General features: G+C 38.2%; 14 protein-coding genes and 1 long non-coding RNA gene across 18 annotated transcripts in view; 9 read left to right on the forward strand and 6 right to left on the reverse strand.

Annotated features, from left to right (window-relative positions):
* Positions 1-1,409: 1,409 nt before the first annotated feature.
* On the reverse strand, positions 1,410-5,586 carry LOC117624305 (calcium-dependent protein kinase 2-like). The gene is made up of 8 exons (XM_034355463.1): positions 4,434-5,586; positions 3,738-3,881; positions 3,493-3,645; positions 3,104-3,219; positions 2,682-2,849; positions 2,452-2,579; positions 1,861-1,960; positions 1,410-1,784 (listed from the first exon to the last, which is right to left on the reverse strand). The coding sequence occupies exons 1-8, from the start codon at positions 5,206-5,208 to the stop codon at positions 1,710-1,712; spliced, it is 1,659 nt and encodes a 552-aa protein (XP_034211354.1). The 5' UTR covers positions 5,209-5,586; the 3' UTR covers positions 1,410-1,709.
* Positions 5,587-9,994: 4,408 nt separating this feature from the next.
* Positions 9,995-11,177, reverse strand: LOC117626515. Its single transcript, XM_034358236.1, has one exon. It carries the CDS (start codon positions 10,908-10,910, stop codon positions 10,293-10,295), a length of 618 nt encoding a protein of 205 aa, XP_034214127.1. The 5' UTR covers positions 10,911-11,177; the 3' UTR covers positions 9,995-10,292.
* Positions 11,178-17,935: 6,758 nt separating this feature from the next.
* Positions 17,936-20,735, reverse strand: LOC117624833. The gene is made up of 2 exons (XM_034356305.1): positions 20,095-20,735; positions 17,936-19,575 (listed from the first exon to the last, which is right to left on the reverse strand). Exons 1-2 carry the CDS (start codon positions 20,524-20,526, stop codon positions 18,067-18,069), a joined length of 1,941 nt encoding a protein of 646 aa, XP_034212196.1. The 5' UTR covers positions 20,527-20,735; the 3' UTR covers positions 17,936-18,066.
* A 1,494-nt stretch (positions 20,736-22,229) lies between these two features.
* LOC117624139 lies at positions 22,230-26,186 on the forward strand. The gene has a single exon (XM_034355278.1). It carries the CDS (start codon positions 22,230-22,232, stop codon positions 26,184-26,186), a length of 3,957 nt encoding a protein of 1,318 aa, XP_034211169.1.
* Positions 26,187-27,685: 1,499 nt separating this feature from the next.
* On the forward strand, positions 27,686-28,102 carry LOC117624140. Its single transcript, XM_034355279.1, has one exon. The coding sequence runs from the start codon at positions 27,686-27,688 to the stop codon at positions 28,100-28,102; it is 417 nt and encodes a 138-aa protein (XP_034211170.1).
* Positions 28,103-29,241: 1,139 nt separating this feature from the next.
* LOC117624485 (uncharacterized GPI-anchored protein At1g61900) lies at positions 29,242-33,573 on the forward strand. Its single transcript, XM_034355771.1, has 8 exons — positions 29,242-29,756; positions 30,475-30,654; positions 30,759-31,367; positions 31,916-32,161; positions 32,288-32,299; positions 32,536-32,676; positions 32,828-32,872; positions 33,117-33,573. Exons 1-8 carry the CDS (start codon positions 29,666-29,668, stop codon positions 33,188-33,190), a joined length of 1,398 nt encoding a protein of 465 aa, XP_034211662.1. The 5' UTR covers positions 29,242-29,665; the 3' UTR covers positions 33,191-33,573.
* A 377-nt stretch (positions 33,574-33,950) lies between these two features.
* Positions 33,951-36,740, forward strand: LOC117624484 (protein DETOXIFICATION 40-like). Its single transcript, XM_034355770.1, has 7 exons — positions 33,951-34,494; positions 34,651-35,282; positions 35,475-35,531; positions 35,653-35,891; positions 35,988-36,106; positions 36,272-36,358; positions 36,507-36,740. Exons 1-7 carry the CDS (start codon positions 34,177-34,179, stop codon positions 36,570-36,572), a joined length of 1,518 nt encoding a protein of 505 aa, XP_034211661.1. The 5' UTR covers positions 33,951-34,176; the 3' UTR covers positions 36,573-36,740.
* Positions 36,741-40,791: 4,051 nt separating this feature from the next.
* On the forward strand, positions 40,792-43,970 carry LOC117624814 (protein DETOXIFICATION 40-like). The gene is made up of 7 exons (XM_034356274.1): positions 40,792-41,157; positions 41,320-41,951; positions 42,544-42,600; positions 42,712-42,950; positions 43,250-43,368; positions 43,465-43,551; positions 43,640-43,970. The coding sequence occupies exons 1-7, from the start codon at positions 40,843-40,845 to the stop codon at positions 43,712-43,714; spliced, it is 1,524 nt and encodes a 507-aa protein (XP_034212165.1). The 5' UTR covers positions 40,792-40,842; the 3' UTR covers positions 43,715-43,970.
* Positions 43,971-45,916: 1,946 nt separating this feature from the next.
* Positions 45,917-49,988, forward strand: LOC117624695 (protein DETOXIFICATION 40-like). The gene is made up of 7 exons (XM_034356101.1): positions 45,917-46,310; positions 46,448-47,079; positions 47,603-47,659; positions 47,755-47,993; positions 48,459-48,577; positions 48,775-48,861; positions 49,803-49,988. The coding sequence occupies exons 1-7, from the start codon at positions 45,975-45,977 to the stop codon at positions 49,872-49,874; spliced, it is 1,542 nt and encodes a 513-aa protein (XP_034211992.1). The 5' UTR covers positions 45,917-45,974; the 3' UTR covers positions 49,875-49,988.
* A 1,270-nt stretch (positions 49,989-51,258) lies between these two features.
* On the forward strand, positions 51,259-55,154 carry LOC117624679 (protein DETOXIFICATION 40-like). Its single transcript, XM_034356069.1, has 7 exons — positions 51,259-51,777; positions 51,915-52,546; positions 53,081-53,137; positions 53,231-53,469; positions 53,751-53,869; positions 54,159-54,245; positions 54,613-55,154. The coding sequence occupies exons 1-7, from the start codon at positions 51,442-51,444 to the stop codon at positions 54,715-54,717; spliced, it is 1,575 nt and encodes a 524-aa protein (XP_034211960.1). The 5' UTR covers positions 51,259-51,441; the 3' UTR covers positions 54,718-55,154.
* A 782-nt stretch (positions 55,155-55,936) lies between these two features.
* LOC117626198 lies at positions 55,937-56,423 on the reverse strand. The gene has a single exon (XM_034357854.1). It carries the CDS (start codon positions 56,380-56,382, stop codon positions 56,047-56,049), a length of 336 nt encoding a protein of 111 aa, XP_034213745.1. The 5' UTR covers positions 56,383-56,423; the 3' UTR covers positions 55,937-56,046.
* Positions 56,424-58,361: 1,938 nt separating this feature from the next.
* Positions 58,362-60,294, forward strand: LOC117623767 (SWI/SNF complex subunit SWI3B-like). Its single transcript, XM_034354736.1, has 2 exons — positions 58,362-59,035; positions 59,240-60,294. The coding sequence occupies exons 1-2, from the start codon at positions 58,445-58,447 to the stop codon at positions 60,116-60,118; spliced, it is 1,470 nt and encodes a 489-aa protein (XP_034210627.1). The 5' UTR covers positions 58,362-58,444; the 3' UTR covers positions 60,119-60,294.
* A 170-nt stretch (positions 60,295-60,464) lies between these two features.
* Positions 60,465-61,883, reverse strand: LOC117623768. The gene is made up of 5 exons (XR_004585223.1): positions 61,813-61,883; positions 61,431-61,601; positions 61,184-61,254; positions 60,795-60,844; positions 60,465-60,705 (listed from the first exon to the last, which is right to left on the reverse strand). It is a non-coding gene; the product is annotated as an uncharacterized LOC117623768 (long non-coding RNA).
* Positions 61,884-62,470: 587 nt separating this feature from the next.
* LOC117624629 (UPF0051 protein ABCI8, chloroplastic) lies at positions 62,471-65,339 on the reverse strand. Its single transcript, XM_034355991.1, has 2 exons — positions 63,837-65,339; positions 62,471-62,988 (listed from the first exon to the last, which is right to left on the reverse strand). The coding sequence occupies exons 1-2, from the start codon at positions 65,265-65,267 to the stop codon at positions 62,770-62,772; spliced, it is 1,650 nt and encodes a 549-aa protein (XP_034211882.1). The 5' UTR covers positions 65,268-65,339; the 3' UTR covers positions 62,471-62,769.
* A 321-nt stretch (positions 65,340-65,660) lies between these two features.
* The window catches only part of LOC117626282, a 4,838-nt gene continuing 3,184 nt past the window's right edge, over positions 65,661-67,314 (forward strand). The window contains exon 1 of one of the 4 annotated variants that reach the window (XM_034357955.1): positions 65,661-65,763. The gene's annotated coding sequence lies outside the window, so the exon portion shown is untranslated. Of the gene's footprint in view, positions 65,764-66,595 lie in introns of those variants that run through there. The other 3 variants (XM_034357954.1, XM_034357952.1, XM_034357956.1) reach the window with 3 other exon arrangements.

A 67,314-nucleotide genomic window follows, 5' to 3' on the forward strand; every position in this document is an offset into this window, starting at 1 on the left:
TCAGTAATGCAAAATTAACAATCAAGGGGTGACGATTAGAGAAATGAAAAGTTAGTAATTTGATGTCCTTCTTGACTTAGGGAGTCTCATTACCCCTGTTTCCCAGGTATGCAAGTATAAAAAAGATGGTGAGCACACGTGCATATAAAATGGTCAGTGGGCAACATTATAGAATTGCAACCTCACGTGGAACGGAAACTTAAATGCTTGTCTCTTTGATGCAATTTGTGTCAGGGAATATGAAGGTTAAAAAATCATAAACAAAAAATCCACCATCTGGGGCACTTTGCTCTTTCCTAATCAGGTTTCAGCAGAAGACAGATGAGCCCTGGCAACGTTGACTTGGTGATCAACGCTTGAAGCCAACGTAATCAAGGGCAGATTAGTCTTTTCACTTGGAGGGTTGTCCAGATTATGAAAACTGTGGGTGCCGAAAACCATTGCCATAAACAAATCTGTCTTCAGGGTTCTATGGAAACTGTGCTGCAGTGCTGGATGGAGGGTGAAAAAGAAAGCCCTGTTAATAATGAGTGCACACACAAACACCCCTTGATTCACATTCACTGGCTTTCTAATTTTCAAGACAATAGTATTCTAATAAGAACCCTGGGGTGGGGCTGAAAGTTGTCTAAGTAGGTCTAGGGCTGTGTCGTATATTTATTTTGTTTGTCTTGTGAACAGTGATGAAAAGTTTTTCGATGTTTAAGGTGTGTGCTCTCTTTCAGTTTAGCTTCACACTACATGTAACAGAGGAGATGGAGGAGTTTTTCACACATGATATTGGAGAGAAGAGGATTCGAATACAGGACATCAGGTACATGAATAACTATTATTAACCACTTGAGTTACAAGCTCTTGCAATGAGATGAAGGAGATGGAGGACTTACGTAGTTCCATTTGATTCAAAATCAACTCGAAGTTTAAGAATCGAGACATTTAATTAATTAATACCATCTTGAGCAAAAACTCTATTTTAGCCCCATTCTTTTCTCAACTCGTCATCTGATATTAAAACCCTTCCTTACACGTGGCAATCGGAGACTTAGCTGTTGGTACGTGTTAAGCTCACAGTGAAAAAAGAACGTCCTTCTCATGAATCTACGGCAGCTGTATATTATATGATCATAACTGCCTATATTATAGTCATTGTGGAAGAAGAAAATAGCAACAAAAGGGGTCGGGTTTACTTGGATCACAGAGTAAGCCACTATATTGCTCTATGGAAGATTTCAATATATTACACAAAAGGGTAAATTCCAACGGGATTCTAAGCATTTTAACCACTCACACATTCATTATTGAAACTTCTGCCAAAATCCTGTTCTCTCGTTTCTGTTTTCTGTCATTGCTCCTCTTACAGATTCATCTTCCGCATACTATTATTCAGCATTTATTTGACAACGAGAACCTTTTCAGTTAAACAAAATCATTGTATATTCAGGCAAAAAGTTCAAAACAAGATTGAACAGGAACTTCAAAAAATAAGATAAACGGTAAATAGATGCAGAGAAACACAACCCAAGTAATCAAAACCAAACTCTATCTTCACATGCTAAAACTGCGCATTTTTCAATCAAGATTCACAACGGTCTAGTCTATCTCATACCTCCCAGTGATAATGCTCTGGTAACAGTTAAACTCACTAACGCAGGTCACATCCATGATAATTCACTTCCGCTTGTAAAATTCAGAAGCACCCATTAGTGGCATTAAAAGAGCTTTCCTGGTTGTTGAGTTCCACTTCTCATCATTGCACAGAACTCCGAATAGTTGATCCTCCCGTCCTATTAATTTGAATAGATCAGCATAAAAAGTTACAGAGAAAAAGTTACAGATATTTGAAAATTGTAAATCACTTACATTATCTGCATCAACCTCCGAAATTATTTCTCTTATGGTGTTTTCATCGCCCATTGCGTGCTCCTTCATAGCAGCCTCTAATTCATCTCTTGTAATATACCTGTTAGTGGAAATTGACAGTGATGAACTTCATTAACTTTCCTTATATGACTGAATGATGTAAAGATATAAAACCTTACAACTGTTTGGCTCCTTAAATTTATATTACAATATAATCAACCTATTAATTATTAACTGGCTAGTCCCTTGACAAACAGGTTGGATAAATTCCACCTTGATTAAATTCATGAATCAAAAGACTTTAGGCAAGCCATAAGCCAATGAAACTTCACTTCAACATCAATACACCACAATTTAGAAGGTTGAAAAAGAAGACAACTGAAATGTCTATAAACAAGAAAAGTATGTAAAGTTAAATATATGGTATAATCATAATGAGAAGGTATCCAATGTTTTTCATTTCCGCCAGTAGGATCAAATAATTGAATTTAACTTTATTTATGATAAAAATAAACTAAAATAGAAAAGAGCAGAAATCCAGTAAGAGATCAGTAAGTACCCGAAGTACCAAACAAAAAAAACTCAACTCACCCACTGCTATCCTTGTCAAAATACTGAAATGCTTTGTACAGGTGCTCATCTCTCTCTAATCTTTGTCTGTGCATAGTAGCAGATATAAATTCAATGTAGTCAATCGATCCATTTCCATCCACATCAGCCTGAAATTACGCAGAAATTACAAGATTTCCAGACATTTATGAAAAAGCGAGGCATGACAGTCGGCAACAAATTGAGTTCCTGGAAAATTGATATTTACTTACAGCATCCATGAGTTGCCTAACTTCGGCTTCTGACAGACGCGACCCAATACGCGCTAAACCTGTCTTCAGTTCTTCGTAAGTTATTGTACCACTCTTGTCAGTGTCCATATTGGTGAACATTGCTTTAAGACCTTTAATTTCTTCTTCAGATAGATTCTCTGCTATGACCTAGGGGAAATTTTCAAAAGGCATCAACATTATTAAGGAATAAGACAGGTAATGAAAGAAGGAATCCTCTGAACACTTCAAGACAAATACCAAGAAAATCTTTGTACTTTTTTTTAATTACGTTCAAGCTTATATAATGCTTCTGTTTCTGGAAATAAACTTCAAGCCTGCAGCTGATAAACTATTTGAAATGCAAACTTTACCAACTTTTATTGGGTAAAGATAGGAGCTTTTGAACATAGTTTGGTAATTACCTTCAAAGCAAGTTGCTTGAGCTTGTTCATTGCCCTGAATTGCTTCATTCTAGAGAGAACTGCACTATCTATTGGCTTGTCTGATGCTACTCCACCTACTCTGAGCCAGGGATGCTCTAACCATACAGAATATTAAATGTTAGTCAAAAAGCACAGGAGCATAAAACAAGAGCCAGTGGTAATAAGCGCAATGTAAACTGATGAAATTTTATTTTGACTGATTCACTAATGAATAACAACCACAATGCTAAATCAATTATTTTAATGCTTTATAATTATCCTTTCAGCTTCAGTTTAACTGCTACATTTGGCTTGTTGATGTTATACAGCATGTTTTACGTAGTTAAAACTTTCAGTCCAACCAAAATAGTATTTAAGAGATAAGATACCTAGAACTTCTGCAGAAGTAATTCTCTTTCTTGGGTCCTGTGTTAGCATCTTTCTAACTAGATCCTTGGCACTGTCTGATATTGATGGCCATGGTTGACTTTCAAAGTCAATTACTCCTTCCAATATGGCATCAAATATACCCCTCTCAGTTTCTGCAAATATAAAGGAGAGATATATTGATAAGAAAAGTACAGCCAAAGGGAACATTGAAGGTTTAGCAAAAATACACTGAACTTGTATTTACCAGCCCAAAATGGAGGTACACCACTCAGTAGAATATACAGAATAACTCCTGCACTCCAAATATCTATTTCCTTTCCGTAACTACGCCGCAACACTTCAGGAGCAACATAGTAAGCACTGCCTACTATATCACGGTACACCTTTCCTGAGATGAAGATAAAACAAGTGTCGCAACACATAAGAATCTATTCACTATACTAAATCTTCAGACTATGATTTCCTTAACTGAAGCAAAACAACCAAATAAGAATGAGAATTTTATGGAAGCTCCAAAAGTAATGAATTTGTTTATAAACATCATAATCTGATTAGCAACACTACACAAGGCAGGAAAATGACAGGGGCTAACTAATCTTACTACTCTTAAACCTTGGCTTTACTAACAAACATACTGTGTTCCCAGTAAACCACACAATTTTCTTTTCACAAGGTATAACATCTGCAACAAAATTAGAAGAATAAAAATTTACAGCAAAGCATTACTCGTAACTTTTCAACCACTGCATTTAGAAACCCAATCAGTTCTACAAAAATGGACAGACAGATGTGCATAAATCAAACCAATAGGAACTACATGCCATTTTGGCAGTCCAAAACATGGTTAAATAAGCAAACTGATAGCGTCTAGTTCTAAATTCTACAATTTGTAACTGGATATGGTTAACATACATGGATCATACAAATTTACAGTACTCACCTTCCTCAATGAAAACAGACAACCCGAAATCCGTTGCTTTCAACATTGCTCTTTCATCCTTGCTAGACAACAAGAAATTCTCAGGCTTGAGATCACGATGAAGCACACCCATAAAGTGACAAATGTGCACAACATTGACAATGTCACGCAAAATTGCAGCTGCTGCCCTCTCCGAATATTGGCCTTGTGCTATAATCCTATCGAAAAGCTCCCCGCCAGCACAGAGCTCCATCACTAAATGCACAGAATACCTGTCCTCATAAGACCCCTTGATTTCCACAATGTTTGGTTGTCCAGACAAATGCTGCATAATCTGAATTTCTCTCTTGATGTCATCCCTGTCATTCTTGCTCACAAGTTTGCGCTTGAGAATTGACTTGCAGGCATAAGAGTGACCAGTAGAGTTCTCAGTGCACAAGTATGTGATGCCAAATTGGCCTCTGCCCAGTTCTTTGCCAAGAGTGTAGTATTGTTTAATGTCATCAAAGGGCTTCCCGAGAATGCTATTTGGTGGTGCTGCTGCTGGTTTAATTGGAACAGGGATTGGCTGCTGTGGCTGTGGCTTTGGCCTTGGCTGTGGCTGTGGTTGTTGTGGCAAGGGTTGGGGTCTGGATGGTGGGGGTGGGTTGTGGGTTTGTTGGGCTGAGACTTTCAGATGCTGAACCGCTGGCTGTGGCTGCTGATAAGGTTGGTGATGCAAAGCACCACCTGTGGCTAAGCCATACCCATTAGAACCCGGTTTTGGAGCATTTGGTTTGCTGCTACAACAACCCATTTTCTGATCAGGACTTTGGTGCTGAATTTCAATGAAAGAAACCAACTTTGGAGCTGGATTTCTTGGGATTTTTCAGAGCCAATCTGAGACGATGAGAAATGAAGAGGGTAGGACAAGAAAGATAAAATGGTGGATGAGGGCAGGCAACCCAAAAAATCTGATCTTTAAGGAATTTAAGCAAAACCCAGATCAAGTTTGATAGTTATTGAGAAAGTTGTGCGACCATAGTTTCGTCTACATAGGAAATTTTGAATATTGCGTGTTGACGCGGAGCTGAATTTCAGTAGTCTAAAAAGAAACAAGAAAATTTGCTTCTCTTTCCGGGAAATTTGAAGGTGTGGTACCAATTTGTCGGGATTAAACAATTTCACCAAATATAAACACAAACGGTAACGCTTTACTTATTAAAGAAGTTATGTAAAGATTTTAATACTAAATTTTTATTCAAGGGGGTTTTAATGCCAATTAGTAAAGAAGTATAATTAATAAATTTTACTTGTATTGTAACTTGATTTTGTGATAGTTTTCCTTTCGTTTTCATAAATCTTGGATTTTACCCTTAAGTTAACAAATCTTAGGCCCCGTCCCCATGTGGTAGTTTCCATTCAAAAAGGAGATACCAAACCAAGGTCATTTCATCTGCTTGGCTAATTAACTTGGTAAGTTTATTAAGCAAATTTGTGAATACAAAAACTGAAAAATTAAATTAAATTAAATTTCCCAAGAGAAAAAGGAAAAAATATCTATTAAGGAGACAGAAAATTGCAATTTTATAGAGTTTTTGATATTTTTGTATGGTCAGTGTGCCTTAAACTCCAATTCACACGAAAGTGACTGCTTAGTTATATTTAGGATGTGCCATATTCTATCCTCTTCTCTTGCATAAAAAGATTGCCATGTAAAAAAATTATCACGCATAACATGTTGCTGACAAGTATTTCTCTTTTTTTTGGGCCTACATTCTTATTATTATCTTAGCATCATTGATTTTCTCTGTGGAGGGCAAAGTTAATAATTAACGACTTATTAGATGGCAGGCAATGACCAAGTCCAAAAAGAAAATCATAATTTAGATTGGAATTTGAACCCATAAAGAAGAAGGTGTCGACCCAAAAAAAAGAAGAAGGAGATTATATGATTTATTGATAGACCAGAAGATTATAATTGTTGAGCTTGAATCTATGAAAAATAACAGTTAAAACTTATATGATTTCACATTTCATTTTCATTGCTTGAAATGGAATAATTTGGGATTTTTTTAGGAAGCAGTTGGCAGAAATGTGATTAAAATTAGTTTCTTTGAGCATCCGCAATTATGCTTCGTTTTTTTATAGTTAAAATTTAACTAAAACACACACAAAAGTCATAAATACTATAATTATTTTTTAATTCAATATAATTGATTCATCTCTATAAAAATTAATATTAAAAAATAGTTAACATTAGTTTAAAGTTTAAAATATGCAAAAAAACAAAGTAGCATTAAATTATAAGGAGTCATAATAGTCTTTTTGTATTTAGAAAGTGAATAGAGAGCATGTTGGAGTTATATTTTTCAAATCTCTCTCTAAAATTTATTTAAAAAGATAATTTAGAAAGTTCGTTACGGATGCTCTTCGTCCCATCACTTTCTCTGATTTATTATTTTATTACCCCATCTCTGTATGTTCATGTTCTGTCGTGCTGTTTTAATCTCCATCCAAAAAATAAATAAATAAAATAAAAACCAAAAAAACATCATCCCAAATGACTAGCATTTCAAATTTATTTTTCCTCGTGTGTGCCAGCTAGCTATCCATTGATTCCACGACCAAAAAAATATTCAAAAATTCAAAAAATCGTGTGGATTCATTTTATGTAGCCGTACACGTGTTGAAATAAAAACCAAACCAAACCCAGGTGTTTCACTTGCCCAAGAGACCGACCTCTAGACATAAAGCTTAATGATGGGTGCTCCTCTCCTCCTGGTTTAGGTAGGTTTGTGCATATATATTATGGACCTACGACTTAAAGGAACTGGACACCCACACATCTTAATTATCAATAGGGAATGTGTTTGCACTCACTCTAGTATTACAACTAGAGATTACACTTTGCAGCCCAAAATCTGATTCTGGCTTCTCGTAGGGCATAGTTAGAGATTGAACGGAAATTTTGCTACAATCAGTCGCTCGAAAAACTGAAGACGTTCCCTAATTCAACAAATTTGGGGTTTAGCACTATTTTCTGGTCCTCTTGGTGTCAACAATTCACATGCAGTCAATCTGTCACCTACTATTCCTACCATTCCATTTTCTCACCATCACAAGTGATGACGATGGGCTTCTACATCCCTCTATCTACGTAATCCTCCCATCCCAGCAAATGCATATTGCATATGAAGAAGGGCCACACCAACTCGTACTCAATGTCAATCGACTCTGCATTGGGCTTCGGTTTGTAGTTCAAGTTGGATTTCTCTTTTCAATAAAAGCCCATACAATGTAGAGAGAGAGAGAGAGAGAGAGAGAGAGAGAGAGAAGACTTTTGCCCAGTAATTGTTTGAATAATAGAAGAGTGTGGATGTTTTTTTTCAAGTAAAGAACAAAGGCAGGCGGGGAATAAATGCCGGAAGAGTCAGAATTAGAAAATATGGACAAAAAATGAGGAGGCCCACCCACTCTGAGGAGCGAGCAAAACCAGATGCTTTTAGTGGAAGCTGATAGAGAGTGGGACGGAAGGGCAGGAGAGGTTGACAAGGTCCAGGCCAACGAAAATGCAATATTTACTGTGCGGAGAGGATTACAAATTTGTAAGGAATGATGCAGCAAGAGGTTTATAGCTTAAATACCCAACAATAATAAAGTAGTTACTCTTACACTCAAGATATTGTTGTCGCAATATCGCTCGTATAATTTTTATAATAAAAAATTGGATGGATGGCATTGTCAAGTTGAAGCATATATAAGTGTATGTATATGGGCTAAAACTTTTTCAAGAAAAGGACGCAACTCCTTTTTATTGCCTCTCTCTCTCTCTCTCACTCATGAACTCACAACTCACAACTCACAGGCTACGAGAGCCATTGGTTTCACCTTTGTCCTTGTGCTATTAAATCAACACTAACTGACTAGACTTTGGAAATTTGGATTTAACACTAAGCTTTGGATATCAGGGCCCCCCGCACCTTATGCTCAATGCTCATCATCATCATCATCAAACTCTTATTTTCTCTCTTTTTAGATTCCATGCTTTCTTCATGCAATTGACACGACTTTGAAAATATCAGGTGGACGAAATAAAACCACATGTCATTGTGAGATATTTAATTATATATTCATTCTTAATACTAATTTTATAGATAAATACTATATCATTTAATTCTTATAAATAAACTTTGAAAAAACCCTATTCTTACCAGCTGTTCTATTTTCAAGTTTACTTAATATACTAATTTTCTATTTTACCATTTTATTTTGAGTGTTTTGGGTTTTTTTTTTTTTTTTTTTTGGGGTGAGGTTTTGAAGTTGGGCTTGTTTTACAAAAATCAATAGCAGTTTTGTAAATTATAAGATGTTCAAAGCTTTTTTGTTATGTTGTAAATAGGATTTTGGTGTGTTTTTAAAGTCAATTTCATGTGTGTTTTTATATATATATAATTTGGGCTCCTATATTTGACATAATAGTGAAACTCTCTAATTTTATTATAAAATTATTGTTAATTGTTACTGAGGAAGACATGATCGTAGTCAATTTTTTTTTATATAAAGGGTAAATAAGATAGCTACTTAATTATCCATATATATATGTGTGTGTGTGTAAGTGTTGAGACACTTATCAACTAATATAGTTTGGTTAAATGATAGGTTTCTGTTATAGTTCAAACTAAGCAGTCCTGATCTCTTGGACCCCTGTAGTCCAAGAGATTTATGGTCACTCACCGTTGGATGTAAATTCAACGGTTGACTTGAATCGGGTAATAATCATTTATGTCATATTGCATTTATATATATCATTGTGAACCATTAGATTAATATCCAACGGTGGGTGACCACAATCTCTTGAACTCCTGTGGTCCAAGAGATCGGGACTGTCAAACTAAGATTGGCTTGTGAGGTTTGAGAGATGTTAATTATCAAGTGGAGATGGTATGAATTCTGATCACATTTCAAGTCACTAATATTTGATTGTTCTAGACTTTTAGTATCTATTTATTCTACAAGTTTTAAACAGTTTGGTGGAGAAACTCCATAGGTATATAATAGTTATATCAGGTAGTTGGGCCATTAGTGTGAGACTATGAGAAAAAAAAATTGGTTATCATGTTACGTGATATTATTAATTTACGTGTTATTATATGTATAGATGATATTGTTGGTTTTTGCTGACTTAGCGTATTAATATATATAAACACACATAATTCTAGTGTGACTGTAACACTATTTTTTATTTTTTATTTTTAAAGAAATAAGATAATAAACTACAAGATTGCACTCAATGACATTTTTATTTTCCCTGTTCAATTTTTGATTAAATTGCCACGTATCCTCAAATTTTATTTAACTCAAAGAATGACATTTTAAAAAGGCATCTAAATCATATTGCTGTAAAAGCCTGCATAGTTTATCAAGAATTGTAAGAGCTAAAAAATTTCATAAAACAATACTCTTAAAAGTTCACATGTGAGACAAGATCTCATTAGAGTAACTGTTCTCCCAAGTAAAATTCTGGATTCAAATTTTAGCATCCGTATAATGCGTGTGAATTTAATATTCAAAAATAAAAAATAAAAAATCACAGGGGCCTGTACCTGAAGTTCATAAATTACCAAATTATATTACCAACTAAGACAAATTGATTTCCAAAATTCAACCCACGACAGAAAAAGACCAAAGAAGGACCTCAATCCAATCCCCAATTCAGAATTCAAATGTTTGGGCAAATTGGGCTCACTCGCAACCGAGGCTATTAACTCAGCTGAATCATTGCCCAGTGCAAAAATACCATTTCACAACAATCAGATTAAAATCTCCACTACCACGTCTTCCCAAATCCAATCATTTTTAACAATAAAACTCCCTTTCTAATCCTAACACTAATCACAATTAACCATCAAACCCGGTCCGGCTCCACACCGCGTCCCTTACCCGCCGCATGTCCCGGCCCTTCAGGGTCCGCCCGACGCCTTCGAAAACTGACGTCGCGCCGCGCGTGTATTCACGCGCTAGGTACTCGTGTGGCGGGATAATCTCCGAGTCATTCCCATCCAACTCCTCGTCCAACTCGTACAGGGAGTCCACCGAGTCGACCCGGAGAATCTTGCTCCAGTCCGGCACGTTCACGGGAGCTGACGTGGCCATGTGGTGCACACGTGGGGACGCCACGCTGTCGTGTCCGCGGAACTGGTGCACGATCCTAGGTGATGACGCCGTTTTTCCGGAATCGTCAAAAGCCAATGACAGGCCACCAACGTTTCCGTCTTCCCGTGCAATTCGGCGGCTCCTCCTCGACGACACGCCCCCGTTTGTCTCAGCGGAGGCGCGTGGGCTCCAATCTCCGTGCGAATTTTCGATTTCGGGGTCTTCCCTTTCGTCCACGGTGTTCACCATCGACCAGACGTCGTCTTCGCCGAGCTCCGGCGAGTCATGAGCGTGGCTGTAGCTGCTGTAGCTTCCGAGCAACCGTTCGCTGCGGCTCTGCGTCAGTTTCCGGCCCTTCGCCATATGTCATAATCAATCAGATTCCCACGACGGAATCGATAATTCCCGGCGATCCAATTGAGGAAAGGAAAAAACCCACGAAACCCAATTTCACAGCTCCATTGAAATTATTTATTATATTGGCTTACGCATAAAGCTGGGCTTTGGAGGGCTGGTCAAGTGTATATATAGAGAGCATTTCCATTTGGCAAGGCCCCCCCACAAGCGAACCCAATAATTCATTTCATTTGCATTTGAGTCTCATTTTGTCCGCATTTCCTTATGAGCTCTCTCTCTAACAAGATGCATGGTGATATTAAAAAGACGCCACAAGTTCACAAAACTGTAAAAAATAGTGAAATTCCAATAGAGTCATTCATCCATTACATGCGCTCCCATCAGCACGTGTCGACCACTTGCCTATCTAGCGTGAACCTTTTGTTTTTGGACGAAATACTTGCCGGTGAAACTGAAAAAAAAAATTTCTTATCTTGATACAAAATAGCAAGAGGAAAGCTAATGACAGTTGTGCACGTGCACCTTGAGAAATAATCGAATAGTATTGAAATACAATAATATAATATAATATGCGCTATACTATAATTACTCATGCACCTCCTAAAAGCATCAAATAATAATGAAGAAAAAAAAATTTTCAGCAATGGGGATTGTTAGGAACGCGCTCTTATGTAAAAATACAAAGTATCCATCCACCACGTCGGTATTCCCCTCTTCACAAAACGGGGCCCTAACGCCAGACCCGTCTTGTTTGACTACGTCAAATGACAAATGCATATAATAATCCACGTGGGTACGTCCTCCTCTGAAAACCCACCACGTGGGTACTTCCAAAGCTGCGGGTCCCGCTTCAAGGGTCAGTCCATGCCAAGTGGATGAACAGTGATCCGCTAAATAATTTGATGAAGGAAAAATAAAAGGTTTAGGATGATGTGGGGAGGGGGGTGGCTCATGACGGTGACTAGAAAATTTAGCCTCTGCATAATTGATGGTTTGGGAGGTAATCAGTTTGGGTTTGTGGTTAAAATAATCCCCACTTGGGATAGAAAAGCTAAGTCTTGTGAAGACCACATTAGACGGTCCAGAATAACAATAGTGGGGTGGGGGCCAACAAAGGACTTGTCGTTTGTGAAGTAAACAAGTGAAGCTTTATCACATTATTCATTTTCCATGATTTCACAATTTCCACAATCCAATGGCCCAAATTCAATGGACTAAGCTTGATATAGTAATGGAGTTTTATGTGCTTGAGATTATAAGAATTAATGGGATTCTAGAAGCATCTGACCATATAGTACTCTTAAAACTCATTATGATATATGATTGTGTGCGGCACACTTCAATAATACAATGAACAATTTGATATGAATTTTCATCATCGCTATACTATACTATATATGCATATTTCAGTACATATTTATCATTCCCGTCAAAAATTTTGGGTAACGCTAACGTTTTGTGTATTGATGGACGGTGTCCATTGTTGATCGGCCTAAGTTTTGTTCTGGATGAATGATTGACGTATGTAACAAATGAATGCACAATTAGCATTTTGTTATATAATGAACTGACAACTGACAATCGTTAATGGACGTATGTTATATAATGAATGCACAGTTGCAATTGTTGATTGGCCTAAGTTATACAATAAATGGACGATCAAGCAAGTTGATTGACGTATGTTACATAATAGATGCATAGTTGACAATGGTTGACTGGCGTAGATTACACAATTAACTTTCCATATTGACTCATCTCATGCTAACACCATCCACCATAACTGCAAGTTGCAGTTGTTATCCAGTTGGGATTCTAAGAACCTTGGAGGATAATAAAATTGATATTTCATGTTTCTCTCAAGAGAGGACCCCTCTTCCTTTTGTGAGGATCCCTCACCCTTGTACTGGCCTCATTGTGTGGGATTCTGTTGGGCGACCTGGGCTTTCAATGACCAAACATTGGCTGGGACCCGCTAGCCATGGGCCCATGGATGATGGGTTCACAGTCTAAACTCTAGAGGTGCACCCTGACCTGACCCCCAAGTACCTAACTCTGTCTTGTGATGGACCAATCAATATTGCGATCAAAGTATCCTATGCTATCTCTTGTTATGTATGTCAGCTCCACCAGATCAAAACTACAAAATGATTCAACGGTTAATAATGGATCACTAATTGATGCCCGGAGTAATTTTGAAGTGTGGCGCGGTGATTGTGTGCATGTGCCGCAGGAGTACTATGCTGTGTATAAACCGTCCAATAAGATAGGAACCTGTCGAATCTGCAAAGTCAATGACGGCAATAAAAGTGGAATATTTTACAAGTACTTGCATGGACCCCACCCCCATCACCACTGTTTAAAAAATAATAATGATATCAAGCTCCATATTACGTCATGCGTTGCAACAAATTTGTTACAATGAACCATATCCATGTAAATTAGTGTGTTAAGAGTATCTATAATCATATTTTTTATTTTTATTTTAAAATTTTAACTAAAAATATATAAAAATTATTTTATGAGCTCTCTATAAAATTTAAACTTCAATCATATTCTCTACTTTAGAGACTTATAAATGCTATAACTCTTTTTTAATTAGTCAATTTCTATTAAAAAATAATTAGTATTAATTAAAGATTTAAAATATTCATTAAATAAAGCAGTATTAAATTATAAGAAACCAGTAAGAATCATTTCTCTCTCATCAGAATTAAGAGGTGGATAGAAAACTCATTGTAAATGCTCTAATAATGTGTGTGCGTCAATTATGTAGAATAAGAATCCCACCTGCTACTTAATTACAAAAATAAAATAAAATAAAATAAAATATAAAAACCCTCGCTAAGCTCAGTGTTTAGCATATGATTTGATGGTGGCAAGATGGGTACTTTATAAAATTCAATTTGGGATTAAAATGAATGGATCCAGAGAATCACAAGGCTGAGGAATGAATGATTGTACTCGGGTGAACCATGGGATATTATTTTATTACGAATATGTCAAGAAAGTCACCCCTTTATTCTAACATGAGATTCTTGTATATTGTACTAACATAAAATTATATATATATATATATATATATATATATATATATATATATATATAAGGAGAAGTATTATCAGAGAGCTTTTGTTGGAGGTTTTGTCGGGTAGCAGAGGCTTTGTGTTGTCAGGTTGGCCAAGAACATGTTCTTCTTGCACCAGATACTACGTAATATTTTGTAGTTGCAGCAAACACCTCTGTCTGTGCTTTATAACGGGAATAACACTGTTTTACAATCTTCAACTAATAATATAATGATACGTGGAAAAATTAACTCACGTGTTATTGCGTTATTGACTGAGGATAACAAAAAATGTTATCTCTATTGCATGAAAGTCTTTCTCCTATCTGTGGGGACTCCAATTAAAATTATCAAATTTTAATTTTAATTTACCCTTTTCTTGATTTGATTCTTTTCTGAAGACCCCAAATTTGATCGTCCCTTTTTGTTTTCTTGCAGGATTTTCATCACCTGCACTGCACATGAGGAGCTCTAAAGCTAAGAAGAGTGCAATTTGTGGGACCCTTCTATACAAATTTTTTGCTTTATCTTGTTCTGGTTGGTTTTGTTGGCTAGTCCACTCAATCTTTGTGACGTTCTGCAACTTGGCGCTCCAGTTTGAGTAACAAGTTGCAAGAATTACCAAAAAACCAACTACATAGGTCCTATAGGTCTGCAATTTTTGCAGCAACATCCAGCATGAATTATTTTTACAATAATGGAGCATTTGATGACATTTTCAACTGGGTTGTAAAATTTTAGAGTGATTCAAAATATTTATAAAAAAAAAAAATCTATATGAAATGGACTTTAAAAATACAACCAAAATTCATTTACAACATAACAAAGAGGTTTCGAATTTCCTATAAATTACAAAACTGTCATCGATTTCTTAAAATAAGCCCAACTCCAAAATCTCATTAAAAAAAAAAACATAAAACACTTAACAGGGCATCAAGTAATTTAATAATCAAAATTAAATTCAACAGGACCATCATTTTTTGGTGTTTTTTTTTTGTTTTTTTTGTTTTGGTTTATAGAAATTAAATGGTGTAGAGTACTAAGAATGTGAATATAACTAAATATCTAAAAAAATTAATTAGGGTTAAGTTAAGAAGATTATTATTTTGCAAAATTATTGAGGCCAAGTTTGGTTTGGAAGATTGAATATCAAATATCTGTGTCACAACTTTTTCAACCAGATGGAGATGGAGGGAGGGAGGCAAATAGAGGTCACAATCAACCCATTTTCAAGAAGGAGCTCACCACAAAAAAGAAAAAAAAATCAATGCCTAATTTTTATTTTTAACATTATTGTTTGGTTGGCAGCAGCAAGCTCAGCTCAGGTGGCAGGCCTTTTTTTCTCTATCCTTATGCATCAACGATTAGAAAGGACCGATCGTTTTCTCTGGTTTGAGTTGTTACAATCATGTTGAGTCAGCCATGGCTTCTCTGTCATGTGCCGGTCTAAATCTAATCCCCTTGAGGAAATTTTATTTTATTTTATTTTTTCCACAGTAAGAGGAATTATTGAACTTGAAATGATGCAATTAATCTGTTTGATATATAAATTTACTCTCTGTTTTTATTTTTTCCCCCTTTTCATGCTATTATCACCACAATCTCAACAACCAGATTGATGCCAACGCCATGCCACTTCCTCCATGAAAGAGCCGACCACCAATATAGCAACCTTGATAAAAATAATCAATCAATCTTCGACCAAATCACATTAGTTTATTATCAAACCACCTACTAGTATTTTTTTTTTCTCTTTGGTTGCAGTTGCAGATTCCATTTAGTTTTTTTTTTTTTTTTTTTTTTTTTTCCCCCCTGTCAATAGTAGTTTCCCCACTGTAAATTCTAATCACTGATTGAAAATAATTAGGAAGAATCTTAGCCTTTTTTTAAATTCAAAACCTGAAAGGGGTCCCCTCAACAACAATGATTTCAATCACCTTGATGCAATATCTAAACCTTTGTTTCATCAGATTCAGAGATCATAACAGCCTTTAAATGGGGTTTCAAAACTATATACCATGATCATCAAAACTTACACAGAGCCAGCATCTCCTACAGGACACTGATGGGCGATGCTGCTCAACTAAAAATGAACAGTTCGAATCATGAGATGATATTCTGGGTTGAGCGTGCATGTATAAAAACATATGCGTGCATATCTAAAAACATGTGAAAGTGGAGATTGGTGTGAGGTCATTTTCATTCTTAGAGTAGTGTCCATCAAGTGGTACAAAGTTTGCTAGTTTTGTAACGACAATTGAGAGAAAGTGTAGGCAGAGTCGAGGTTATTAGCAAAAAAAGGTCGTCCCACTTGCATGACGTGTTGCCTAAGTCTCTGGCTGTGGCATTGACGGCAACCCCCATTTCTTCATCGGTCAGGTGGGAATTTTGTTTGTACAATCATTAACTCTAGGACTAGAAGAGCTCTTGTTCGGCCAAAACTCAAAGCATGATCAACCATCAAAATATCATCTTAAATCTTAATCTCTCTGTTTTTTACAGGTAGGTTAATTATGTATTTGCCATGCTTGCGTCTCTTAATTTGGTGACTACTTCAAAACCATTCATTCGTGAGCATCTTGCTTTCTTTTTTGATGCATGCGTTTTTGGAAACCTACTTGTGCATTTTGTTTTCTTAATCTTAAGCACCAAGTCAAGTTGTGTTTGGTCAATTCGTCGTCTAATTCCATCATGTTAACTGATGATGATTGTCCTTTTAAGGGTTGTCTTAATTTCTTCTCTGTTTTTATTTTTCTTTCCCAAATCATCATCAGACTTGAAACGATAAATTAAATCATGAGTATGGTCTTTTAAACACTTCTGCCTACCCAAGCAAGAGGATAAGATACGCATCTAAACTGTGCTTTGAAAAACTGGTTTACTTGGAGAAATTGGAGATTAAATTATTGGTGCCAGGTCTTTTTCAGTAATCGATTTGACAACCCAGTAACTATCTAACAAATGAGGTTGTGCATCCAGAGTCATGAAAGTCGTATTACTCACTGTATCCTTTTGTCTTAATTTAACCCCAAAAAAACCAATACATGATTTGTCCATTGGTTTGGACTGGACCCAGGGCAGATCACTTAATTAATCACCAGTAAATTTGGGCCCACAGGCCTTCTGATGTTGGGCCTCATGCCTTTTTTTTTAAAAAAAAAGCGTTGTGGTGATTTGATTTGAAGGGGAAGAGGGGGGAAGGATTTTTTTTTTTTTTTTTTTTTTTTTTTTTGGGGTGCTCTTTTTAGATTTTGTTAAAGTTTAATCCTCCGCTAACCTTAACTGAATATAAACGATATCTGCAGCAAATTGCCTGATGTAAATTATTAGTTAATGTTCTTTGTTGGGTTTTCTTTTCAGCTTTATTATCGAATTTACGTTATTATTTCGGAGAAAACTTCGTACTATCGCTGCTTGCTTTGTATTTGGTGTCACAAATCAAATTATACTCAACTGTGTACAACTACAATTGCACGCATTTATGTAAAAAGCTATGTTGGTCTTAGAGGACCTTATAATAGTCTACTTTTGCGAGCAAAGTTGATAGCTTTGCAAATTGCATGAATTATTTGGAGACAACTTTGTTACATTCTACAGACATGGGATCCACCACCAGGTCCTCAGCAAGAAGCAAACAGGGGAACACACAACACTCACATTTTTATCAGCCTATGGAGAAAAAGAGAATCCCACAAATTCCTAATTCTTCTTTCTTGGGATGGGAAGAATGACCCAAAGAGTGGGTCAAAAACACTCTCAACTGCCCCCTCCTACCTGTATAGAAAAAGCGCACACACAATGATTGGCTGTCTAGCTGGAAATAAATGGCTATAGTATAGCCTATAACATGCTTACTCATAATGCCATGTTATACAGCTGCACAACATGCAATAATCAATACCAGTAAAGAAATATGAGAGAGAGAGAGAGAGAGAGAGAGAGAGAGAGAGAGAGAGAGAGAGAGAGCTTAAATGAATTGTTCTTTCTCATTTGTGTCCAAATAAACATACAATATAGTGAAGTTTGCTCTTTTATGGACAGCAACCAAAAACTAAGAAAAGAAAACAAGTGTCTGCTTCTAATGTATAAGCTCCTAATTCACCTAGCCTTCTGTTTAAGAACATGACGCAATTGTGATTTCTGGCTTTCTATTTTTGCATCCAAAAGCTTGACCTTCGAACCATTCTTTTGAAGGGCTCGGGGCCATTCAATGGACCCTTTCATCCCTCGAGTTATGTGTGGATTCACTGTGTCTGTTGGGATCCTCTGTCCAGCTGAATCCCGGTGTGTAGTATCATGTTCAAACAACCCTTTATTTGAATTTTCTCCCCAACGTGATGTAATCCCATTTGAAAGCCTCCCTTCACCCTCATCGAAACCTATCTTATTAAACTCACCATTGCTTGGACATGATCCACAAAACTTAGATGCAGAAGATGTCTTGCGCCTTGATTGCTTCTCTGATGCTGCGCATACCTCACTGATTTCCCTATCTGGAGAACATTGACCTGCATTATCATTACTATCACTAAAGCTCCTTGAAACAGTTTTTCCCTGGCCAACCCTGTCAATTGTGGGATTACCCCCTTCCAATGAATCACAAGATCCTCTGGCATCTTTCTGTAAACAACCATTATAATCATTATGGCAATTCAACTGCTTTAACAAATCAGTTTGGTTGAACCCATTATCCTCATGGCTAGGTGTGTGACAAATGCAGGGTTCAATCTCCCTCTCACTGCCTTCACATCGCCAGAGCTCTTCAAAAACAGCGAATATATCATTTGATTTTGGAGGAACATTAGAAAATTCTTCAATACCATGGACATTCAATGACTTAACTGCCTGCAGGATCAACTCAGCTTTTCTTAACTCCGTCATATCCAGAGTGCCAAACCTTGACCTTAAGAAAGTTTCAACATCTGTTATCAGCTTGTTCAACTGACAATATTTATCTTCAAGAGCTAGTTTTGCATCGATCAGCTTCATCTGGACCCGTTCTTCACGCCAAACCTCTGCTATCTGCAACATCTTCCTCTCTTCTTCCACTTCTGCAATAATTTTCTTTGATTCTCTCTTCAATGCCTCAACTTCAGCCTTGTCTTCTCCAATTTGTTCAGCTAGTTCATTAGAAATTTCTTGCATGAGTTTTCTGCTCTTTTTCTCTTCCTCATATTTTTTCATGAAATGCTCCGCAGAGAACTTGGCACCTGCTAATTGATTTATCAGATTGGTGTTAAGGTTTTCCATCTGCTGACGACTTTTCGTTTCCCTACTTAATTCTTCCTTCAATCCGTCAAGAGCACGATTTTTCTGCTGTGCTCTGCTCTTCCAATAGATTCTTTCCTCTTCTAGCTTCCTCAAAAAATGTTTGACTTTCTTCTTAAGGGACTGCCGCTTAGCTTCTAGCGAAAGAATACACAATCTAGCTTCTGTTAGTTCTGCATTCATTGTCGAAACAACAGAGCCAGTAGTAACTGGCCTATCTTTGAGAAGCTTCACATGGTTGTAAAAACGATAGATGTCATCAAATTCTTTTGAGCCGCCAGGGCTCCACTTTGTTTCCCTCTCTGATGCACGTTCGGGATATGGCGAAGACGGTTCAAGCTAGAAAATCAAAAGAAAATGAAACATAAATACTAGAAGTTTATAATTTAGGTATTGAAGCTTGAAATCTTAATAATTTGATAAGTCAAAGTTGTATAACACATTAGGTTGCTGAGCCGCAATTTTTTTGTTGAGGCTAAGGGCAGGCGCATAACTGAGACATTGTTTGACAAAGATCAATCCTTTCCTTGCCCAATGATGAGTTCAATATTAATATATTCAATTTCAAGGCATGAACCATAATGATTGATTTCAAAGTCTTAAAATCTATGTAAAACCTCTAACACTTTGACAAAACAAAATTGGCTTTAAGATCTGAACCCAAAATTGAACATATCCAAATGATAGCAATGCAGTCATTCTCTCTGAAGTTCCTATAATAACCATTTCATATGCAAAATTATACATTTCAAATAAACAAACACATAGCAGAGTTCAAACTCACAGTGGCAGTCACATAATAACAGAGTCAAAAACGAAACTTTTACAAAAACGACATGAAAATCGAATCAGAAATACCTGAAGCTGAGGCGGAGGAGGATCAGAAGGGCCAGAATTGAACTTGAGGTCTTGATCCCTTGAAATTTCGTTAAAGCGCAATTGCCAGAGCCCCGCGGCAAGCTTCCGAGCGGAGGCCTCGACGACACCAGTGGTTTTGTGGTCGTCGAACTTCCAGTGAAGAAATGGACTCGACGGGGGTCCGAAATTCCGGCGCCGGTGCGTCCAAGCTTTCCGGCGACGGGAATGGGCACCGCCTGACTGATTCATTCGGTGGTCATCCGAGTCTCGGTTTTTGTGTGCTTTGTTTGCTGTTGTGAGTGAGAGTGGTTCCAATGCTTTTATAAGGAAAGGAAGGATGCTTACCCCATTGGTAAATCTAGAGCCAGCGGTCGACACGACTTCTGTGTCACCCCCTTTTTTGAAGAATGGCAGTTTTCGTGATAGACTCATGAACCACGTGAACCTAACCAAAAATACTGGTATTGCTGTGGATTCTTTGGAGGTAGACTATGTAGATCTAACTGATGAAGATGACGTCAAGATATCATGTGGTACGCGGGGCCCAAGTATCCAATTTTCTGATCGAGCGATGACCCGTTTCTGCCAACCTTGGAAGAATGCCTTAATCATCAAGCTTTTGGGTCGCTCACACACCTACAACTACCTTCGTGACCGACTGCAACAAAAGTGGAATCTGAAGGGTCAATGGAAGCTCGTCGATCTCGTCAATGACTATTTTGTGGTCCAATTCGACCTGGAAGAGGATTTGAACTATGTACTGACGGAAGGACCGTGGATTATCTCTGGGCAATACCTAACCCTCCAGAAATGGCGAACTGGGTTCTGCCCTGCTACAGCACACATCACCCGTATGGCAGCCTGGATCAGAGTATCCGCTATCCAATTGGAATGCTTTGATGTCTGGGCTCTCAAGAGAATTGGTAATTTACTGGGTAAATTACTGAAAATTGATGCTCTCACCACAAGCCAGAACAGAGGTAAATTTGCTCGACTCTGTATTGAACTAGATATGACCAAGCCTCTGGATGCCTTTATACAGATCAATCAAATTTGGTATAACATTGAGTATGAAGGGCTGCCAGATATCTGCTATCATTGCGGACTATATGGACACAAAAGTGATAGCTGTACGCAAAGAAGGAAGCCTACTACAGTCATGCCTGAAGGGAATCAATCAGACCCAAGTGGGGAACAAGTGGGACAAGATACTAATATGGAAAAGGAAAGTGGTGAAGAGGTAGTGGAGAACTTGAGGGGCCCGTGGATGAACGTTCCACCTAGAAGGAAAACCAAGACTGGTGCAAAAATTTGGGGTGGGGAAAGTAACAGCCTTAATCCCCAGGGCTCTCGTTTTGATGCTCTCGAGAAGATTACTGAAGAGTTTGGAACAGAAACCGCGGAGGCATTTGTCGACGTCATCCCAACCAATATGGTGACCAGTAAGATGAATTATGATGCTGGGGTGAAAATATGGACCAAGTCTAACAAAGCTAAAGGTGGAGGTAGACCGGCTGTGAAAGATAACTCAAACAGGAGTATGGCTTCAAGTTCCAGAGGGGCTACTGATCAGCAAAAAAAAGTGAATCCTAAAGACAATACTCAGACTGTAAAATCGAACAAAGGAAAGCTTAACTCAAGCATGCTGCATCCTTCAGATGCGGTGTCAGTATGTGATAAGTTTAGTGAATGGGTGAGAAACCAGAACGTTCAAACTACTAAAGGGGATTTTATCTTTGGACACCAACCTCCAAATATTACCGATGGGCATGATAGATTGGTCAATGAGAGGGTAGCTGATAAATTGTTTGACGCTTTAACCTCTGAGGCAACTGATAGTTTCTGCCCAGTGGAAGGCATGGACCTTGCTGAAGGTCAAGATCACACCATTGGCAAAGAAGGGGTAAATCTTGTTGGTTTGCCTGATAGAGGTATGTCTCTTGGTCTATAATGGATGGGTTTAGCCCCCAGGTTATCTGTAATATCAACAATCTTTTATGGATATCTTATGCTGGAACGCTAGAGGTGCATCAAGCACCAAATTCAAAGTGAATATGATGGAACTGATTAAAATTCATTCTATTGATGTTTTGTTTGTCTGTGAACCTAGAATTGGAGGAGATAAGGCACTTAAAATGGTCAAATCTTTGGGTTTCTCGAATTTTGAAGTGGTGGATCCTATTGGATTTTCTGGAGGTCTGTGGCTTCTCTGGAATGCTAATAAAGTGAAGGTTGAAATTATTGGTACCTCGGACCAAACTATTTCCGCTTATGTCTCTTGGTCTGGTCGTAGCCCTTGGATCTTTACTGGAATATATGCTAATCCTTGTTCCACCAAAAGAGCAAAATTATGGGAGTACTTGAATTTTGTTGCTAACTGTCACCAAATGCCTTGGCTTATTGCTGGAGATTTTAATGACATGCTCAAAACAGATGAGAAAATGGGGGGAACCCCATTGCACCGGCTCAGGGGTTTTAAAAAGTGGTTTGATGAGAATAACATGATTGACTTAGGCTTTTCTGGCCCTAAGTTCACTTGGACTAATAACAGAGTCTTTGAACGAATTGATAGAGCAGTGTGTAATTTGCAGTGGAGGCAACAGTTTGCTGAGGCATTTGTTCAACATCTCCCTAGGACAAAATCCGACCATTGTCCTATCAAAATCTGTTTGAAGTCTCGCGTTGTGTCTTGCCCAAATCGAAGACCCTTCAGGTTTGAAGCGATGTGGTTAAAGCATGACCAGTTCCATGATTTTATTTCGCAGCGTTGGGATCAAGGGTCTGGCTCGGCCCTTGCGAAGTCTCGTAGTTTGGTGGAACCCCTAAAGCATTGGAACCTTGTTGTTTTTGGCCATCTGAAGCAAAGAAAAGCTCGTTTACTCGCTCGTCTCATTGGTATCCAACGAGTTTTGTGCCATAGACCTAATAGATTTCTCACCCATCTGGAGGAATCTCTCTCGAATGAATACAATATCATTTTAGACCAAGAAGCCTTGTTTTGGCAGCAAAAATCACGAGTCAAATGGCTACAAGAGGGTGACCGAAATACTAAGTTTTTCCACATCTCCACTATTGTCCGAAGACGTAGGAACAAAATCGAGAAGCTGATGAACAATGTTGGAGTTTGGGTAGAGGAAGCTATTGAGCTAAAGGATTTAGCGGTGGACTACTTCATGGGGCTTTTCTGTGCGAACCAGCCGGATAACGCCAATCTCCCCATGCCTAAGCTGTTCCCCAGCCTAAGGGAGGATGAGCTCAACCCCTTAGTGGCTAGTATTGATATCAATGAGGTCAAGGAAAGTCTTTTCAATATTGGTAGCCTGAAAACCCCGGGAGTGGATGGGTTTCCCGCCTGCTTCTATCAAAATCAATGGCAGCTTTGTGGTAATGATATTTTCAACCTTGTCACCGAAGCGTTCAAGGAATGTCGAATCCCTGAAGGTTTGAATGCCACTTTGGTAACTCTCATCCCTAAAATTGATAACCCTATGTCTATGATACATTTTAGACCTATTAGTCTTTGCTGCACTTTGTACAAGGTAATTTCTAAAGTGATCGTGGCCAGACTGAGACCTCTTTTGGCCAAGCTTGTTAGTCCTCATCAGGTCAGCTTTATCCCTGGTAGGCATTTATCTGATAATATCCTGATCGCTCAGGAGCTCATGTTTAAATTCAGAAATACTAAAAGGAAAAAAGGTTTTATTGCTTGGAAGATTGATCTTTCTAAAGCCTATGACAGATTAAACTGGGGTTTTATCATGACAGTTCTTAAGGAAGTCGGTTTTCCTGAAAATCTCATCCAGCTGATCATTCACTGTGTTTCTTCTGTTACTTATCAAGTCTGCGTCAATGGGGAGCTCACTGAGACTTTCACCCCTAAGAATGGCATCCGTCAGGGCGACCCCCTCTCCCCTTACCTCTTCGTTCTTTGCATGGAGAAGTTTTCTCACCTCATTGTGGAAGCAGTGAAGAATTTCAATTGGAAACCTGTGAAATCCTCCCAGGGTGGCCCTTTTGTCTCCCATCTGTTCTTTGCTGATGATTTGATTCTTTTTGCTGAAGCTACTCCCCGACAAGCTCATATTATGAAGCAGTGTCTAGATGAATTTTGTAGAGCCTCGGGCCAAGTTGTCAATTTTGAGAAATCAGCGATTTATTGTTCCCCTAATATTAGCAAGGAATTAGCGTCTGATATTAGTCACATTTGTGGTTCACCTCTCACGAATAACTTGGGTAAGTACCTGGGGATGCCCTTACTTCACTCTCGGGTAACCAAGTCTACCTACAACAACCTAGTTGACAAAGTGCATGCCAGACTTGCTTCCTGGAAAAGCAGAGTCCTCTCTTCTGCAGGTAGAGCAACTCTAATCCAAGCCGTCACCTCCGCTATTCCTGTTTTTGCCATGCAAACTGCCAAGCTGCCCATGAGCATATGTGATGAGCTGGATAAATTAAACCGCAATTTCTTTTGGGGAGGTAGTGACAAAAAGACTAAGGTTCATCTTTGTCAGTGGGATCTGTTGTGCAGACCTAAGAGTAAAGGGGGTCTGGGTTTCAAAAAAACTCACGAAATGAACAAAGCCCTGCTAGCTAAATCTGGTTGGAGACTTTTAAAAAAGGATGAGGGTTTATGGGCCCAGATTTTTGAGAAAAAATACCTAAGGGGTCACTCCCCTTGTGATCCCAATTTACTTCTCAAACAAAATTGCTCTCCTACCTGGAAGGGTATTGTGTTTGGCTCTCAACTTCTGGAGAAAGGGCTGATCTGGAGGCTGGGGAAAGGGGACAATATTAACTTTTGGAAGGATAAGTGGATTGCCGATGAAGCTCTTATTCATATGGTGGAGGTTAGCCCTGACTCTAGTATGGACACTATAGTTTCTGATTTTTTGATGGATGGTTGGTGGGATATTGAAAAGCTACGAAGAGTGCTCCCTGAAGACTGGGTGCAGAAAATTATTGGTTGCCCTGCTGACTTGGGGGGTACTACGGAGGATTGTCAAATTTGGCAAACTACTTCTAATGGTCTTTTTTCTGTCAAGACTGCATATAACTTGCTCTTTTCAGGGACGGAGTGGTTGAACCCCTGGTGGAAAGTCCTTTGGAAACTCAAACTACCCCCGAAGATTCTTTTCTTCTTCTGGCTGGCGTATCAAGGAAAAATCATGTCCAATGAGCAGCGTGCCCGTAGGCTTTTCATTGGTGACCCTGCTTGTTGCATTTGTGATTGGCATTCGGAATCTACTTTACATATTCTTAGGGACTGCACTAGAGCTAAAAGGGTGTGGAACCTTTTTTTGAACTCTAACCAGTATGCTCCTTTTTTCCACGCTGAGCTACACCCCTGGCTGCTCAGCAACTTTTGCTCTAAGAATATGTTCCTGCAGATCCCTTGGAAAACTCTGTTTGGTGTCATCTGCTGGCACCTCTGGAAATGGAGAAATGATTTTATTTTCAATAATAAGGATGATTTACCTTTTAATCCTAGAGAGCTGATCCTGTCTGCTACCAAGGAGTGGATCAAGGCCTCTACTAATAATCAATTGGGAGGTGATAAAATCCAGGTTAGCTTGGCCTGGACCCCCCCTGAGAATGGTGTGTTAAAGCTAAATGTGGATGGTTCTCTCATGAAAAGTTCGGGGTCCATTGGAGCTGGAGGTGTTATTAGAGATCACCTGGGTAACTGGATTGGTGGTTTCGCTGTCAACCTGGGGAAAGGACAAATCCTGGAAGCTGAGCTGTGGGGTTTATTTTTTGGTCTAAAATTAGCTATCACAAGAGGAATAATGGATATTATTGTTGAAATGGATTCTGTCAATGCCGTTAATCTTATCCTGAGTAATGATCTGAATATTTGTCATCCTATGGCTGGTTTGGTTAGCAGCTGCAAGAGACTTCTGAGACAAATTCCAAAATGCTTTCTTCACCATATCTACAGAGAGAAGAACGCTGTAGCTGACAGATTGGCTGCTTGGAGCCACGACATTGATCTGGGGTGCTGGTTTCTTGAGGATAATCCGACTTGGCTTGGACCTCTGTTATTGGATGACTCTATAGGGGTTACTAAGACCCGTATTATTAGTTCTGTTTAGCTGTTTTTGTCCTTTTCTGGGGTTTTTTTTTACCCCCCTGTTTTACCAAAAAAAAAAAAAGGATGATTCATTGTCCACGTGTCTGTTTTTACTGTTTAGTCTATCATTTTACACTTTTACGTAAAGTCAAGGGCATGTTGTACGTTACATTATTTTTCCAAAACCCTGAGTACACTATTATTTATACAAAAATAAAGTATTTATATAGCTAGAATGTGCATAGAAAAATAATAATAAGTACGTACGTTAATTAGATGATATTATGTATTTAAAAAATAAGTAAGTTAACATTTCATATGCCTACATATATTACATCATATGATAAATATGAGAAGATAATAGATAACCTATTACTCGTAAAAGATAATAGGAAAATTATTGTCTATAAAAGATAATAGGTATATTATTATTCAAAAAATTAATAGGTGCATTGAGAAAATTAATAGGCATATTATCATTCATAAAAGAAAAATAAAATAAATAAACTTTCTATTTAAATCAATCACATAATAAGGAATCACAATATATTCTTAATAGTATAGCCACGCGACTATACTCTTAAAATATATACGAAGACACTATTTTGATAGTATAGCCGCGCGGCTATACTGTTCAGACTTTTAAATATATATATAAATATTTTAATAGTATAAAGATAATAGGTAAATATATCCGCGCCATTTGTGGAGTCACGCATGAAACTTGTGGCGACAAAACTCATCTCCGTCGCTACGATTTACTGTCCCGAGAAAAGTGAAGTTTGTAGGTCAAGATTTTGCCGCGAAAGAGTAATTTTGTTGTAGTATCTGGATTAAGATCGCGAGGAGAGAGAGGGATGATGATATGGCGTTAAAACTAAGTGGGAAAAAGGAGTGTTGTTGTTTAAAGAAGAACAAAATATTGTTGTTGACCAACTACGTACGGAGAAGTTGAAGGTTTCAAAGACCAATAATACAGAGATTGACTAATTAAACCCTAAAGTCAAGGATTCCATTTGCATACTTTATGTTCACACTCTTCCTTGTCCGATCCCAAATATTCCATTTCAAAAGCCGATTCACACTTCAAAATTGACAATATTCTCCCTGGAACTGGTGTAGGGTTTGACCATTCTCTGATTATCTAGAATTTCAATTCGTAGAAGCCATGCAATTACCAGCCAGCCAGCCAGCCAGCCAGCTACCTCAACACACACGCCACACGTATTAGAATTAGACCAAACCAAATTAAACACCTTCATATGTTACATATTCAAGCAGCTAAGCTAAGCCCAGCCGCGCGCTAACTTCTGGTCTTAGACAACCTAGACCCCAAAAACAAAGAAAAAAGTTGAACTTGTGACGGTCTCGCCCCGCCAACTCTACCTGCCTTTTCTCTGCTATATATAACACAAACCTCCCCATTGTCGAACTCTCTCTTCTTCTCTCAGCAGCCTCAATTAGTTTCTAAAGCTATATAAGCTTAATTATATCTAGTTTAATTAAGCTTAGCTAGCTAGAATGGGAAACTGTTTGAGGCGTGATTCGGCCACGGTATGGGCCGGCGACGACGACGACTGGGTCGACATTAGTTCTCAGTTGCAGGTGCAGCCTTGTGATGATTGTAATAATAGTAATAATAATAAGAAGAAGAAGGCTTACAACCACTTGGTCGAAAAGCAGAGGCTTCTTGGTGAGATAATATCATCAGCTTCAACATCTTCAACTTCAACTAATGGAGATCAGGTGAAGATCAAGATTACTAAGAAGGAGCTGGATAAGTTGGTGCATGGAGGAAACCTGCAAGGTCTTTCGTCTGTCGAACAACTCTTAGATCACCTCTTGACGATGAACGGCCCTGATGACGATCAGAACTTCTATGAGATGGATCATCAACGGCCCTGGAGGCCAGTCCTCCAAACTATTCCAGAGTATTAAGGACTAATTAGGATGAGGCCCATTTTTTTTTTATCTCTCATTATTATTACTATTCTTTTTTATTGTATGTAGAGATTCAGATTTGTCACTCTCTGTTACATACCATATATAATGGAGAATAGTTTTCCTTGGTATATATGTTATTTACTCCTTTTATTAATGCATTTTTAGCTCATCTAATTTTGGACTGGTCCATATCATGCGCACTTCTAATTGGGCTGCTCAGTCCAATATCATTATGGGCTTCATCCTGAATAATATGTCTACTAGACAAGGCCTACTTGGGCTAAGCTTAGCTTAGTCTTGTGTTTGGTTTTAGTAATGTTAGATTGGGATAAATTAATTTTTCTAAAAAAAAAAAAAAACCTTTATCATTATTATTTTATTCTATTGAGGAGGGAGAAATAGAACCTATCACCTCGGATATATAAGTAAATATTTTTAACCACTTAAGCTACTAACCTTTATTGATTTTATTGATTTTGAGCTTGAGTAAATAAAGATTTATCTGAGTGTTGGAAACTTTATTCCATGTCTTTCTTTTTGTCACTAAGGGGGAAAGGGTGGTACATTGTTCATTTGGCTAGGCCTGCTAGCTAGGAGCCTATTCATAACCAGAGAAAGTTGATGTTAGCTTGATGCTTTCCACATTGTTCTTTAATCATGCAATGCTTATTGTCGAAGACAAGCTGTGAATTCCCTCCTTGGAAGACATATCAACATCAATTATGCTAATCATTTTCATATGCTTTCCCGAATAAACGAATTTTTAAAGTGTTAACGTACGTTATAACAAATCATAAAATGATGACAAAGATAGATAGATTATGAAAAGATATAATATCAAGTTTTGAACTTTATTCTCAAACCCAATTCAATGATTTAATGTTAAAAAATATAGATTGTTTTATTAAATTCAGATCCTTTTATTTCAGAGATCCAGTTTATGAATGGCCAGAAGAAGGTCAAAATTTAAAATGAAAATAGTATTTAATAACTGCTCAAGTTTATTGCCTACACAAATAAGCACCAGATTTTTTTTGAGCAATGGCCGCTTTAATTATCCGAACAACCACTACCACAGTGCCTGCCCAAGCCTTGGTAGGCCATTGGAGCTTTCGCACGTGTGAGAGACACGAACCAATGGAGCAGGTCATCACTGCCACAGGTGTCACGCGTGCCAAATGGCTGGTGTAGAAAGTAGGAGTTGGCCAGTTGGAGAGAAAAAGGCGATGGGTGGCGTTAATGCGCCAGTGCTCTTCTATCTCAGTTTTCTGGTCAGTGTGGGGCCTACCTACTCTCTCCCAAGCAAGACAGCTATTACTCTCACACTGCTTCTGGCCCCACCCCACTTTGAAGCTCATTCATGGCTTCTCTCTACTCTGTCTCTATCTCTCATATCTTCCTGTTTTCACATTGTCTCCTTTATTTTCTCACATCCGCCAAACCGTTCTCTGAGAAATTCCAAGGCTGATGCTTGCAAGCTGAGTTTCAGTCCTTCATCTATCTCTTTCTCTGCCTGTTTTTCCTCAGTTTCCCTCCACTTGGTTGTAGTCTTTTGTGATGGTTTCTCTATTTTGGGGTAAGGAAATTGAAGGCATGAAGGAAACGGTGTCTCTGAAGCTCACCATCCATATATTTATGTTGTTCCTATGTGAGTATTCATATGTTTCTTGTTGATTTCTTTAGTGGGTTCTGCTTAATTTTGCATGATCTTGAGTTTTGTCTTCTGGGTCATTGTTAAAGTTGCTTTATTTTGAAGAATGTAACTCGGTTTCGAATAATTTGACCTTTGGTATTTTTGTGCAACTCAGATTCTGTGAAAGGTTCTAGATTTTGATTTCAGTTTCCAACGATATGGTGCATTTGGCTCTCAAAATGATTGAACTCCTATTCTCCTCAATCTCCTAATATGTTGCTTGTTGTAAGCCACAGCTTCACTTCCACTACTATTTAGTTCTTTAGTCACTTGTTAGAATGAACTAAAAATATCCCAGGTTTAGGGCAGTGTTGGGAATTTGATTGCTGTTCGAGTAGGTATAGGTTTGCTCTTATAACTTTGTATGACATACATTAGTATGGAACTACGGATTTAAGATTTCACCATAATCGCCATCATTGCTAGATTATGGACATATTGAGGCACATTACTTGCCTTTGGTTGAAGTATTCATTGCTAAGCAGTTCTAGGATTTATGATAGTTTGTCTATACTTCCTTTTATCTCATTCTTTTTCGTTTTTGACTTCCTCTTAGTTACCTCAACAATACTAGTTGATTTAAGGCTTTAGAACTACTGATCGAAAAATTCATGAAGAAACTATCCATCTACATGTTTCTGATAGTAATCTTTGTAAATGATTTGTTTTATAGGTCTCCATATATGTTGTGGCAGCACGTTAACTTATCATAAAGATCCAGTCTTGACGATTAAACAAGAAGATTCTATGTTACCGATGATCTCTCCTACAGGGACTCCTCAGCCCTTTCTTCCCCTTCTGGCTCCTTCACCACTGGCACCGTTCACAAATACCACTGTCCCAAAATTATCAGGTTCCTCCCTCCCTCCTTAATTTCTCTAGTTAAATTAGATTCCCCAACGCATTTTTTGGTTAAGATCTGAAGTTATATATTTTCGTGTTGATCTGTGGGTGCAGGACTCTGTACGCTAAACTTCAGTGTTGCTGAGAGTTTGATGAGTGTGACCTCAGTTGATTGTTGGTCGGTTTTTGCACCACTGCTCGCTAATGTAATTTGTTGCCCACAGTTGGAAGCCACTCTCACAATTCTCATTGGTCAATCCAGTAAAGAGACCAATGTTCTTGCTTTAAATGGGACGGTTGCTAAACATTGTCTATCAGATATTGAGCAGATTTTGGTGGGCCAGGGTGCAAATGACAGTCTTGCACAAATATGCTCGGTTCATTCATCAAATCTGACTTATGCATCTTGCCCAGTCATTGATGTTAATGAGTTTGAGGATACAGTTGATACTTCCAAGTTGCTTGCCGCTTGTGAGAAGATTGACCCTGTGAAAGAATGCTGTGCTCAAACTTGTCAAAATGCCATATTAGAAGCTGCTACGAGGATCGCATCAAAAGCTTCTGATCTTTTGAGCACGGATGGTGCTCACGATATCTTACCTGATGGAGTAAGTAAAGTCAATGACTGCAAAAATATTGTCCTCCGGTGGCTGGCAAGTAAACTCAATCCTTCTCATGCAAAGGAAGTTCTAAGGGGACTATCTAATTGCAAGATTAATAAGGGTGAGTTTAGAGTTAAACATGGTGCCACACAGAACCTCCATCAAAGTTCTGTACTTTTTCTTTTATTTTTTATTTTCTCTAACCAAAAAAAAAAAAAGAAAAAAAAAGAAAAAAAGAAGAAGAAGAAAAATTACTAGTTATTATTTTAACAGTTTAAAACATGGGGGCCTCATATATTTTTCTAAAAGTTTGTCAGGGATTTCTCCTAAAAGTAGAGTATTGATGTATTAGTGCCAGTGGTTAAGGAATATCTGTCATTACATACATCTTCTGATAAAAACTCTCTCCATCAGTTGGATTGCCATCTTTATGAATTTGGATCAGACGTTTCGGAGATGTTATTGGAATTTTATCTGTATACCTCATATTTGGGGCTTACACCTGCATTATTATAGTTGATTATTCCATGATTTTTGTATGTGGAGTGTGTGCGAGAGAGAATACTAGTTTATGTTTGCTCTGTATCTTATATCAGTTTGATTTTACTTAGAGATGCCAATATCCAATTGGAATATCTGATCCTGTATTGTATCTGGTGTTCACTTCAGTTTGTCCCCTGGTTTTCCCCAACATGAAGCATGTTTCAATGGGTTGTGGGAATGGGATAAGTAACCAGACTGCTTGTTGTACTGCCATGGAGAGCTATGTGTCCCACTTGCAAAAGCAGAGTTTCATAACCAACTTGCAAGCTTTGGATTGTGCTGCATCACTGGGCATGAAGTTAAGAAAATCAAATATTACTGAAAATGTGTACAGCCTATGTCATATAAGCCTCAAGGATTTCTCCCTCCAAGGTTAGTACGTTCCTCTAGCCCCCTTTTTAAAAGCAAACTATAAGCATTGGATCGTGTTACTAATACAAAATTTGATGTGATTTCTGTATGTCAAATTGATTTGGGGATCGGATTTGTACAACTCAGTTGGAAATCAAGGTAATAAACTTGGTTCGTTTGTATTGTCCAATTATATTATACAGAAAGAACTGCTTAGTATTACCAGAAAGGTTCACTGTAGCCGAAAGAAGAAATTACACCATTTCAATTGTTAGCATCTTTTTATTGTCAAAGTAACTACTTTTGACTTTGCCAATAATTTCATGCCTGTGCTTTTGCTCTTTTCTTGTTCTAGTCTTGTAAAATGGTCTATCTTTGTACTTTTTGCATCATAGTGTCTGGATGTCTTCTGCCGAGCTTGCCTTCCGATGCAACATTTGACAGTTCAGGGGTCAGCTTCCTTTGTGATCTGAATGATAACATTCCAGCTCCCTGGCCCACCTCTTCTCAAGGGGCAGGTTCATCATGCAGTAAAAGTATGTGTAAGCTATTAACGTTTATTCATTTGTATGGAATACCCTACTATTCCATTTCATATTAAAATTTTCAAGACTTTGTTGTTAATAAAGGTTGTATGTCCTTTCTGTCATGCTCTAATGATTTTTGCCTGACTTGTTGGAATTTCAGATGTCAAGATTCCTGCACTTCCTGCAGCAGCATCTGCTGAAAGTGGTGAGTAGGTCCATTCATTTATCTTCATAAGGGATCATTTTCTGCCTCAGTGCTAATTTGGTTTATTTGAGCAGTCCCCAAGTGCAGTATAGTATGTAAGGCATGCTCAGATATTTTTAACCTTATGAAAACTCTTAAGAACAAGTTGCAAAACAGATGAATTGTGATTTTGTTTTTTCTTTTCCTTCTTTTGGGCTGTTTCAGAATTTAACTTTAAACATATATATGCTCTCATGTTATCCAGGTCTGTACAACGATGATGTGATGCTTTCTCTACTCCTTGCTTCTGGGGTGGTCCTCATGATGGTTTTGTACTAATAAGTATTCCCTTGAGAGAAACTTGTCAGTCCTCGAAGGAGTTCGTTGTTATGGTAGTCACCCCAAGCTAGTCGATAGAAGACCGTGAACTGGGGATAGAAGCTAGATCTGAGGTGATTTCATGTTTGTGCTTCCAATCCATATTAATTCATGATTCTTGCTTGCTTCTGTAATAAATTTTTTTTTGTAAAGAAAATTAGGAAAGTGAGGGAGGTTATATTGTAACTGACACTATCGAGATTGCATGTGTAAATTCAGATTGCTGCAAAAATATAAGTTTAGTTCTTTTTGCCCAATTAGTATGTGCAGTAATATAGCGTCTCCTTCCAGTCAGTTTGTGGTACTGAATTATGCACAATGGACCAACTCAACTTTTGTCATAATAGGAGTTTTCATGTGCTTCATTTCTTATTGTCGTTCTTGTTGGCCCTCTTGGTTCAGAATTTCAGCCCAGTCCTAGCCAATTATTCAGAACTGTATAATGAGACCAATCAATGCGTGGGATATAAATTCGCACGGTTGGTATTATGATTATGGGGGCTGTTTTTGGCTTCTATTTTATCATCCTATAGGTTCCCAGAAATAGTACATTTTTGTTTATTACAGTACTTGAACAGTATGGACGCCGAGCCGAAAGCATACGCCTCTCGTGTAAAACGATTATAAATCCCCCCCCCCCCCCCCCCCCCCCCTCTCTAACCTAAATATTAAATAGTGCAGCAATGGGTGTAGCTTTTTTCATTTTCCCTTTGACAAAATCTTCTAGTCTTGGTTGAACTATTGTCATGGACAAAGGATGGGACGATTCGATCAAGATCCTCCGACCAACCATGAGTTAATTTAATCCCTGCAGGGCCTGCATAAATTTCCAATATTTATACACTATATAAGTCATTTGGACTTGCTCCGAATATAGCAAGTGGTGTTGTTCTAAACTTAAGAGGGAGAGAGGCAGAGAGTGATCAAGACGAGAAAATCGATCGAGCATGGAGAACATGGACAGCGATCAGCACAATGAAGCCTTGTTACAATCCGAAGAAGCATCAGCCAGAGGGCCTATAAGTTCAGCACTGGAAGATATACTAACCAACCCTGATCTCTCATACTTCCAGCGCCTTGGGCAGGCTTCTTGGCACGAAATTAAGACCCTCTTCTACCTAGCAGCTCCGGCGGTGGGGAATTACTTGCTCAGCAACATCACTGCAGTAGCCACCCTCATCTTCTGTGGCCGACTTGGCAATCTTGAATTCGCTGGTGCCTCTCTAGGGAACACTGGTGTCGCTGTCTTTGCTTACGGCCTCATGGTAATATTTGTCATCAGTAACGTACACATGTCTACTTATTGTTTCATATTTTTATGCACAAATTTTGTGATCCTAGAATTATAATTTTGATCGATAACACGTGCAATATATATGCATGATGTTAATAATATTATACTTCGTTTTGTTCATGCATAGCTTGGAATGGGAAGTGCAGTGGAGACATTGTGTGGCCAAGCATTTGGAGCAAATAAGAACGAAATGCTGGGTGTATATTTACAGCGAGCAACAATTCTTCTCACGGCAACAGCAATCCCAGTGATGTTCATCTACATCTTCTCCAAGCAAATCTTGATCGGACTAGGCGAAACGGAGAGCATAGCATCTGCAGGAGCACTCTTCGTCTATGGCCTAATTCCACAGCTCTTTGCCCTGGCTTTCAATTTTCCCTTACAAAAATTCTTACAAGCTCAGAGCATAGTGTGGCCTAGCGCCTGCATATCTGGCGTTACAGTTGTGGTGCACCTAGTACTTAGTTGGGTGGTGGTGTACAAATTAGGGTGGGGTTTGCTGGGTGCATCTTTGGTTTTGAGCTTGTCTTGGTGGATCATGGTGGTGGCCCAGTTAATATACATCTTGGTGAGCCCAAGGTGCAAATATACTTGGACTGGATTTAGCTCACAGGCTTTTACTGGGCTCTGGGAGTTTCTGAAGTTATCCACTGCATCCGCGGTCATGCTGTGCCTTGAGACTTGGTATTTTCAGATTTTGGTTTTGATCGCTGGGTTGCTCAAGAATGCTGAGATTGCCTTGGACGCACTCTCTGTTTGGTAAGACGAAACTCAAAAACAATTTATAGTTCAAGTGGTTAAAAACAGTTACTGTTACATTTGAGGTCCTATGTTCGAATCCCCCTCCCCATTATGGCTCGTGTCAACAAATTCATACTTTTTGCTTATGTGTTTTTTGTTGTTGTTTAATTATTGGTACACTAAAGAGTATGTGTAACTGAGTTTATGCAGCATGGCTGTATCTGGATGGGTGTTCATGATCTCTGTTGGGTTCAATGCTGCAGCAAGGTCAGAAACTTATTCATATGTAATTAATTAAAATGTTACATACAACTATGAACTAATTATTAATTAATGAAATTAATTAGTGTGTGGTTTAATTAATGTGAAAAAAAAAAAAAAAAAACAGTATAAGGGTGAGCAATGAGGTTGGTGCTGGGCATCCAAAATCAGCATCATTTGCAGTGGTGGTTGTAACTACAAGCTCCTTAATCATCTCCTTAATTCTTGCCATAATCATACTTGCACTCCGCCGTTACCTCAGCTATATATTCACTGAGGGCTCCACTGTTTCGAATGCCGTCGCTGAACTTTCTCCCTTCTTGGCTTGTACTCTTTTACTTAACGGCATCCAACCTGTTTTGTCTGGTAATTAAGAACTATATGTTTGGATAATTAAGTTAATTAATACGAAGGAAGCATGTTCATTAATTCTTAATTGAATTTGTTTTTGAATTAATTAAGGGGTGGCTGTTGGATGTGGATGGCAAGCAATCGTGGCATGGATTAACATAGGATGTTACTACATCATTGGTATCCCATTGGGTTGTGTTCTCGGCTTCAAGCTTGACTTGGGAGCTAAGGTACGAATTTAGAGTAGCGATTTTAACACTCGTTTTTCTTAATCATTTGCAGTTCAAAACTGAATAATTTACACCTCGGATTGTTAAAATCACTAGCCATGAATTTATTTACATAACTTTGGGACTAACTTTTTTTTTAATTTTCTTTTCCCATTGAGTCTGTAGGGAATATGGTCAGGAATGTTGGCGGGCACTTTTATTCAAACTCTTATACTCTGTTGGATCACATTCCGGACTGACTGGAATAAAGAGGTAACGTTGGTTGGCAAACTAGTATTTCAATTTGATTTTTCCCTTCCAAATTCCAATATGTTAATCATACAATCATATCCATATTAATATAATTTGGAGGTGTATCAAGCATTCAAATGTAAATTTTTTTTCAAATTTTCTTTTTCAGGTTGCGAAATCAAAGATTCGTATAGATCAATGGAAAAACAAGAAAGAGCCTCTTCTCAATGAATAGACTCAAGTTTAGGAAACTTGGGACAAAACTCTCGTTTATTTTAAAAAGACTTTGTTTGTCGGAGGGGCAATTGGCATGCCTTGTCTTTCTATATAATATCTTCTGTAACGCTGGGCTTTGGTTTTTCTTTTGTCACATTAATATTGTATGGGAAATTCTAATTCATTATCTCACTCTTTCGACGCTTAAGCTAAACTCGAGTACTTTTTTGAGCAAGTTTTAACCCACCACCTCCTAAATGCACAACATTTTCCACATCAAGTAAATAAAAGTGATATCGTGAAGAAAGACGTTTCCCATTGAATGAAAAAACCAAGCTAACGAAACAATTGAAATCAACATTTAACATAAACTGGTTTATATAATCAATTTCAACAAGAGGGACTCACAATTTCTGAACCGTAATCCGTTGCAGCAACTCAAGACTTTTGCTCTCTTTCAGAATAATCTGTTTCAGCTGTCTCGCTTTATGATGAGATTAGGGTTAGAGAACGTGTCTGACGAGAGCAAGGCCTTAAGCTTATATAGGGTTAGGTCATGTTGTCTCTACTCATCACCAAGGGCCGACTTGACTAATCTTCCAAGCCCACCAAGCAATGGTTCACGCAAAAAAGAAAATAAATAGGACCTCTTAATAAGCTTCAAAACCTTTCATTATTCCACAAAATTTTGGGCCTCAAGGTATAACCAAATTTAAACTTTTATTAAAACCTAATATAACTTAGTATTTAGTTCACCGATATAAATTGGAAACATAACATCCCCACCCATTCCCATTGTCCTTGAAAGTTGAAAATGACTCCACAACTCTAGTTTGAGAAGTGGAATTATAAGTAGATAAACTGCCCACTCTTATATTGAAGGTGCACTAAAAGTTTGTCCTCAAGCTCCGCTGTGGTCAATGGTCCATGTGAAATAGATAAGTGCTCTGCGCGCACACACACACAGAGACCTCTTGGCCCACCTGCAGCATCACCTTCCATTCCATTTCATTCCCACCTACTAAATTGCTATCTTCTTATCTACTACTACAAACACACACCGCACCCAAAAAAGGCAACCATACAAATCATTCATACTCTCAACTCAATCATAAATTGCATCATGTTCAGTTGGCAGCAACTTTTTATTATTTTGATAATACATATACGTTGTTTGGGGACGGACGAATAAGAGTATAAGAGCTGCGATAATGTGAATAAATATTCTTAATCAATTTTTAGTTACGATATTGTTTCTGAAAATTTAGCAACAAGTTTAATAAACCAAAATTCCTTTTGCCCTGCTGGGATCGATCAAGTAAAGGGATTTATTAGTTGGTTGTTGCCAAGAACAATTGATTGAGTGTTCTTCGTTTTCATCGTTTTGTGGGGGCAGATGTAGCCAAATCACATGCATGACTCTGAATGTACTTCAACAATTGAACCTTATAATTATAGCCACCACCGAATGCAGTCCTAAATAAAACAAACAAAAAATTAGATGACCCTAGTATCTCTCACATACGTAATAGCATAGCAAATCCAAGCAATGACCAGGTAATATTCGAGTGCAAAAATGAATATTTGCCTTGACATGACGTTATTATTATTATTATCATCCCTTATTATTAAAGCAAAGACACATGAGTGGTATGCCTTTGATCTGATTTGTCAATAAGAAAAAGAAAAGACAGCCTTTACATTTACAAAGAGCAATTTCACCCATTTGCCCTCAGTCATGACAAGGGGGAGCTAGGGCAGCCACTATTCACGTGAATAGTGGTTGCTCTTGCAAATAGTATTTTGTGTTTCCACCCATTGCCATGGCTAAGGGCAATTACTATTCATTTTTTGTTTTTTCACAACTTTTTTTTACATAAATAATTAATTTGTATAATATTTTTGGATAAGATTTTTGGGTTCCTACGCGTCAATACTATTCATATCAGATAAGATTTTATTTTATTAGTTGTATTGGTTGGTATTTATAGAAAGAAAAAAAAAAGTACGAGGATTTGGTGTTAAAAGTGAAGAGTATTGGTTGGTATTTATAGACACGGGCGGACCCATAATTTTTTTAGCGGAGGTGCAATATTGGCTAAGTATGAAAAATGATTTTTCGGAATAATCATTTTCTCAAGATAATTTTTGGCGGCTTTTATTCCTTACACATCAAATAAGAAAACTTGATTTTATGAGATTTTAATATGAAGTATATATTGACTTAATGAGCCATCATTTTTAGCCTAAATCGTATTTTGCACTAAAACCAATTTTTCATATTTTGATTTGGTGGGAATTTGATTTTCTAGTATTTTTATTTGAATCCAAATGGGGGTACTTCTTTATTTACATTGTAAACTTAAGTAAATGGAGTAATATAAAAATAAATGAAAGTAAAAGGACAAAGACATTTACTTAAATGTTGAAAATGGAAATAAGGTATAGAGAAAAAAAAAAAATTCAGTAATTTTTTTGGTATTTTTTGAAAAAGTTTTTACGATTTTTTTTTCATTTTTTTATTGCAGATAAATTGGTTGCCGTTGGATTGAAGGAAAAAATCATATCGGAGAGCCCAGACGCCGACACGTGGAAGCTAGTCATTGGCGGCTACTGTAGCGCGAGGCTGACGTCAGCGTGACGCCAGCGCTGAAGTCACAGCTCGCGGGCTTCACCTCCTGCTGAACTGGCCTTCGGGCTGGCCCGAGTTGGTGGGATCCACTCCGGGGTTGGGCTGAACGCTGGAATGAAATTTTTTTTTCCCCCCAGCCTTGGGCTCAGCTACTGGATGGAAAGGCTCTAAGGAAACACACAACAGCCACATTTCAAAAGAGAATATATTTTCTCAATATAATTTAGGTGACCGATATATTTGACCCATACGAGAAAGAAACCCAGAGAGGCACAAACGCCACTCGAGAAGTAGACGTGACACACCATATTATCCATGTTCCTTTTATTTATTTACATGTAACGCTCAATTAAGTCAAATTTGTTTTTTTAAATTACTTTTATTATATTTGTTTTTTCTTTTTATTAACATATGGCAAAGGATTTGCCATCGCATAGCCGTTTCTAAGATTTTGAGTGTCCTGTGGCGAAACTTAAATTGGGACCTCACATAACCTAATACGAAAAATACTATTTTTTAAAAAAAATTCATACCTTAATGTCATAAAACAACATTTTCATCGATATCAACATTTTCATTCTCATTATGCTTAACAATATTACCCACACTTTCATCCATATTGTTTTCAGTATCTTGCAATTCCTCAACATTATCTTCTTGTTGTTCATTGGAAATATTTTCATCAATTGTAGCATGTGATTTTAACAATGAATCTATCTAGAGCTCCTCTTTGAGATTGAGGCAATTCCTCGATTTTTCTTTTTCTAAGCCGTTTTGTATATCCGGAAACGTATTTTCTAGTAGGTGGTATGGTTAAATTATAAAGAAAAATTCTAAAACCCTATAACCTGGAAAATAACCCTAAGAAGAAATAGATAAATATTTCTAAAAACTATATTATCTTATATAACCAATCATCAACATGACAATAATTTTAAAAAATAAGTCATGTAATATATAGATTGAAATTTAGATACATACCTGGATTTGAATTGAGATTTGATTGAATATGACTATATGATTTTGAGTGGTTTTTATGAATTTAGGAATTTGGGTTTTCGCTTTTTTATGTTAAATTTCTGAAATTAAAAGAATAACAAAAATTGTCAAAAAATTGAAAAAAATAACCAAAGAGATTGATGAATGATGATGATTACTTACTAAAAAATCAGAGTTTAAGAGAAAGAAGAAGTCATGAAGTTTTTTTTTCTTTTTTTTATAGTGGAAGAAAGTACTTTTTGATACTTGTACAAAAGAGATTGATATAATTGCTACTAGTTAGCTTAGTTTGATGTTTCCCTTTTTTTAAAACCTGTTTCTGTTTCATTTATTTATAATTATTTAAAGTTTGTTGTTACACACACTTGATTTTCGAAGGTCGCAATGGTGCCACTTGCACCACTCCAGAGCCATATATATATATATATATATATATATATATAATAAAAGCAGAGATTATGAGCTGCAGTGGAAGGCTAAGTTTTATTTATTTATAATTATTTAAAGTTTGTTGTTACACACACTTGATTTTCGTAGGTCCTGTACGGTGGCGCCACTTGCACCACCCAGGGCCATATATATATATAAGCAGAGCTTATGAGCTGCTCACAGTGGAAGGCTAGAGAGAGAGAGAGAGAGAGAGAGAGAGCAAGCTATCATGGAGCCTTCTAGTGATAACGAGCTCTCTGAGCCCCTCTTGCTTTCCAAATCATCTTCGATGCATGTAGTGAGCCGTGAACTGGAAGACACACTAAACAACACTGAACTCTCATACTTTCAGCGCCTCCGAACCGGCACATGGCTTGAGCTGAAGACCCTCTTCCGCCTGGCAGCTCCGGCGGTGGTGGTTTACTTGCTCAACAATGTCATATCCATGTCCACCCAAATCTTCTGTGGCCATCTTGGCAACCTTGAACTCGCTGCCTCCTCTCTTGGCAACACTGGCATTCAAGTTTTCGCCTATGGCCTCATGGTACAACTAATTAATTAATTAATTTTGCCTATCTTCTTTGATCGAATATAAGTGAAATATGGTATGTTTAATGAACAATCTGACAACATAACATATTGATCGGATTGTTATGTTCCCAGGGATTAATTTAGTATAATTAATTCATGTGTGTTTTTGGTGCAGCTTGGTATGGGTAGTGCAGTGGAGACACTGTGTGGTCAAGCCTATGGTGCACATAAGTACGACATGCTAGGCATATATATGCAGCGATCGACAATCCTCCTCCTAGCAACTAGCATCCCACTGATGATAATTTACATCTTCTGCAAGCAAATCTTGTTAGGCCTAGGTGAATCAGCCTCCATTGCTGCCGCGGCAGCGATCTTTGTCTACGGTCTCATCCCTCAAATCTTTGCCTACGCCTGCAACTTCCCCATACAAAAGTTCCTCCAAGCCCAGAGCATAGTGTTCCCTAGCGCCTACATATCGCTGGGGGCACTGGTAGTGCACATAGTGCTAAGTTGGGTGGTGGTGTACAAATTGGGAGGGGGCCTGTTGGGCGCCGCGTTGATTTTGAGTTTTTCGTGGTGGATTATAGTGGTGGCGCAATTTGTTTACATATTGTGGACGCCAAGGTGCAAACGCACATGGAGAGGGTTTAGCATCGGGGCATTTTCTGGGCTGTGGGGCTTTTTGAAATTGTCTGTGGCATCTGCCGTCATGCTTTGCCTGGAGACTTGGTACTATCAAATTATAGTTTTGCTGGCTGGGTTGCTTAAAAATGCTGAAATTGCATTGGACGCTCTCTCTATTTGGTGAGCGAAATCAAAGCTATTAACTATAGTTAATTAGTTTGCCACTTAACCTTAATAATCAGGTCAGAAGGTCCACTCACTCTTGCTCTGCTTAATTAGAACCACTCACAAAAAAAACAACAAAAAACAAAATTTGGTAGCTACTAGTCTGATAGCTGGGTGGGCACAACAACTAGTCAATTTATTTATTTATTTTTAAGCTTTGACCAAAGTCAATGTGTTATGAAACGCTCAGGAACTGTGTCTGTATTTCTTTCTACATGGTTTTCATGTGATGAGGAGGAAACATGCTTTGCATGCTTTCTTAAGCAGTTACAGATCTTAAAACCTGCCCTGCGTGCGTTCAAGTATTTGATATTAGCTAGCGTAGCGTCGTAAAATACTGGTAGTCAAACTGCAAAAAGATATAAACAAAGTGTGTGTGCCTGTCAGATTGTGGTCAGCTGTGTCGTTTGTATTCGTATATATATAATTGTTTTCTTTGTATTCTTTACGTCACACATGAAAAAATGTTGGACATGCATGTATCACTATCTAATATCTAATAAAAATTATTATCTTTTAATTTATGATGGGATATTAATTGATGCAGCATGACCATAACTGGATGGGTCTTCATGATTGCTGTGGGGTTCAATGCTGCTGCAAGGTCAGTAAATTTCACAAAACACAAGACATTATCTGATACAGGGATAATCGTTTTTAACCACTTGAGCCAGTAATTATTTGAGAACTAATTGATGAATAAATAATTATGCAGTGTGCGGATTGGGAATGAGCTTGGGGCAGGACATCCAAAATCGGCAGCATTTGCAGTGGTGGTGGTGACTTCAAGCTCCTTCATCATATCGGCAGTGTGCGCCATAATTGTGCTTGTTTTACGACATGATATAAGTTATGTGTTCACTGAGGGAGAAACAGTCTCCAATGCCGTCTCAGACCTTTCTCCGTACCTAGCCATATCTATCGTTCTCAATGGCATCCAACCTGTTTTGTCTGGTACGTGAGATTGCTCAAGTTTTATTATTATTACTATTTTTTTTGTCGGTATGTGTTGGCAGACTATGAATGTCTAATAAATCCAGAAACCAAACAGTCAACGATCTAAAAATCTACGCGATGGACTTAGTAGTTGAACATCAAGATCATACGACGTAGCCCTATTTTCGATCAAAATCTGCCTCTTCTGTGTGTCGTTTTTTGACTTTACCATGCAATGCAATGTGCGTTTTGGAGTGTTGTTCTGGATATATATATTCCCTAATGTAGGATTCTAAATTTTGGGCCAAAAACAAAAGGAGTGGCTGTTGGGTGCGGATGGCAAGCATTTGTGGCATATGTTAACGTGGGATGTTACTACATCATTGGGATCCCATTGGGTTGCCTTCTTGGATTCAAGTTCGATTTCGGAGCTCAGGTGATAATACTATTTTTCTATTTTTAGCACTTTAATTATATATATTGTTTGTGGTTTTATGTATAATTAATTTTAGGTTTGCTTTAATTTTGTCAGGGAATATGGACTGGCATGATAGGAGGCACTTTTATACAGACAATCATCTTACTGTGGGTCACATATCGGACTGACTGGAACAAAGAGGTTAGCCTAATCTATAATAATTAACTACTTTAATCTCACTATCAATTGGACAGTTATATTTAGAATAACGTTAAATAATTGTTTGCAGGTTGAAAAAGCACAGAGTCGTTTGGACACTTACGAGGACAAGAAGGATTCCGATGATGAAGTGCTGACCAATTAGTCGAGTTTTCAACTTGCTCTTTTCTTTTTTCTCTGGCGGACGTCGGGGAGGTTACATGAGTTTTGCTTGCTTTTTACGTGCATGGAAAGTTTTGCATTGTTGTAATAACGTTCCTTTCCTTGATTAGGAAGGAAGTCCAAAAATATTTTAACTTGATGAGGAGGAGAAAGGGTTTATTTTGGGCTTATTTTGTGGTTGGTCTGTTTTGTTGTATTAGGCTGCTCTCATCTTGTCATTTTGGGCCAACGTGTTTATATCAAATCCAAGAATTGCGGTTGGTCTGTTTTAGTAATTTCAACTGCAATGTGTGTCACATTGCAAAAGAAAACCTCTAGGGTCGACACGCGTAGGTCCAAAAACAAGTCAAAGTAAAAGCTAATTGAGAACAACAGACGTAAGAAGACAGCTGTTTTTCCATAACATAGAAAGAGAAATCGAGTAGCTAAATCATGCCATGCGTCACAAAATTCGCCTCGTGAAACACATATGATTTATTTTACTAGTGCGACAACCAGGGCTCATCATCAGTGCCCACTGTTAGGGATGGCAAAAATTCTCGTAGGGGTGGGTTTCTGTCGGGTCCCCGACTCTAACGGGAGGAGATTTCGGGTCTAAATGAGTACCGAGTACAGGAATCTCCGAACTTGAAAAATCCCCGACGGGTATGGGGAGGGAATGGTATTAGCGTCCCCATCCCCGAACCCGGCCCGAAAATATATATGTTTATATTTAAATAAATAAATATATAATTATAATATTTATATTTAACCTTAAGTTAACTTCCCTCTCCTAATTCTTCCTAATTTTCAATGGAATTTTATATTGATGTGATTTTAAATAGTTGAGTTGAATTTTATAGTTAATTTGGATATGTTGAATGATAAGTTAATATGAAACTTAATGTTAAAATGTATGATAAATATTTTTTTATACAAAAAAGTCGGGAATTCAGGGCGGGTATGAGGGATAGTCCTCCGACGGGGACGGGGACGGGGATTCCCCGAAACCTAATAAACGGGGATGAGTTTAGGGATGGGAGCAGGGATGGAGAGCGGGGATGGGGATGGTATTGTCATACCCGACCCGTTGCCATCCCTACCCACTGCCCAGCAAGCAATGATGCATGCGCTTAAACAGACGACCCGTCAATACTGATCAATTTTAAATATTTCAACTGATAACGAAAACAATGGTTTCTCCTTCATTTAGAAGAATTTAGAAAGGGAATTTATCTCTAAACCGCTTATAATCAAATCAGGATTTTGATAAGAAATCGAATTTTACTTCAAACATTTAGACAATGACATAGCTGATCTATATGTTTGTAATTTTGTAGTTAAATAACATAAGAAAAATAAGATAATTGAGTTTCCATTACATTACGAAACTTATAATAACTTTTATGTATAGACTATAATAAGAGGTTTTAATTTCGAATTTTTCTTCTAATTTATATAAAATACAAAAAGATTAGCGCAATGCCCAAATAAACTTATTTCCATCCCCACATCTTGTCTGGCTATAGTTGTTGCTTTTTTACTTTTCATCCGCCTGCATCATTCATCTGGGCAGCTTTCTTTCACTTTCCCAGTAGCCCGGGGGCATTAATCATGTATTGCCTTTCACTTTCAATGTTGTTTCATTAATTCTGGCTCCCGTGCTATGGAAAAACCTATCATTGTTTTGTTATTCACGGCTAATAACACAATAACACGTGCAAAAGTTATTTCATGTGTCATTGTCTTATTGATTGGGGATAGCGAAAAGTACTATTCCCGTTGCATGAGAGTTTCCCTCCATGCTATACTATGTACTAGCTTCAGTTTCAATAAAGTACCAATTGGTATAGTCCAACTCCTTGTAAGTAAGGCCTTGTAATATTTTCTAATTTTCCAATGTGTTGGTGGAATATTTTCATATTCACATTTTTACATGTCATTGCACGTGCGACGAATTTTCAAACATAATATGTGGATAATATATAGTGGATGATGTGGAGCACATGTAGGATGTAGCCATTAGGCTTTCACACGTGAACAAACCTGTTTTAATGTCATGAAGAAGGTTGAGATTCCACCCAAAATCAGACCCAAAAAAAAAAATCACACATCGTATCGAAAACAAACTTGTTCTCTTACATGGGGCCTTGTCGTTTAGTATAATTTCTCCTCATTATTAATCCTTCCAAGCACCCATTTCCTCGATATATCAAATTTTTGCAGATGCCACAAACACCTTGACTGTATAGTTGTAAGTCCAAATGGTCAACGATCAAGACCAACTCCGCCAACCCATCTTAGACTCCGAACCCGACTCAACAGCACTCGAAGCCTCCAACCAAGGCGATGGCTTGGAGTCTCCACTTGAGAAGGTGCTATCTGACACCCAACTGCCCTCCTTCAAGAGACTCCGCCTGGCCACATGGATTGAACTCAATCTCCTCTTTCGCCTTGCAGCCCCTGCCGTCCTGGTTTATGTCGTTAACAACTCCATGTCACTTTCCACTCGTGTCTTCGCCGGCCACCTCGGCAACCTTGAGCTCGCCGCAGCCTCCCTTGGCAACAGCGGCGTCCAACTCTTCGCCTACGGCCTCATGGTACACGTCCCACAACCTCAACTCTTGTTATGTTTCACTCTGTCAACTAAGAGATGATGTGTCAAATTGTTATGTTTCACTCTTGTTATGTTGTCATTCTTATCTTTTGTCGTCTGTCTGGGTCTTGTCTCATGCAGTTAGGCATGGGAAGTGCGGTGGAGACTCTATGTGGACAAGCCTACGGTGCCCAAAAATATGACATGTTAGGCATATACCTCCAAAGAGCAACCATAGTCCTGACCCTCACTGGCCTTCCACTGCTTCTCATCTTCCTTCTATCCAAACCCATCTTGATCTTATTTGGTGAGACACTAAAGCTGGCTGCAGAAGCCGCCATTTTCGTCTACGGTCTCATCCCACAAATCTTTGCCTACGCCATCAACTTCCCGATGCAAAAGTTTCTTCAAGCCCAGAGAATTGTGGCCCCAAGTGCCTACATATCAGCAGCTACACTTGGAGTGCATATACTGTTGAGCTGGGTAGCTGTGTACAAGTTGGGCATGGGGTTGATAGGTGCGTCGTTGGTTCTGAGCTTGTCGTGGTGGATCATAGTTGGGGCCCAGTTTATTTACATCCTAAAGAGCAGTCGGTGCAAGGAGACGTGGAGTGGTTTTAGTTTGCAAGCATTTTCTGGGTTGTGGGATTTTCTGAAACTATCGGCTGCGTCGGCTGTGATGCTGTGCTTGGAGACTTGGTACTTTCAGGTGCTAGTGTTGATTGCTGGGTTGCTCGAGAACCCTGAGCTCGCGTTAAATTCTTTGGCCGTATGGTAAGAACAAAAATCATCTGGTGGTGATGCCTAATTAATTTTCATTGTCTACAGTAACTTCAAATAAAAATATGGGTTTGACTGTGACTACCGAAATATCGAAATCATAATGATTGGTCATCATCAGTGTAATTTGTGGGAACCACATTTTTATAAGGACATCCATGAGATGAGACCGCAAGACATTATTGATCACAAAACGACACATGTCATGAGTCATTCCCCAATTTTTTCTATCACACAGAAACATATATATAGACATGTCTTTACTTTTTGGTTGGACTATAGAATCTATAGATACACATTTGTCATCCACCCATCAAGTCCTGTTCTCGTATACTCTATAGCCAAGGAATTTGTGGTCATCACTCTTAAATCTAATCCAAAGGTGGATAAAATATTTATTTAAAATTCAAGAATTAATGATGACCACAAACTCCTTGAATTAAAGGGGCATGCATGTATACACGTAGAAATTTATGGATTTAATTTTAGTGTTGGTTTCGTGGCCTTATGCATGCAGCATGGCGATATCTGGATTGTTGTTCATGGTTTCAGTCGGGTTTAATGCAGCTGCAAGGTATAATATTGGATTAATTATAAAAATAATTAAGTGTAATATTGTGGATATCAAATTAACATTCAGTTAATGATATTGTATATATGTGGGAACAGTGTAAGGGTAAGCAACGAGCTAGGTGCTGGGAATCCAAAGTCAGCAGCATTCTCAATTCTAGTGGTAACAATTGTGTCGTTAATGATTGCTGTCGTGGAAGCTGTGGTTGTGCTCTGCTTCCGTGACGTCATCAGTTACGCCTTCACCGACGGTGAAACAGTGGCCAATGCCGTCTCCCACCTCACTCCTTACTTGGCCATCACTCTTATCCTAAACGGAATTCAACCAGTCCTGTCCGGTAAGCACTCTTATCCATCCAGCTAGCCACCATCAATCAGGGATCAAATTGGATTTTAATTATAGTTATATCCGATATGACATCTTTTTGGCTGGTGTATTGTAAAGACAAGACTCTAGAGTCATATGTGTGAGGCTGGTGTATATAATAATATATGTAAAGACATGACACTAGAGCGATATGTGTGAGGTGTCAAATGAGTCGATCCGACCTCACACGAATATGTCAAAAGCACGATTTTAAATGGGCCGGCTCAATTCAGTTTGACCCGTTTAACACCTCTTCGTGTGATATTTTTTCCATTTGATTGAACACTAGTTCTTGACTCGTCGTTGTGATCATATAAGAAGACAACATAAGTATATTTCAAAATAGTGGTCCATCTGCAGAGAATATATTTACAAATACACCAAGTTAATCAACATATATATATATATATATATATGGTATTGAATTGAATTGCAGGGGTGGCCGTTGGATGTGGATGGCAAGCATTTGTTGCGTATGTGAATGTTGGATGCTATTACGTGGTTGGGATTCCAATTGGTTGTCTTCTTGGATTTAAGTTCGACCTTGGTGCGGAGGTAACTATATATAATAATACTTGTTCCAACTTAGCATACATTGATTTTTTTTTTAATTTAATAAGAAAAATTATTTTATGCCATGTGCATGTCACGTGCCACTGAATTGGACAGGAAAATGTTGGGTTTAGAAGGACAAACAGCATGAAAACTTTGTTTTGAATATGTGAAAAAAGTAATTGGAAATGAACATGCAGGGGATCTGGTCGGGGATGATAGGAGGAACATTCATGCAGACTATCATCTTACTGTGGGTAACATTTCGTACGGACTGGAACAAAGAGGTAATTTCAATGAACATTCTTGCACATGTTAAAGTTTTCCTAAATAAGAGAATCGAGCCTTTTGACAGTCCACAATGATTGAAGCCTACTCTTGATATTCCTTTTAAGGGTGGTTTAGTATAACGGATTGTCGTAGACTGAAATAAATATTGGTACTGTTTTAGATTGGCATAAGTTGGATAACACTTGTACAACGTTTGATGTATATTTGATTGGACTAGGACAATTTTTTTTTCAACTTTTCTTCTCTATCCATCTCTTTCCTTGTCTTCCTCTCTGCTTCTCTTTCATCTTCTCCATTTTCTCTCCTCTTCTTTTGTCTACTTCTCTTTTTCGAAAATTTTCTCTCCTCTTCTCAGTGTTTTATTTTTTTTTTTATTATTATTTTTTTTGGTGTGCAAAATTTTATCCTCTCCTCTTCCTCTTCCATTCTATCTTCTCCTTCTTGGGCGACTGTTGCTGGTGGTCGTGTTTGGTGGTTGTGGATGGTGGTCGTTACGGTGGTTGTGGTTGCCGCTTGGTGGGTCAGTGGTTGTGGGGCGATTGGGTGGGGTTGGTTGCTTGTTGCTTGGGTCAAGACTATTAGTCCCTCCTCTCCAGACAAGTTTCGCTAAGAACACTTAAGGATGTGTTTTTTGTGGTCCCAGTATTAGTTAATCTCACTTAAAATTAGAACCACATAAAACAAATATGGGATAAAATCTTAGCCAAGCCAATCCAATCCAAACTTGTACGGTGTAACAAACACCCCATTATTGTGCTTAAAGCCTATTAGAAACCTAGTTGGAACTTGAACTCACTTCGGCCTTTTGGCAGCTCCACATGAACTGAATTGGAATTGTGTCTAAATCAGTCATTCTCTTCTAAAAATTAGACCCACCAAACATGGCATTTAATCATTTGCACATCTTAATTATTTTGAGGTATCGAATTGTTTTTAGGTGGAAACAGCCGGGAAACGTTTGAAAAAATGGGAAGACAAGAAGCTGCCTCCTCCTCTTCTGAAAAGCTGATGTGCTCAAATTTAAACAAGCTTTTCTAGTCTGTTGTTGCTCGATCGGGACAACCCAACTTCATATTTTACTGAATAATTCTGATGATCAAATACATTTGTAATGTGTTAATAAACATATGGGAGTCCGAATGGTGTGGAAGTCAAAATTATTTTTAATTGAACTAGACGTCTTCTGGCAGAACCATGTCCATTTTTGGAATTTTTATCAATAATAGTCAAAATTTATACTTTAATTTCATAAATGTCAGTTTTTATAAAAACTTTCAAATATAGTCAAAAATCCCTTTAAATTAACACAAATACCCTCAAAATTAAACCAAATAACAATGAACTTACAAACCAAATAACTCACAACTATGGTGGCCAAGCTTACTGCTGCTGACTATTTCTTCTAACCCTACCAGTTATGGCTATGAACCCTAAACCAAACTTAAAAACTCAAAACCCCAATTTTATTTCAAGTTTGATGGACTTGACAAATTCAATCGCTTTTCTTTCTTCACTCACTCTAAAACTAAAAAACCATATTTTTTCCAATCCTTTATCTGATGTTGAATAAATGCTTTTGCCTTGTCGTATGTGATTTTTTACTTTTAATTTCAAACTGTATTAATATAATAATATCTCCCTTGCATTCTCTTAAATTAAATAAAATGAATCTGTGTTTGTATTCTTTTGGAACAGAAAAACCAACATAAGGCAAATATTGTTGCGATTTTGCTGTGTTTCTCTTGATATGGGTTCCATTGTTTTTGGTTGAAGGTTTTTTATTCTTAGAAAGGGGAAGTTTTAGATCTACAAAAGTCGAGCAAAAACAAAATGAGATTTTGAATTTCTTCATGGTCGATCTTTGAGGTTCTATGTTTGTGTTTGTTGTGATAATTAAGAAGCAGAATAATTGGGAGTCTAGTCTTCGAAAAAATTCCTCTTTTTCTTTTGTTGTTTTAGTAATATAGATAATGTGAAGAGGTTGGTTTTATGGGTAATTATATTTTAATTTTGAAAGTATTTGTGTCAATTTAAGTGAATTTTTGACTACATTTGAAAGTTTTTATAAAAACTGATATTTATGAAATTGGAGTGTAAATTTTGACTATTATTGATAAAAACTCCATTTTTTGTGGGTCTGATTTTAAATGAATTGGTTGGTTAGCTTCCTAGTCCATGCTACTAGTAAATGCGTCAATCAGGTCTCGTCAGTGCCCAGCAACGCAGCAATGACAAGTCACAATCAATTGAAAAGTAAGTATAAAAATACAAATCATGCGCTTAAACGGACGACCCGTGACCTTAATACTGAATGCATGATCGATAAAGCATATTTCTCCCCTTCGTATATTTTTGCAACTTCATATCATATATATTAGGGCTTTATAGCCTGATTCCCAAATAAACTTATTTCCTCCCACATCGTGTCGAAAAAGAATTCCTTGTCTTACCGTCAATATTATTCTTTCCAAGCACCCATTTCGTTTTCGTCCAACAAAAAAAGCAACCATTTGCTGTATAGATCAAATTGTGGCAAAGCCTCCACAAACACCATAACCATAGTTTGTTAGTCCAATATGGTCAATGATCAAGACCAACTCCGCCAACCCATCTTAGACTCCGAACCCGACTCAGCAGCAGCCGAAGCCTCCGGCCATGGCGATGGCTTGGAGTCTCCACTTGAGAAGGTGCTATCTGACACCCAGCTGTCCTCCTTCAAGAGACTCCGCCTGGCCACCTGGATTGAACTCAAGGTCCTCTTTCGCCTTGCAGCCCCTGCCGTCTTGGTGTATATCGTTAACTATCTCATGTCACTTTCCACTCGTGTCTTCGCCGGCCACCTCGGCAACCTTGAGCTCGCCGCCGCCTCCCTCGGCAACAGCGGCGTCCAACTCTTCGCCTACGGCCTCATGGTACACGTCCCACAACCTCAACTCTTGTTATGTTTCACTCTGTCAACTAAGAGTTGACGTGTCACATTGTTATGTTTCACTCTTGTTATGTTCTCATTCTTATCTTTTGCCGTCTGTCTGGCTCTTGTCTCATGCAGTTAGGCATGGGAAGTGCGGTGGAGACTCTATGTGGACAAGCCTACGGTGCCCAAAAATATGACATGTTAGGCATATACCTCCAAAGAGCAACCATAGTCTTAACCCTCACTGGCCTTCCACTGCTTCTCATCTTCCTCCTATCCAAACCCATCTTGATCTTATTTGGTGAGACACCAAAGCTGGCTGCAGCAGCCGCCGTTTATGTCTACGGCCTCATCCCACAAATCTTTGCCTACGCCATCAACTTCCCGATCCAAAAGTTTCTTCAAGCCCAGAGAATTGTGGCCCCAAGTGCCTACATATCAGCAGCTACACTTGGAGTGCATTTAGTGCTGAGCTGGGCAGCTGTGTACAGGTTGGGCATGGGGTTGATCGGTGCGTCGTTGGTTCTGAGCTTGTCGTGGTGGATCATAGTTGGGGCCCAGTTTATTTACATCCTAAAGAGCAGTCGGTGCAAAGAGACGTGGACTGGGTTTAGTTTGGAAGCGTTTTCTGGGTTGTGGGATTTTCTGAAGCTATCGGCTGCGTCGGCTGTGATGCTGTGCTTGGAGACTTGGTACTTTCAGGTATTAGTGTTGATTGCTGGGTTGCTCGAGAACCCTGAGCTCGCGTTAAATTCTTTGTCCATATGGTAAGAACAAAAATCATCTGATGCCTGCCTAATTAATTTTCACTGTCTACTGTAACTTCACCTTTATAGTTAGCTAGCTATTGAAATCACAATGATTGGTCTAACCCTAATTAACTAAAAGAGAAAGTAAAGTCTTTCTTTCCTTGGGACTTTTGCTTTTTCCTGATGAACATGCATTACACCTTGTTTTTTTCAAAAAAAATTAAACAAGTTAAAGCTTTCTACAATAAATATGTACAACCCTACAGACTGAAGGACAGACAAGACAATTAAGGACATTGTCATTATCCTGCGTAAAGGACAGCCCCAGGCCCCAATGTAAGTGTAAGAGCTCCTTTCCATTATTGCCATCATTCACTCATGCATACGGAGTTCACCCAATTCCTTATATAAACACGTAATTAACCAAATTGAATGTTCAAGTAGGGATATTTCCACCCACTTATTTATTTAGGTATATATACGTTTCTAAATGTATAAATTTGTGGATTAATAAGTAATTAGTGTTGGTTTCGTGGCCTTATATGCATGCAGCATGGGGATATCTGGATTGCTGCTCATGGTTTCTGTCGGGTTTAATGCAGCTGCAAGGTATAAAAATAATTGATCGTATTTGTTGAATAATTAAGTGTAATGTTATGGATATAAGATTAACATACAGTTAATGATATTGTATGGGAACAGTGTGAGGGTAAGCAACGAGCTAGGTGCTGGGAATCCAAAGTCAGCAGCATTCTCAGTTCTAGTGGTAACAATTGTGTCGGTATTGATTGCTATCGTGGAAGCTGTGGTTGTGCTCTCCTTACGTCACGTCATCAGCTACGCCTTCACTGACGGTGAAACCGTGGCCAATGCTGTCTCCCACCTCACTCCTTACTTGGCCGTCACCCTTATTCTTAACGGGATTCAACCAGTCCTGTCCGGTAAGTAATATCTTATATACTCCGCTAGCTAGCTATACCATCAATTTGGTATATAGTGAATTCGGGATCATATTGGGGTTTGATTAGTTTTATATTATCCGATATGATACTTTTGGCAAAACACTAATGAAATGTGCGTGATATTGTTTTTGCTTGATTGAACTAATAATTTAAGCAAGAGAACATAATTATACATCAAAATAGTAGTCTATATATTTCCAACAGGTGAAATTGATCAGCATATATATATATAATTAATTAAATTGTATCAAGTAATGTAGGGGTGGCTGTTGGATGTGGATGGCAAGCATTTGTGGCGTATGTGAATGTTGGATGCTATTACGTGGTTGGGATCCCATTAGGCTGTCTTCTTGGATTTAAGTTCGACTTTGGTGCTGAGGTAACTACATAACGGAAAGGCTATAACGAGGACTTTAAAGTAAGGAGCTTATTTGAGGGGTTCAACCGCCCCATCAACAAATATGAGGAAATCAATGGACTTAAACTTTTGAAATGATTTGAGGGTGGGATTGAAACCCTCAAATAAGCTCCTCACTCTAAACTCCTCATTGTAGAAGCTCCCACTATATAATACTACTTCTTCCAACTTAGCATACATCGAGTTGGACAAGAAAAGTAGGGTGAAAAAGGAGAGGTGACAAAACTATCTTTTGATTTTGAATTTACAGGGGATCTGGACAGGGATGATAGGAGGAACATTGATGCAGACCATCATCTTACTGTGGGTAACATTTCGTACGGACTGGAATAAAGAGGTAATTAACTTCAATGAATATGCTTTGTGAGAAATACTTGAGCGCATGTTCAGTCAAAGCTAAATTTGGCACCGCCCAGAACAGAACATACCAAAGTTTCCTCAATCTTACTAGTAGCCCTATCAGGCCCAACTGTAAATATATGCGAGAAACCAGTCTTGAACCATCCACAATGATCCAGGCCCAAATGTTGGTATTCGTTTCATTGGGCTTGAAGCTCAATAAAAGACCCAGTTGGGACTTGAGCTCACTTCGACCTCGCCGTAGCAAGATGACTCGGCGTGGACATGATTGAAGTTGTGTCCAAGCCAGTCCTTCTCACCGGACGTGTCGTTTATTCACACTTGCGTATCTTAATTATTTTCAGGTAGGCACGGCTATAAACCGTTTGGAAAAATGGGATGACAGACAAGAAGCGGCCTCCTCCTCTTCCTCTTCTAAAAAGCTGATGTGCTCAAATTTAGACCAGTAGTTTTTTCTGGTATGCAGCCCAACTTTATATTTTACTGGGGAGATGATCGATTTCATGTTTGTATTCTCATTGGATCTCTGATTACCAATATCAAAGGCTAATAAGCTAGCTACGTTCGTACGTACAAGTAATGTGTTTAGATAGCTGTTGCATCGGGCTCGAGAAGTGATCGTGAGTTAGCTCAAGTTGATTAAATTTGAACACAAACTTATCCACAGATATAATATAAGTCCGAGACCACATGGCTGAACTGAACATGCTGTCGTCCTAATCAATCACCTTGAAACACCTGTTGATTAATCTGGTGGAGCCGCCGAGGACCTGACGTGAACTGAACCCTCATATGATATGCCTCATGCATGAGATGAAATATAAGGAAGGAGGGAAATCAATGAGATAAAGGCGTGCCATGCATAATGAAACGAGCTTGCTACTTGCTGGAGATTAGCATAATTAATATTTATTTACATAATATTATATGTATAAGATAAGAAAATGAGACAAAGCGTGTCAAGCATGAATTCAGCCGACGCTTGTGATTAATTATCTTAATTTAGTCAGCTTTGACGAACCTAATCAAAGCAACTTAATTAATTATAACATGGGTTTGTCAAGTCTAAGTAAATAATTAAAGGCGAAACCCAGAACATTAGACGGGAATTAGGCTAGTTGGATTTATGGGTTGGTCTAGCTCTGGGCCAGTTATATATGAAATAAATTGTGGAATTACTTGAGGGAGTTGACTTCTTTGCAAAAACTATGACTATCTTTGAAAATTGAAACAACATCTATAATTTATATCCCATAACTTTCCAACCTACCAGCCAAATCCCCAATAAAATAAGGTAAAAACACTTCAATACATTGCAGGGCAGCCATGTTATTGGTCAGTAAGTATAGCATGTTAATTAGATCCATATAACTATACTTAAGCTATAAGCTAGGCGTGTTTCTCCTTAAAATCATTTAAAATTATTTCAAGTGATTATGAAGAAGCACATTGGAGGTTCTTCTTCTCATATATAAATAATTTTGGTCCTCATAAAATCATTCCCAAACGAATCTTCATTTGTCTTTAATTATAAAGTGCTTAATTGTGTGCTCATTTGCATGTATAATTTCCAAGCGTACGAACGAATGTTTGAACCCAAAATATCTTCAAGCCAAAGCCAAGCTGAGATTGCTTGTTTATGTGAAAAGAAGCATCAAGCAAGCAAACTATGTAACATCCCATATTATATTTATCTGTGAGCAAAAATCGAACACCAAAATTACAACCTGGTATTTCTCAAAACGGTAAGAGACACAACACAACCAAAAGTGGTTCAATTAAGTGAACAAAGCTGGAAGACTGGCGCCAATGGCTCCCTCCCCGCGGCCAAACAAAGTCTTGCAAGTTTTCAGTTGACTAAAAACTTGCTTATAAACGCAGACTCTGGCTGCAGATATACTTAGCAGCATGCTCTTCCTCAACTTCTTTAATCTCCTCCCAATCTTCACCTTCAACTTTCGTATTCTGATCCTCAAATTCAACGGCCTTCTTCGCGTTTCTGCTTGCTGCAACACTTTGTAGATCAAGAACTGCGCTCGTCGATGAATGACCTCTTCTGGGTCCTCCTTGTCCATCTTTGAGTAGGCATATGGCTTTCTGATCATAACAGCCATTTCCTTCAAGATATCAAGAGAGAGAGAGAGAGAGAGAGAGATTTAATGTGTTATGGTTATGTGAGCTGAGATGAGATTAATTAAGTGGGATTTATAGAGAGAGCCTTGAAGAGTTGGTAATGGAGGTGTAGGGTCAGGTCAGAGAGGAGGTCATATTTTTGCTGATGAAGCAGAAGCATGTGCACTACTAATGTTTGTTTGTTTACACAAATAATGGAGAGAAAAACTGCAGGCACTGAGCTGGCCTTTAATATCATCTCCTTTGTGTGAATTAACTAAAACCAATTCCATTATAAAATTCAGTTTAAATTTCCATGATTAAAAAAGAAGGGTTCATTTAATTTGTCATGCAGAGTGCCTCAAGGTATGAACATCAGTAGATCACTACTGAATTATATCTTATAGAATAAAAGATCTAATCCTTTGGTTTTGGATCAGATGCCATTTGGGATGTGAATGGTTGATTAAGAAAGGGGTAATGTGTACGTAAACCATGTGGTTCAATCAATTGGGTGATCAAGAAATTAAGACCAGTAATTGTGGTATTTAAGTATTAGTTCATGCATTTACTTAATCGATGCATACGACTTATTGAAAATTGTGTAGTTTACACTTCAAACCAGGAGAGTTTTTTTACATAGGTACATGAATATAGTTATATCTCGAAATTCATTCAAATTTACTAACTGTTTAACTATTTGAGTTACAAATTTTCGTTGTATCTTAACACGTAGTATATTATTATTTGTTTTAATTTGAAAATATAAAATTGAATTAAGATTGTATTATTAGTCATTAAAGACCAGCTTTGCAAACATAAGCAAGCACACCGCCAGAGTAAAGTAGAGTTTAGGAAGTGAAAGGTGATGCAGGCTGGCCGTCATTGGATGATTGATGAGCTGAGCTCTGAAGTCAAAGGAAGAAGAAGAGGAAACATGAGGCTTGCCCATGTATAGAACAGACAAAAACCTCCACCGGCCTGAGGGATCTTTGAAAATAAAAACTCATAAATAATTGCCATTAAATTAAATTATAGAAAGAAAAAAAGCTTTAAAGAGTCTGTACAGAGTGAAGAGGGGGCCAAAGGCAAAACAAATCAAAACTCAAAAAACAAACGGGGATAGCAAAAGTTATTCCCGATCAATAACATAATGACACGTGAAAAATTTGTCATACATATCAAATTATTGCGTTATTAATTAGAGATAGCAAAATATCTATGAGAGTTTCTCTTCCAAAGGGGACAAACATGTTCCTTCAAGTGGTTTCGCAGTGGCTTTTGATGAATAAGTCAACCCTCCAACGGCTTGGGCTTGACAAAAACAAGAGTGACATTGTTTCCATTTTTAAATTCAAGGATGCAACAAGAGAACGATGACGTTTCATCAATTAAATCAGAGTTTATTATCAGACCATGCTTGCATTCGGCATCATCATATAATTAGTATTATTCATGTACAATTTATTTGGTTCAGTTTCGTACGTCTCTCATCCCCAAGTAGATATTCAGTTTCCTGCATGAACTAGGCATTCAATTATTTCATATTAAAGAATTTGTGAATGTTTAAATTATCCATTACTCAAAACTTATATTACAAAGGTATTCATTGCAAGTTAAATTAGTTGGTTAGGGTAGTAAGTCCGGCCCTTTGCATTTAAGTTTGAGTCCCATTTCCTGTAAATAACAGTCCAAACTACTTTAAGTGAGTCTAATTTACAATAAGAGGAAGTCGAACTTGGGTGAAAGGGGACGAGCTTACCAAAAGAGACTCGAACTTAGGTGCAAATGAATGACGTGACATTTGTACTTTATTTCAAGGTTAAGCCCAAGTTTTCAAGGGTTAAGACCTTCCCCTGCCTTAGTGGGCCAGTTAAAATGCCCAACTCCTCAAGGAAGGGCAGACTGTAAGTGGGCCTTGTCCTGGCCCAACGCTTATTGACAAGAAAGAATAATACACACCAAGACAAACCTCAGGCAGAAACGCTCGTTTCTGGAAAACTTGAAAAAATAATCTGAAACTGGAAGTGCTTTCACTGCAAAATCTCAGATCGGCTAAAGCCCATGGCAACCTCCTCCGACAAGCCCCCGCCAGCTCCTTCACCGACCTCCGTCAAGCCCGAGACGCCGGGATCCGCCACTCCACGTCAAACCCAACCGAGTCCTAGCGCCGACGCTAACGTCATCCTCGTCCCCAGCTACTCCAGCTGGTTCTCGCCGGACCTTATCCACCACTGCGAGGTCCGGTTCCTCCCAGAGTTCTTCGACTCTCGCTCTCCGTCCAAAAACCCTACCCTTTACAAGTACTACCGCAACACCATCGTCAAGCACTCCAGAGCTGTCAACCCTTCTCGGAAGCTCACCTTCACCGAGGCCCGCAAGGCTCTCGTTGGCGACGTCGGCTCCGTTCGGAGGGTTTTTGATTTCCTCGAGGCCTGGGGTTTGATCAATTACACTCCTTCCGCGCTCAACAAGCCCCTCCGGTGGGAGGACAAGGACAGCAAGGCCGCCGCCGCCGCCTCTCATGGCGGCGCTGAATCCCCCTCCGGCGGTCCCAAGGACTCTGCTTCCGCTCCCAACAAGGAGAGCCCCAAGAAGAGGACTTGCAATGGCTGCAAGTCTCTTTGTAGCATTGCCTGCTTTGTTTCTGAAAAGGTCTGTCCTTTTCCAATGTCATTCTTTTGCTACCATGATATATTGGGAATTGAATTGATTCATTTAACATTTGTTGTAATTATTGGGAATTGAATTGATTAATTTTGATTTTGCTTGTAAAAAAGACTGCCTTGCAATCCATTAGTGTCATATTGCTGCTATGGTTTCTGCAACTGATGTTTTGAATTTAATTGTTGGGAACAGTATGATATGACGCTGTGTGCAAGGTGCTATGTTCGTGGGAACTATCAGATTGGTGTAAGTTCTTCAGATTTCAGGCGGGTTGAGATCAATGAAGAGATGGGGAATGGCTGGGCTGATAAGGATACTCTACATCTCTTAGAAGGCCTCATGCATTATGGTGATGATTGGAGGAAGGTTGCACAACATGTTGGTAGAAGTGAGAAGGAATGTGTTGCTCATTTTCTCAAGATTCCTTTCGGTGAGGAATTGAATGGAGATTTGGATTCTGGGAATTTGGATCACAAGCCTAGTAGTGCATTGCCGGACAATGCAGGTGATGCCGAATTCGGAATGGAGGGTAATGGTGATGGTACAACACCGTCTCTAGATAAACGAATGCGTCTCACGCCTCTTGCAGATGCGAGCAACCCAATTATGGCTCAGACGGCCTTTCTGTCAGCGTTGGCGGGCGTAAAGGTTGCAGAAGCTGCTGCTTGCTCCGCTGTAACTACGCTATGTGAGGCGGATTATGAGACAAGTAGAATGAGTGCTGGATTTCGGGCTTCAAATGCAAGACAGCATGAAACTGATGCTGCATTGAATGGAGACACCAACCTAGATGCACTTGGGGCAAATTTTGTAGATGCAAATTCACAGCTTGAGAAGGAAGGGCTGGATGTGGGGAGAGCACTTTCTGGGATTACAGGGGTGCAGATGAAAGAGATCCAAGGGAAGATTGATCGTTTTGAGGCGTTGGATTTGCAGATGGAGAAAGAATGGGAACAACTGGAGCAAATGAGAAACATGCTCTTTGTTGACCAGATGACGCTTTTAATTCATCAAAGTTCTGCACCAAAAACTGCAGAACGGATGCAGGAGAAGAATGTAATAATAGATTGATTTTCCATAGTTCATGTAAGCTTTTTTTAGCCAGAACTCATGTATGAATTAATGTTTTCTTACATAGACGAAAATTCAGCGACAACAACATAGAACTTTGTCCTGCATCTTCCTGCAGTGATGGATCCAACACTTCAGGCTATTAATACATTAGCTACAGGGCCTTTTAGCAATGACATTATCAGACTTAATTCAGTGACAACTATAATACAGTTGAAGATTTACAATCAAATTCCATTAGGTCACGTGTCACATGTAAATAAGTTGCCTTATCCATAACACTTGAGCTCTGCTTATTGCATCTCAGTTTTGCCAATTGAAGTTAAAAACTACGCAACTTTGCATCTAGAAAAATGTGTGACCAATTTATAAAAAATACTCAACAGCATTGTTAAGCACCAGCTCAAGTTTAACTCAAGCTTCTTACTCTACAACAACAAATTTAAAAATAAAATATAGAAGAAAAGAGCACACTCCAATATAGAGATTACAGCAAACCAAATTGTCATGAACTCAAGTCTGCTCTCTCTCTAGACACTTGTGGTGGATATATGTCCTGTACCCATTCAATCTCTGCAACACGGTACCTGAAGAGCACATCAGAAGATAAAAATATTGAACAAGAGCAGTAACTAAAGATCAAATGAATGGTTAGACATCTTATAAGACAACTCACCCATCTTGGTCCCAAGATCGAATTATACGAAACCGTCGGCGACTTTCAATCTGCATGAAATGGTATTGTTATAAGTATGTGAATGAATCATTAAAAAAAAACATCATAACTTCAAACAAAATACGTTCTGACATGGAAATATTTATCATAGATAAGCCTATTTAGCTAATTTGCAACCTTGGGTGTATAAATAAAGGATAATTGTTCATTAAATGAAAAGTAGATCAGTTTTAGCATTCACAATGTAAACAGAGAGCAAATTAAGAAGGAAAGGAGGAGGATGAAAGACCTACTCGGCAATTTCCACTTCACAAGCAAAATTAGGAAGAGTCAGTGATAAAACAAGCCACAATCAGTGAAACTTAAACTTTGGGTAAAACTTTATGTACCTTAAGAAAGTTAAAAAGGAAAGAAAAGGACCGGTGCTGATCCGACGGTTGCCTTCCATTATCCTCCTCACCTGTTGTTTAAGTGACAAGGTACAAGAAAAATCTATGAATATTCAACAAAAACAACAAAACATATGGATCACATGGACTGTAGAAATGTACCAAGTAGGTATACAAAACTTGGCAGATAAGTTTGTCAATATTGCTCTTTTGCAGAAAATAGAATCAGTAACAACAAAACACTCACCGACTGAAATAGGCGTGAACGACAAAAAGAAAGCCCACAAGGAGTTGTGACAGGTTCAAGCATAGTGTGCAATCAAAGCCATCACTGCGTTCTGCTTTTCTTTGGCTCCTCCTCCCTGTGAAATTAGCTTGTATTCTCTCTAAATTCTGAAAACATTCCTGAAGAAGATTGCTACAGAATACCACACAAAAGATAAAATAATATAACATTTTAGAAATTCACAAACCGAATATCATAGCATAGTCAGCTGATATTAAACAATATGTACTTAATATCTATGTTTCGTTAAATAAACATAATTCCTTCCACTAAACAAATTACTCAATTTCTTTCTGGTTTCCCGACATTTTCTCAGCAACCAAAAAAGAGAAACCACACTCACCGAAATGTAGTCGTCCACGTCACCAGGCACGTACCCGGAGGACGAAGGCTCTGCCTCGGCAGACATTGAGAGAGCCCAATCCAAGCGAATCAAAGCAGCAGCCGAAACCGAAGAAAAAAAATTCCAATATTTTCTTATTATTTTAGGGTTTATGGCTAATGTTATTTCTTCAATTATTTTTTATATATAAGCAATATTGGGAAATGAGAATTTAAATTCTTTTCGATACCTTTCATTCTAATGATTTCCAGCTATTAGTTTATTAGGCAAGAATAAAAAATGAATTTATTTATAAGAAATAATACGGGTTAAACTCATAAATAAATAAATAAATAAAGTGATCCACCAAAATATTGTGTATCAAAGAATGTTGAATTTCACAGTATAAAATTTATATATATATAAAATAAAAAAAATATTTCTTCAATTATTTTATTTATACAAGCAATTAACCAATAAAATCCCACCAACAAAATAATTAGCCAAACAAGGAACTATACTAACCCCATCATTTTGAAGTCCCTCACCTTAAAATCCCATCATTTTGAAATCCCCTCACTTCAAAATCCCATCATTTCAAAGTCCCTCGTCGAAACACAACCTCTCAGAATTACATCTTCCCGCCAAAAAGATAAAAAAACCAGAGGCAATCTTACAATTGCGAACGCACTGTTAAGCTTAAAATTTAATTTATAACAAGCATTATTGTCAATCAACAAGTAGAGTTATGCGCACCACAGTGCTTCTATCTCAATACGTTTCAGTAGGTACTTTGACAGTAGAGGATACACATTTACAACAAATATCTATGTACATACTTTCCATCTTCGAAACATTTTCACAACATAGCTATCAGCTAAAACGTCTCTTGCAATCGACTTGAATTTGGTTGTAACCCATTGACAAAAAGATTGAATTTCCTCGACTCAGCTTATTTGCATAAACCATTGCTGTTGTCTAACCCACAGATCCTTCAAGCTTCAAACCAATCAATTGGTTCACCTCAGACCCAAACTCGTCAGGGAGCTCATTGAATACATCCCGGCAAAACCCGGATATCATAGCAGCCATGGCTTTCTCATAGTCGATTCCTCTTTGCTGAAAGTAAAATAGCTGGTCTTCACCAATTTTGGAGGTACTGGCTTCGTGTTCAATACGAGCTGAGGGATTCTTTACCTGTTAAACACATGAGATGAATTCATTAAGGAATTAAAAAAAAAAAATTCCATGACAGTTTCACATTCTATGGGCACCAACTGGATGAAAACCAACAACTTTGGAAAGGAATTTAGTAATTGAGATGAAACCAATGCAAAAACAGCCAATTGGATAATCCTTGAACCAACCAAACCAACGAAAGAACTATACCATTTAATGCCATTATCAGCCAAAAAAATGTATTTACTGCAAATTATAGAGGCCAATTATGGCCATATATATTTATATAATTATAGCCTGAATGCAATTATCAGGCAAAAAATTGTAATGGCAGTAAGATTAGGACCAAATAACTTAAGAATTCTGTAATCGACCTAGAATATATTAGATTTTCACCAGATACAGGAAGTCGTGAATGTACTGAAAATAGTTTGAATCTAGTGCAATATGTGCCTAATGCAGTTTTTTTGGTCAATAAAGGCAGTGTTGTATCAGTGTGTCTAATCTTTTCGACTAACACTATTGACTAATCTTGGTAACCATCTTGATAGCATCTTAGACAAGTAAGTGACCTACATATTGAACACCAGACTCATCATACCTTTCTCCAAAAGCAAACCACCTTTTAAACTTTCTTCTCCAATTGCCAACACCAAACTCATGTGAATTATGGAAACAAATTACATTTGGCACAAGATGGGAGGGCCAGGGCTCAGCAGAAGGGCAGAGTAACACAAAGTAATGCAAGAATGTCATCCCATGATCAATCTAATTAACCATCACACTAAGGCAACCATGTAATAAAAAAAACCAACATACGTGATCTTAATGACAAAAACAAAAGAGGCAAGATCAAAGTAAATTACCTGGATATATGGGTAGGTGTTGGCAGCTGCACTGTCTCCAATAAGCATTGAATCACACTGTGAGGAGTTTTTAGCATTCTCTGCCTTTGATTGAACCTGTACAAGGCCCCGATAACAGTTCCTTGAATTCCCAGCTGATATGCCCTTTGAAATAATTCTACTTCTCGTATTTTTGCCTTTGTGTATCATCTTTGTACCTGTGTCTGCCTGTTGATAATTATTAGTCAAAGCTACTGAGTAGAACTCACCCACAGAATCATCACCCTCCAAAATAACACTTGGGTATTTCCAAGTAATGGCAGACCCTGTCTCCACCTGGGTCCAAGATATCTTTGAGCGAGCCCCAGCACAAAGCCCTCGCTTGGTGACAAAATTGTAAATCCCTCCCTTCCCTTGCTCATCCCCGGCATACCAGTTCTGCACTGTGGAGTACTTAATCTCTGCACCCTCACCACAGTACAACTCTACTACTGCAGCATGAAGCTGGTTTGTATCATAAGAAGGTGCAGTACACCCCTCCAAATACTCCACGAAACTCCTATCATCAGCCACTATCAAAGTTCTCTCAAACTGCCCCGTTTCCAATGCATTTATCCGAAAATAAGTTGAAATTTGCATCGGGCACTTAGTGTCTTTGGGTATATAACAAAATGATCCATCACTGAACACCGCAGAGTTCAAGGCAGCATAATAATTATCCCCAGTGGGCACAACTCTACCTAAATACTTCTTAACTAAATCTGGGTACTCCCTAATCGCCTCCGATATTGAACAAAAGATCACGCCTTTTTCCTCCAATGCCTTCCTATGTGTCGTGGCTATCGAGACACTATCAAGAACTGCGTCGACTGCAACATTAGCCAATCGATTCTGCTCATTCAACGGGACTCCTAATCTATCAAAGTACTTAAGAAGTTCTGGGTCTGCCTCATCGAGGCTATTCAAGGCGGGTTTCTTCTTGGGTGCTGAGTAATAACACATATCTTGAAAATTAATCACAGGATATCGATTATCAGACCATTTGGGCTCTTTCATAGTCAAGAATTTCTCAAAAGCATTCAATCTAAACTCAAGCATCCAATCAGGCTCTTCTTTCAGCGAAGAGATTAAGCGTATGGTCTCCCTAGAAAGCCCTTTTGGAATCGAAAACGAATCTATATCTATATTAAACCCAAATTTCTTGTCGTACTCACGGTTACGAAGAAATTCCTCGATTGAGAGCTTACCTTGTGAGACATCCGGGTCGATCGTTTTCGGGTCGTACCCAACATCTGCTCGGACCTTGAAGACCCTTTTCGGAACAGAGGTTTTCACACCCGAAAGCTTCAAAAAATCGAGCTTTGGATGAAACCCTTTTGGGAGCAGCTTCGGTTGCTCTGAAGCAGCTTGAGGACAGAAGCTTGAAATACCGTTAGCTAACAGAGAAGCCATGGTTGTGGCTCAGACTTCAGAGAAAGTTGGAGAAGACGCGACGCGAAGACAAACACGAGATGAATTGAAGAATATTGCAAAAATTCGTGGCCATAGCTTTCGTAGTTATCTCGTGCACAGCACACGTACCCTCTTTGCCTCTTGGGCTCTTGGATCTTTCGGTAGGCACACACACATTGTAAAACTTGGGCCTTTAAGAGTCTCTAAGCCCATATCAATCCAGATGGGCTGAAAAACGTTACGGCCCACTAGACTTACGGGAACGTAATTCCCGCGTCCAAACACCTGGGAATAGGTTCCAGCGCCAATTCCTGGTTCAAAGAATCCCACGCCCAAACAGAGCCTTGTACAGGGCCCAAAAAAATAAAGAAGCCCAAGAAAGAAAGAAAAAACAAATGAAATAAAATAAAGAACAGGAAAACGATTTTCCCACCATTGCCACGGATTTTGGATTTTCTTGATTGATTTGCGCTTCTCGTTTCCTCGCCAGCCACATGTAAGTGCTTCAACCTGTGTTAGCATTGTGGTGATTGTAATTTCTTTGGCGTTGCATTTTTGTTTTGATTTCATCAATGCATCAGTGAAATATTACTATATTTGATCTGGGTAGCTTTAGGGTTTTGATCTGAGGAACCAGGGAGACTCTTTTCTTTGTTTATGTGGGCTGATTCATGATGAGCTGAAATTACATGTTTGTTGGCTTGAGTGAGATGAGTAATGGAGTGGAAAAGAAGGACTGTTTCCATCAGAAACAGTATTCTATTTATTGTATTTCTTTTAAAGATTGAATATTTTTTTGGTGCATGTGTGCATATGCATTTACGTTGTTAAATTCTTTATTGTTCATAGTGTGTCTGTTTTTGGGTTTATTTGCTTCCAAACATTTGTTTAGTTAACTTGGAGCCAGAGTGTTTATTTTAATATTTTGGTGTCCAAATTTGTTTAACACAAACTTGGAAAACTATCTCCTTCATTTATGCTTGTTAGTGCTTGTAATATTGAGTCTTCAATTCAATTATTCACACTTTCATAATCTAATTATTCTGAACTTATTTTGAATAAGAGATGTTTTGTTACTACCTCAAGGTTTCTGAAACTTGGGACATTGCAAACATTAGAGTTTAATCGTGTTATGAATGAGAATGCAAAGATACATAAAAGGAGAAACAATTATGTAATGGTGACCATGAAGAAAACATTGAGAGATAAGGAGATTGAAATATCTAATTAACTTATTTCATTTCATTGCTTAAAATCAAACCATGATAGTATCATTAAGTTCAATTATTGTATGCTGAGTAGTTTTATAATCTACTGTATTAATTAACATTTATCTCTTTGCAAATAATATATGAATTCGATTCCATATGTGCCACTGAAGGTCCTTTTAGGTTTTTTTATCTGCTCATGGAAAATTAATTATGGATATCTTGGTGATATGGCGGAAAGTCTTGCTTCATGGGTGTTACATGTGGACGGGCTCTCGGGAATCGGTGTATCATCTATTCTTACATTCTCATTTGGCCTAGGAGTGTTTTGGGGTTTATGTCGTCATTATTTAGAATTTTAATTGGATTATGTCAGGATATGATCAAAACTTGCTACTAGAATGGTGTCATAGCTTTGTGGGAAAATCTGATAATGCTTTACTATGTGTTATGTGGTACTTGTGTTTTGGGGGGAATGCAAAAGCTTTAGATGCTTTAGAACATTCAATCATGGAATTAAGGGGTCAATTGTGGGGATGGCTTTTGATTGGTCAAATTCCTTGGTAGATTTAGTTGTTTCCTTTCTGTTTATAAACTCTTGGATGCAGCTTCTGTACTAGGCTAGTTTTTTATTTTATTTTATTTAATAAATAAATTTAACTTACAAAAAAGGTTATCAAACAATGGTTCCTATATTAGTTTCTTAAATCTCTTAATGCTTCCGCGGCTTTGGGGAATTCAATTGTTAAAACTTCTAATCTGTTACATTTACATGTTGGGAGATTGTTAGAACCACATAAAGAAAATGGAAGTATATGATTATGATTGTGAACTTTTCA

The sequence above is a fragment of the Prunus dulcis genome, chromosome 4 (assembly GCF_902201215.1).
Source record: "Prunus dulcis chromosome 4, ALMONDv2, whole genome shotgun sequence".
NCBI lineage: Eukaryota > Viridiplantae > Streptophyta > Magnoliopsida > Rosales > Rosaceae > Prunus > Prunus dulcis.

Bases quoted from the DNA above. Each gene is read 5' to 3' on its own strand.
- LOC117623767 (XM_034354736.1), top strand. From the start codon at position 58,445: ATGGCAACCTCCTCCGACAAGCCCCCGCCAGCTCCTTCACCGACCTCC. The intron at 59,036-59,239 runs GTCTGTCCTTTT...TGTTGGGAACAG, and splicing joins CCTGCTTTGTTTCTGAAAAG to TATGATATGACGCTGTGTGC.
- LOC117624833 (XM_034356305.1), bottom strand. From the start codon at position 20,526: ATGAGTCTATCACGAAAACTGCCATTCTTCAAAAAAGGGGGTGACACA. The intron at 19,576-20,094 runs GTATTTCTGATT...TTGATTTTCTAG, and splicing joins CTCCTCCGCCTCAGCTTCAG to CTTGAACCGTCTTCGCCATA.
- LOC117624484 (XM_034355770.1), top strand. From the start codon at position 34,177: ATGGAGAACATGGACAGCGATCAGCACAATGAAGCCTTGTTACAATCC. The intron at 34,495-34,650 runs GTAATATTTGTC...GTTCATGCATAG, and splicing joins TCTTTGCTTACGGCCTCATG to CTTGGAATGGGAAGTGCAGT. The intron at 35,892-35,987 runs GTAATTAAGAAC...GAATTAATTAAG, and splicing joins CATCCAACCTGTTTTGTCTG to GGGTGGCTGTTGGATGTGGA.
- LOC117624305 (XM_034355463.1), bottom strand. From the start codon at position 5,208: ATGGGTTGTTGTAGCAGCAAACCAAATGCTCCAAAACCGGGTTCTAAT. The intron at 3,882-4,433 runs GTGAGTACTGTA...TCTTCATCTCAG, and splicing joins GTCTGTTTTCATTGAGGAAG to GAAAGGTGTACCGTGATATA. The intron at 3,220-3,492 runs GTATCTTATCTC...CTGTATGGTTAG, and splicing joins TACTTCTGCAGAAGTTCTAG to AGCATCCCTGGCTCAGAGTA.
- LOC117624814 (XM_034356274.1), top strand. From the start codon at position 40,843: ATGGAGCCTTCTAGTGATAACGAGCTCTCTGAGCCCCTCTTGCTTTCC. The intron at 41,158-41,319 runs GTACAACTAATT...TTTTTGGTGCAG, and splicing joins TTTTCGCCTATGGCCTCATG to CTTGGTATGGGTAGTGCAGT. The intron at 43,369-43,464 runs GTGATAATACTA...TAATTTTGTCAG, and splicing joins AGTTCGATTTCGGAGCTCAG to GGAATATGGACTGGCATGAT.
- LOC117624695 (XM_034356101.1), top strand. From the start codon at position 45,975: ATGGTCAACGATCAAGACCAACTCCGCCAACCCATCTTAGACTCCGAA. The intron at 47,080-47,602 runs GTAAGAACAAAA...TTATGCATGCAG, and splicing joins TTAAATTCTTTGGCCGTATG to CATGGCGATATCTGGATTGT. The intron at 47,994-48,458 runs GTAAGCACTCTT...ATTGAATTGCAG, and splicing joins AATTCAACCAGTCCTGTCCG to GGGTGGCCGTTGGATGTGGA.
- LOC117624679 (XM_034356069.1), top strand. From the start codon at position 51,442: ATGGTCAATGATCAAGACCAACTCCGCCAACCCATCTTAGACTCCGAA. The intron at 53,870-54,158 runs GTAACTACATAA...TTGAATTTACAG, and splicing joins AGTTCGACTTTGGTGCTGAG to GGGATCTGGACAGGGATGAT. The intron at 54,246-54,612 runs GTAATTAACTTC...AATTATTTTCAG, and splicing joins GTACGGACTGGAATAAAGAG to GTAGGCACGGCTATAAACCG.
- LOC117626198 (XM_034357854.1), bottom strand. From the start codon at position 56,382: ATGGCTGTTATGATCAGAAAGCCATATGCCTACTCAAAGATGGACAAG.
- LOC117624629 (XM_034355991.1), bottom strand. From the start codon at position 65,267: ATGGCTTCTCTGTTAGCTAACGGTATTTCAAGCTTCTGTCCTCAAGCT. The intron at 62,989-63,836 runs GTAATTTACTTT...TGTGTTTAACAG, and splicing joins ACACCTACCCATATATCCAG to GTAAAGAATCCCTCAGCTCG.
- LOC117624485 (XM_034355771.1), top strand. From the start codon at position 29,666: ATGGTTTCTCTATTTTGGGGTAAGGAAATTGAAGGCATGAAGGAAACG. The intron at 30,655-30,758 runs GTTCCTCCCTCC...CTGTGGGTGCAG, and splicing joins CACTGTCCCAAAATTATCAG to GACTCTGTACGCTAAACTTC. The intron at 32,873-33,116 runs GTGAGTAGGTCC...CATGTTATCCAG, and splicing joins AGCAGCATCTGCTGAAAGTG to GTCTGTACAACGATGATGTG.
- LOC117624139 (XM_034355278.1), top strand. From the start codon at position 22,230: ATGGTCAAATCTTTGGGTTTCTCGAATTTTGAAGTGGTGGATCCTATT.
- LOC117626515 (XM_034358236.1), bottom strand. From the start codon at position 10,910: ATGGCGAAGGGCCGGAAACTGACGCAGAGCCGCAGCGAACGGTTGCTC.
- LOC117624140 (XM_034355279.1), top strand. From the start codon at position 27,686: ATGGGAAACTGTTTGAGGCGTGATTCGGCCACGGTATGGGCCGGCGAC.